At 39.8% G+C, this 72,089-nt stretch overlaps 2 protein-coding genes across 3 annotated transcripts; both read left to right on the forward strand.

The window, feature by feature from the left end:
* The first annotated feature begins 11,345 nt into the window (after positions 1 to 11,345).
* LOC149006445 (glutamate receptor 2.8-like) lies at positions 11,346 to 17,353 on the forward strand. 2 transcript variants are annotated; one of them, XM_089166876.1, is made up of 5 exons: positions 11,346 to 11,819; positions 13,130 to 14,469; positions 14,558 to 14,870; positions 15,350 to 15,756; positions 15,871 to 17,351. In XM_089166876.1, exons 1-5 carry the CDS (start codon positions 11,537 to 11,539, stop codon positions 16,432 to 16,434), a joined length of 2,907 nt encoding a protein of 968 aa, XP_089023002.1. In that variant the 5' UTR covers positions 11,346 to 11,536; the 3' UTR covers positions 16,435 to 17,351. The 2 variants fall into 2 exon arrangements, with proteins under 2 accessions (XP_089023002.1, XP_089023003.1); XM_089166877.1 differs by having other exon boundaries at positions 11,698 to 11,819; positions 13,162 to 14,469; positions 15,871 to 17,353.
* Positions 17,354 to 28,897: 11,544 nt separating this feature from the next.
* Positions 28,898 to 56,751, forward strand: LOC149006446 (glutamate receptor 2.7-like). The gene is made up of 8 exons (XM_089165430.1): positions 28,898 to 29,219; positions 30,210 to 30,349; positions 30,443 to 30,608; positions 52,786 to 53,010; positions 53,502 to 54,799; positions 54,889 to 55,201; positions 55,689 to 56,098; positions 56,215 to 56,751. The coding sequence occupies exons 1-8, from the start codon at positions 28,898 to 28,900 to the stop codon at positions 56,749 to 56,751; spliced, it is 3,411 nt and encodes a 1,136-aa protein (XP_089021556.1).
* The last annotated feature ends 15,338 nt before the right edge of the window (positions 56,752 to 72,089 follow it).

Below are 72,089 nucleotides of genomic sequence, written 5' to 3' on the forward strand. Positions count from 1 at the left end.
GGGTCTGAACAGCTGGAGGAAATTAAAGATGAGTTGAAGTTATTTCTTCAACAGAATAAAGACGTATTTGCATGGCCTGCTGAAGACATGCCAGGAATCGATCGGGCTGTCGCAAAGCATAAACTCTTGATAGATCCTAAGGTGAAACCAGTGATACAGAAAAGGAGAAATTTCTCCATTGAAAAGTATGAAGCCGTTCGTAGCGAAGTTGAAAAACTCAAGATTTCTGGTTTCATAGAACCAATTGAATGCCCAACTTGGTTGGCCAACGTGGTAATGGTAAAAAAGGCGAATGGGAAGTGGAGGATGTGTACAGACTACACAGATCTTAACAAGGCTTGCCCTAAATATTGCTATCCGTTGCCTCGGATTGATCTCTTGATAGATGCAACTGCAGGATATGAAACTCTAAGTTTCATGGATGCCTACTCAAGGTATAATCAGATCCTTATGAATAAGGAGGATGAGAAGTTTACAGCTTTCATGACTGATCGTGAAAGCTATTATTATAAGGTCATGCCTTTTGGCCTGAAGAACGCAGGAGCTACATATCAGAGGGCCGTCAACAAGATTTTCAAAGAGCTGATAGGAAAGAATGTTGAAGCTTATGTTGACGACATGCTAGTGAAGAGCTTTACAAAAGCAAATCACATTGCAGATTTGACTGAGGTATTCTCAGTAATGCGAAAATATCAAATGAAGCTAAACCCAGAAAAGTGCGCCTTTGGAGTCTCCTCGGGCAAATTTTTGGGCTTCATGGTATCACAAAGAGGAATTGAGGCTAATCCTGCCAAAATACAAGCTCTGGTTGATATGGAGGCTCCCAAAACTGTTCGTGATGTGCAGTGTTTATGAGGAGGGTTCTTTGCTTTGAATCGATTCATCTCCAATTCTGGAGAAAAATGTTTGCCTTTCTTCAAGGCACTCAAAGACTTGAAGGGCATCAAGGAAGCAAAATGGACCGAAGAGTGCCAGAAAGCTTTCGAGGAGTTAAAAGAAGCACTCGGACAACCACCGATCTTGTCCAGACCAGAGAAGGGGGAAATATTACAGCTATATCTAGCGACGTCCCTTTCGGCCGTCAGTGCAGTACTTGTTCGTGAAAAAGATAAAAAACAGTAGCCGATTTACTATGTAAGCCACATGTTGCTAGATGTGGAGACAAGATATTCGCAGATTGAGAAGCAGCCTCTGGTTCTCATGATGGCCGCCAGGAAGCTAAGGTCATATTTTCAGGCTCATCCAATTGAGGTATTTACAACTTTTCCTCTTAGTAAAGTTCTTAATAAACTTGATTTGTCTGGAAGGATGGTGTCTGGTCGGTTGAACTCGGCGAGTTCCAAGTGAGCTTTAAGCCCGGAACGCAATCAAGGCTCGGGCATTAGCCGATTTTGTAGTAGAAACTACTGCACCGGTGGAGTCCACCATCGAGGATCCCATTATACCAACCACTTGGGAGGTATATGTAGATGGTTCGAGTAATAAAGATGGAGCAGGAGCTGGAATTCTATTAAAAAGTCCAGCAGGATTTATTATTCGATATGCTTTGAGATTTGCATTTGAAGCAAGTAATAATGAAGCAGAATATGAGGCTCTGATAGCTGGACTTCGGTTGTCAAAAGCATTGTCTATTACAGATGTTACTATTTATAGTGACTCTCAACTTATAGTCAACCAAGTCCAGGGGGAGTATGGTATTAAAGATCCACGCTTGCAGAAATATCGAGAGATTGTGCAGGCATTTCAAAACCAATTTCGGAATTTGAAGATATCTCAGATTTCGAGGAATGAAAATTCAGTGGCAAATGAGCTATCCCAACTAGCCAATGCCAAAGAAAAGAATCTAGACCCTTCGGTCTATATTGAAGAGATAACTTTTCCAAGTTATCATGAGAAAGAAATTTCTTATATTGAAGCAGAGCGTTGCTGGATGGATCCGATAATCGAGTATCTAAGAGATGACAAATTACCTGAGGATCCGAAAGAGGCAAAGTTGATCAAGATACAATCAGCTAGATTTGTCATTCAGAATGGGAGACTATACAAAAGATCTTATTCTGGGCCCCTTATGAGATGTATAGGCCCCGAAGGAGCAAAATCAGCTTTGGCTGAGGTTCATGAAGGAATTTGTGGAGCTCACATGGGTGGACGAGCCCTGGCTCACAAAATTCTGAGACTTGGGTTATATTGGCTTAAGGTCCAAGAGGTGCTATGGAATATGTTCGTCGGTGTGGTAACTGTCATATTCATGCTACAGTATCGAAGCGCCCGACTGAAACCATGACTTCAATTTTGGATCCCATTCTCTTTGCGATGTGGGGAATTGATATCATGGGCAAATTCACCAAGGCGTCAGGCGGACGGGAATATCTGATAGTAGCAATTGATTACTTCATGAAATGGGTTGAAGCCGCACTGGCAGCAATTGCGAGAAAAAGTGGAGAAATTCGTGCTTGAGTCAATCATATATTGCTTTGGGATTCCAAAGATTATCGTCACTGACCATGGTACTCAGTTCAACTGTCCGCAATTTGAGCAATTTTGCGGAACATATATGATCAAGCATTGTATGTCCTCAGTGGCATACCCCTAGAGCAATGGACAGGTAGAGGTTACTAACCGAACGCTCTTGGAAGGAATAAAGAGAAGACTCGAAGTGACAAAGCTTCTTGGGTCGAAGAACTTCATAATGTACTGTGGGCCTATAGAACTACGGTTCGAACACCCACAGGAGAAACTCCATTCAGGTTGGCATATGGATCCGAAGCATTGGCACCAGTGGAGATAATGGCGGGGACATTACGGGATCGTGAGTTCGAGGAAAAAGCAAATGAACAAGGACTGCTTGATAGTCTTGATCTATTGGACGAAGTTCGGGCAAAGGCAATAGCACGAACTCAACATTATCAAAGAAGGATAGCGTCTCATTATAATACTCGAATGAAGAATCGAGTTGCCGGATCTTCTCCCTGGCATCATCCAAGTCCGACTGAAGATGACCGATCATTGAATTCTTTTCTCCTACAACCTCCCAAGCTAGTTTCCAAAGGCGAGCAATCTCAGCATCTTTAGCTTCAGAGATTTCCCGAAGCCTGGAAACTTCATTGCTCAACCTATTGAGCCTAGAGGCTGCTTCCACTTGGTGGTGGAAGTTACCAGTAAGACTCCTGCAAATAACTTCCGAGTTAAAAAGGAGCGGAAGAGTAATTTTCGAATCAAAAGATAATGAAGAAAGACTTACATCACCAGTGACTTCATAAAGACTTCATCTGAGAGTTTGGAAAGCACTGCGCTCTCAGAAGTCATTCGAGCAGCAGTGCACCATTCCAACGCCTGTCACCCGACGATGAGAAGGATGAGCTACACCAAGAGAAGGATGAGCTGCATCACCTGTCACCTGACGGAGCTTCCTAGTGGCAAAATCCTCCAACTCCAAAGGAGAGGAGGAGGATGCCAAACAAGCACTGGAATTGGAAATAGGAGCAGCGCCTGCTGGAACCACACCTTCATCAGACGCCAACATAGTTGCCTCAGATGCCCGAAGAGTCTCCTTCGGGGGTGCACCAACGGTCTCTGCAGCAGGGGCGTCAGCAGCGCCATCAACAACGGAGTGATCAAGATCTTCCTGGGAAAGACGAGCGATCACTTCAGGCAAAAGAGGCGTATGGGCGGCATCAATAGAAACTGTGGGAATCTGACTTGAAGATTCACCAACAACAGTCGCCTTACGCTTGGAGGATTCACTAGCTGAAACCACCTTATTGGCCCCAACCACCGCCGACGGAACGATTTTCTTGCTAGACTTCGCTCTGATAAAGTTCGGGTTGATCTTGGGAGCCACTATGCAAACAGAAAAGCCGTATCAGTACAGATATCCAACGACGACAAAAAAAAGAAGGGGAAAACCCTAGTTCTCTATCACTTCAGAAAAACTCGATTAACTAAACCCCAAGTACTACTACTGTGCAGTTTACTCAAGGGGGAAGCGGGGAAAGAGATGAGTAATCAAAAAAAAAAAAAAACTCACTTGTTCAAAAGTTGATATAGCTATTGTTGGAGTACGAGGAATACAGGAGCAAGCAGAAGGACGGAATGTCGCTTTAGCACTTTAGCAAATCTAACTTGCAGATAGCAGGATAGATGGAGAGTACCCACGAAGGCTTTAAATAGCCTTAGGTATTAAGACGACGGTTGAAAGCTAAGGACAACCAACGACCCAAATCGAAATGACGCTTCGAAATCCGCAGAAAGCAAGATCAACGGTCGGAGGGATGCCACATGGAAACATGTGGAAGCGAGCACCCGATGCAGAGATACCTCCAATTGTCGCACCGCCATTATAATAATGGGTGTATTTCCGATTCATTGGAAATAGTGAATGGTATACAAAAGCAAGAAAACGTTTGGACTTCGCAGAAGGGAAACGTGTGGACTTTGCAATAAATGAAGTAGTGGGGAAGATTAATGCATCTTTCCGAAACGCATCTTCACAATATTTCTACAAGATTATTATTCGTCGAAGAATGTGAAGTTGAGTGATAAGTTTTATCATTTATACTTTGATATTCAAGACAAGATTTCGGCAGGAGACAGGGAAATGGAAAGGCCAAAATGAAAAAGAAAGGTCTATTCATTAACAATGAGGTCAATCTTTACAAAAAAAAAAAAAAAAGATAACTCCCTAAGCCTCTTCTTCATTGTTGCCCGAGGGACCCTGGTCGGGAGGACTTTTCTCAGGATCTTGAGAAGAGCCTTCCTCAAGAATGACATTGACTGAGTCCTCTATAGAAGCAACTTGAGACTCGGCTTGTGATTTCTCCTCTCGAAGTGCCGGCTCGTCAGCCAGGTATGCCTCATATTGAGGGTCAGCTGGAAAAGGATCATTTTCTTCCCCCCGGCCCGGGAGATCCATGCCAACTTTCCCGAAGACCTCTTTATGGCACACCTAAAGGGAGCAGTATTGAAGGAAGGGATTGATGCGAGAATTCGCTCCCAAACGTCATTCTGCCCCAAGCGATAAGCTTGAATATTGTAGGCACCTAGCAACTCAGAGAAAGGTACGCTGTTCAGGTATTTCCGAACACACTCCTTCAGAAGCTCTGGCTTGATATGCTCGGGCTTGCTAGGGACCGCCCACTTCAGATATTCTTCGTTCTTCCTACATTTAAATTCAAGCCTGTCACCGAACAACGTGGCAGCTTCCTTTTGCTTCCTGGCCTCGCGCTCGGCAGCAGCGGCCCGAGCCTTCGAAGCATCAAGGGCCTCCTTGAGGGAGATCACTTCTTCCTCATGCTTTCTCTGCAGCTCCTCAGCAGCTGCAGTCAGCCGATCTATCTCAGAATTGGCCTTGGCCAAATTCTCTTCACGAGTTTGCGGCAAAAGAGCTGTTGCGGCCAACCCGGCTCAATGCTTCCATGTGTTGATAGAACCTCAACATGGCATTCCTGGGAAGGCGGAAAATATCAGAAGAAGTCATAAGAAATGATGAAAAAATAAGTAAGCAAGAAGACCGGTACCTTGGGGATTGACTAACAAGGGCAACGTCATCCAGGTTTTCAAATTCCTGGCGATCAGAAGGAATAAGACTGAGGGAGCTCCACTCAGCAGCTTTCTCAGGGTCCCGAGTCACCCTGTCGGTCAACTTCAGGGTCCACTCGGGGGTGAAGACCTCCTCACAATCCATTGAAGCTTTGGATTTTTTATGGGAGGAAGCATCAATTGTATCATGCCTCCTTTTGGTTCGGGCGGAGGAGGAGACATTGGACCTCTCCACCATTGGCTTCTTCCCTTTACTCGAAGCATCAGCCACGGGCCTAATATTCCTGATACCCCTATAAGAGGGGTCGGGAGAGGGAACAGAAGCCTCTTGATCTACGGTCAAGGCTCTGGGTGATCGTTGCTCGGTTGTCGCAACGACCCTAGCGGCCTTCACTCGCAGGTTCTCGGGGTTCATTCTTGGAGGCACTGCAAAGAAGAACAAGAGTCAGAATTAAAGACGTATCACTTCAGTAAAATTAAAGGATGATGGTTAGGAGCTCACAATGAGCCAAGCCCCAGTACTGAAGAATGGAGTTATACTCCACCTCAAGTCCATGTATCTCTTGATACCATGGAATGGATTTGATCTTTCTGACGGCCGCCTCGTCTTCTTTGGATAAGGGGAGGCCTCGGTTATTCTCGGAAGAAGAAGTATACCGCCTCCAGGCGGTTGGGAAGTTAAGATCCGATGGAGGCACTCGACAGAAAAAGTATCGTTCGCGCCATTTTTTGTGGTTAGAAGGGCAAGTTCCTTTGGAAAGGATGCTGCCCCTCCAATCAAGTTCAGCCTTGTTACGTTTGGACAGAAAAACCCATCCGGGAGGATGGGAGATAGAAAGAACATGAAAATGTACAAAGAGAGAAAGAGATGGCGTAATGCCAAGTTCAAAACACAAACCCAAGAAGCCGACGATGAGACGCCAGCTATTGGGAAGGAGCATTCTGGGACAAATGTCCCAATGATTCAGAACTGCGGAGAACAAAGGATTAAAAAAGGGAAAGCGAACCCCGCTTTCCAGTGCATCTATGTACAGAGAAAATTCACCCCAAAGGGTTGAATCAACCCTCTCATCAGAAAGGGGAGCCCTAACTTGATAAGAGGAAGGAAAATCAAAATCTTGGATGGCTGAAAGAAGGGTTTCCTCATTATAAATGGAGGGAGCAGAGCCGAGTCCACCATCGGACTCGGAAGCTTGAGGCTGCCTAGAAGACTCGACAATCTTGGAAGATCCAGACTCGAGGAGGGCTGAAGGAGTTTCGGTTTTTCTCTCTAAAGCTTTTTGAGAAACTTCAACAAACTCACGCCAGAGGACAGTTAGGGTTTTGTTATCACTATCTGACTGTTCGGAAGCGGGAGAAGCAAAAGCTTCACTACTATTACCAACACTGGGTGCTAGAGAAGTCCTATTATCCGCCATTACTTGTTTCAGTAAACTACAAAAAGAAAAAGACCAGTAAACTTACTGATTCAGTGAGGCAAAAGCTTGAGAGCAAGAAGGCGCGAAGCAAGCAACAAAGGTTCAAATTCCAGACAGGAAGAATGAAACCTACGAAGACAACGAACGGCTTTTAAAACCCCCGCACGAGTGTTCGGGAATCTGAACGATCGAGATTGATTCAAAATCGACGATTGAGATTGAAAGACGTTTTGAAAGTTTGAACTCACGAATCCAAAACAGGCTTTCAGAAATCGTCGCTTGGATTACGTGAGCCACGACAGATCGACTGCAAGGAGACACGTGGCCTTACCCTCACAACGCTCGAGGAAAAGTGATCACTGCATTAAATGTGATATGACATTTAATGGAGCACGCAGAGTCTATCGCCTGACGAAGAACCCAGTTAAAAACCAAGCCCTCGGGATCGACCGAACGCGGTGCCGGGGGCTCGTGATACGGAGAAATTATGATCAAACCGGGTTCATACCTGGTTCGACCCTCGACCCCGGTCAAGGCAGAGGGAACCGACTCGCTCCCGAGCGAACCGGATCCAGAAGATGGCTTGCTGAGGAAGAAAACTTATTCAGCTACAAGCACGCCCTAATCCTACTTATGGATTAGGGTAATTACCCTAATGATGGCAGACTCGAATTGACGGCTGCGGCTAATCATTGTCGAATGGATAATCATCGCATAACCTAAAGGGTTATCTCAGGAGTCCTCTACTAGTCCAAACTAGTAGAAGTCTATTGCTCAACGGATCTAACTGTTAAGATCCAACGACTACCCGATGAAGGCTCAAGTGCATCCAACGAAGGAGATTCGAAGGTACACTCTATATAAACCTCACTACCATACGAGGTGAGGGGATCAAAAACACACAATCTGAGACTCAGGTTCAGATACATACTGATAGACGTAAACTATCAGAGGCTTACGATCTAGATCACCTTTCCCAGTTCTTCATTCCTTAGCTCTGTGCTTCTAGCAGAGCCATTTGTGATTAAGTTCATCAACTGACTTAGCCTTCGGAGGTGGACTCCCGCCCCCTGCGGTCGGGCCACATCTGACACTTTCGTTTTGCAGGTCATCACGAGGAGATCTAAGGGCTGCGCAGATTTTGGACGCATCAGTATCATAGAATACTTTAAACATTGCCAAATGGGGCCATTGGAGACCATCGTGATGCAGAATTTGTAGACAATTAATCACCACTTCAGAATTTGCGGCCTACCACAAATATTACTGAAATTAGATGGCCTACCCTTGATTCCAAGGAACGAAATCTCACCGGGATTCGCCGGTTCGCCAGCCAGAAAATCAGGCAAGCCGGCGAAATTTCGGCTAGATTTCGCAGATATTTACCTGGTTTATATAGTAATATGTTATATAATCACATGATTGATGAGTGATAGCTCACATACGTTTAAAGTTTTGGAATTTAAAAAATTAATAAAATAATATAAATATCTCTGTTATTCTGCAAAAGCGTGAGTAGATTCAACACTTATGTTTATCTTTAATATTTTTTATTTCATATTTTTAATAACTCCATGGTTCTCCATGAACCACGTGTGCGTATGGTACTTATTATTATATTTTTTTTGGTACAAAGGCGCTTTTTATATATAGGGATAGGGATATTACATAATGCCGCTGGTAGGAGTTGAATACATGACCTCTCCACTGAGAGGCAGGTTCCTAACCATCCTACTACTCCTCCATTGGCAGATGGTACTTATAATATCAAGAAAATCAGAATTCAATCTTCATCACTTCGTCTTCCTCACTTTTCCATCCGGCGACTCAGCGGTTGCAATCAGGGTGCAGCAGACTCTTTCTAATCGCTAGCTTTGCTGAAATTTTTTTTTTAACCAAAATCACACAACTATACTAGAAGACGGAGGCGATGCTTGAATTGATCGAGGATGACGCAAACTCCTTTGCACAACAAGCTGAAATATACTACAAGAAGCGACGGAGCTGATATCCATAGTTGAAGATTTCTACGCCCACCGTTCCTTGGTTGAGCAGTTTGATTTTCTAAAATCAGACAATGGAAATCGACTATTGGGTTCTCCTCTTCACTGGTTACACAGATCCGGAGAAATACCAATATCACCGAATTTCGACGATATTTCATTGAATTTCGGTGATATTTCACCCCGCGATATAAAGTTCCTTGGTTGATACTTCTTCTCTTTGGCTTGCAGTTTGTTTCTATCACAACTGAAGGAATATTGCTAGGTTTTTCGTGTTGTGATCAAAGGAAAAAATCCTCCACAATCCCATCAGGCCTTGGCCTTATGACTTTTTAACTAAAATTTTGGCACTTACTAATAGGGGTATGGAAGTATTACCTCACTTAAAAACTACTTCCAAATGTACGTATGATGTTATATTAGGCAAGGTTTAAACTAGTATTAATCGAACAAGTTAGGTGATTTTAAGAGATGTATCGTTTCACATCGAGTATTATTGTATTGTATTGATCAATGTATTTTGGTGCAATTCAATATAGAGATGTATCAATATATATATATATATATATATATATATATATATATATATATATATATATGTATGTATGTATGTATTGACTAGTATCGTATACTTATTGTGAGATACTTTAGCCTTAGTGTTGGTGACTTCCTGTTTTTAGTTAAAAATAAATAAATAAAAAAGCAGTTGCATGGTGTCAGCAAACTTGCTCATTTATGAGTCGAGATCATCTCCCCGTCCTTGACGGCTTCCCAACAACAAAAGTCAGTAGGTCCCACTAGTGAAAAAACACATTTTTGATGAAAAAATTATTTTTTCATTAGTAGGACCCACTAACTTTTGTGGTTGGGAAGCCGTCGGGGACGGGGAGATGATCCCGATTCGTCATTCTCATTACACGTTTTTCGAGTTTACATCAACAGTAACTGTCTAAGTTTCAAACAATCAATGAACCTTTTCAGAGTTCATGCAACACGTCTCTTTTTGGTCATAATTGAAAGACTTAAATCCCATCAAGAAAGAGAAATTCTACACATCGTGTTTTAACGTACTCGACAAGTCAATTTTTCGTTAACAAAAAAAGTTGAATTTTCCCTTCAGGTACAGAGATACTGATTTGTTGACTTATTCATATAGACTACGGAGGCAATGAAGCACGCTAAATGAGGTCCCAACAATCCAGTTATTATTATCCATCATGGTCGCCATTGTTGAAAAGTTGGGTTGTATGAAAACATTGCCATTTCGTTTGTTTCTTTATCAATGCTATTTTGGGCATAGAAACAGCCAAAACGTTGCATGGCAACCGGTTCAATTTGTCTCCAGCCAAAGTTTTATAAAACTCGATTTCTTTGCCATTTCTGGACCACATAGCAGTGCCTCTGATTTAAACCAGTCTAGTGTAATCTCTGATTTAAATCAGTCTAATTTCGATCTCAACTGTTGGCTTCACCATACATGTGCAGCATTGAAGTACGACCCAAACCAGTCTGGATCCCTGTCAGACAAGTAGAGATTTATGCTACATCATTAATTTATATCATATATTAGGAGGCCCACCAGGAGGTGTACCTATGAATTATGATTCTTCTTGTCAAAATTTAGAAAGGTAGATTCCCCTCCTATTGTGTGCTATGAAGAAGTGTGAGAGGAATCCAGAACTCTATTTTGACTGGTAAAATATCCCAACTTGCTATGAAGTTTGTTTTCGCTCTTATAAAAAGGCAGAAACAATATAGAATATGAACTACATTATCTTTGAAAGCCCCTCTCCCTATTCAAAGTTTGTCAAGTTATAAATCAAACTTCCATGAATATCTAGACTTATCATATCCAAATATTTTTATTAATCATCAAACAGTCATAGTGAATAGAGGCCCACAGGCAAGGGAAGGAAGAAAGTATGGAGGGACAAAGGTTCGAACCCAACCTCTTTCATTTTGTCCTTTAAATAAGAGGAACACTGTGCTGGAAACACATACCCAAATTGTTTAGGGAGGGATTGACCTCTATTAAATGATTTGTTGTCATTACTTTCAATTGTGAGGTAGGCTTCCTAGTATTTTTTTATTTTTTATCACTTTAACCGGCCAGTTATAAGATCAACCTATAAGAAAAAATAATAAAATAAAAAATAAAAAGCAGCACCTATCCGTATAGGTCCACAGATTTTTGTGGTGAAAAAACCATCGGGGCTGTGTCAGATCCGGATTGGGGTCGGATCTTATCCTCAAATGTTGTTTGTCGCCGGTAGTATGACACAACCATTCCCTTATTAAATGTTTGAATAGACATATAATATTAGGGTTATTGACTGACAACCGAAAATTTGAAGTTCTCTTCAATAAAGATAGTTTAAAACTGCAAAGTTTAGTTACCTCTTCACGTTATGAGCAAGTCAATATTCGGTCTAGGGACGCAATAGAAAGACGCGGAGAAGAAATTTCTCCTCTTGCTGGGTCTCAAATTCATCACTCTTAAAAGCAGTCCATCTTTGGGGTCTGCATAGACGAATCATGTTATAGTCCAGAACTTGACTGTTCTGTTCTGGGTGATTGATGAAGATGAAGAACCCATTCCCATTCTTCCTTCTTTTTCATTTACTCTCAATACCAAATCTCCTTTTGTTTACTGGTGAATGGGTTTCTGCTCAGAACAACTCAACTCTACCCTTTGATGTTGGAGTGATTCTTGACTTCATTACGGATGAAGCGAAGAAATCTAATACCTCCATGGCAATGGCACTGGAGGACTTCTACGCAATGAACAATTTCTACAAAACAAGAGTAGTTCTTCATACCAGGGATGCACAGCAAGATACTGTTACTGCTTCTTTCATGGGTATTTCTCATCCTCATATTCCTTTCTTCCCTTATCACAAATTGATGTGTTTTTAAGGTTTTCAACGTTCATTCCAATGCAATTTTCTCCACTTTGATTGGAACTGAGGGAACCAGTTCTGCTTTCTTGCTCATCATGTGATGCTAGGAAATTTTGAGCTTGAAATTCAACAACTCTGAAATTTCCTTATTTTCTGACTAGAAATCATAATAAACTTAAGAGCGAACAAAGACTTTCTTTTTTTTTTTTTTAATAATAATTTTCTCATGGGGATGGATAAGCTTGAAAAAAACTTGTGATGCATCTCTCTCTGACTATTGGCTACATTATCAGAATGAGAAATGGAAACATTTTCCAAAGAATTGATATTCATTTCTTTACAAGATACTTGCAATTCATTAATTACAATTTGTAACCTAGTGAAATGTCAGAGAAACTTCATTTCAGAAACTTCATTTCAACTAACACAGTTTTGCTACGTAAGTATAGTTGGGGGATTTTCTAATTGAAATCTCATGTGAACATGACAATATTTTTCTTCATTGGTAGTTAAGTTGGAATTTGGTGCTATGATTTTTCACTTATGGTGGAAAAGGAATCTTGGAAAATGGATGTCCAAAACCAGATCTTTTGACTTGATTTGAAAGTGATTTGCTTTGTTGTCACTGCTAGGGTCTAGATGCTCCTCCATCCCGGTCCTTGATGCTCCAGCAACGGATTGATTGTTGTTATTTGGTCTCGGTTCTCCATTTTTTTCCATTTAACCGGTTGTAACTCCACTCATCCCCCAACTAAAAATAAATAAATAAATAAAATAAAAAACTTTTGCTTGCCCCTTGGTCCCATGTTGTATCCCTGGATCCTTGTTGGTTCTTGCCCCAGCTGCCTGGTTCCCTTTTGTATGTTCTCTGTCCCCTTTAAGGGTTCTTTGGTAAAAAAGTCTTTATTCATCTAAAAAAAAATTGTAATGAGACAATTGCTTTCTTTGTCTACTTCTTTTGCTTGTTCTAATGGCTGAGTGCTTTCGAGATGGAATCGAATCAAGTAGGGCCTACCTCCTTTGTTAGGCTTTGTAAATACTCTATACGATGTCCATCTTTCCAGAAGGGAAGGGACCGCTCCCCTCGCGGGTTAACCACTAACCCCACATGCTGGATATTCTTTTATTTATTAAGGGCATTTCCGGGCATTCTATCAAGAGTTTTGGGCCTCTCATGGGGATATATTTTATTCTCTTTCTGTTAATCCTGAAGTTGTGAAGGAGAATTTTTCATTGAATCCTATACAAATTTGTTTCTATGTACAAACAGCTATGGACCTAATACAAAATGTACAAGTCCAGGCAATTATAGGACCAGACAGCTCAGGGCAGGCCAAGTTCATGGCAAATCTTGGTGACAAAGCTCAAGTGCCTATTGTTTCTTTTGCTGCAACAAGCCCTTCGCTTTCTTCTGCTCTTACCCCTTTCTTCATCCGCACGGCGTACAATGACTCTGCTCAGGTGAAAGTCATTGCTGCAATTGTTCAAACATTTGGTTGGAGGGAAGTTGTACCTATCTACGGAAACAGTGAGTATGGTAATGGAATTATATCATATCTGGCTGATGCTTTTGAAGCAATCAATACTCGAATCCCCTATCGAAGTGTTATATCTTCCAATGCATCAGATGATCAAATTCTTGAAGAGCTATACAAGTTGATGACAATGCAAACTAGGGTATTTATTGTACACATGCTTCCCCCTCTTGGATCTCGGTTATTTTTGAAGGCAAAAGAAGTAGGAATGATGACTCAAGGTTATGTCTGGATCATCACTCATGATATGACGAATTCTTTAAATGCCATGGATCGTTCTATTATTCAATCTATGGAAGGTGTACTGGGAGTAAAGCCCTTTGTTCAGAGATCAAAAAAACTTGAGAGGTTTGAAGTTTCATGGAAAAAGAGATTCTTAAGAGAGAATCCAGATATGGTCAATGCAGAGCTAGATATTTATGAACTGTGGGGATATGACACTGCTTGGGCATTAGCGATGGCAGCAGAAAAAGTTGCAGGGTTGAAGTCCAGCTCACAGCAGTCTAAACTTTCCCTGAACATTAGCACTGTAGAATCTCTTCGTGTCTCTCAAGTAGGTATAGAACTTCGAGAAGCAATTTCAAATACCCATTTTAATGGTTTGAGTGGGGAATTTAAACTTGTGGATGGGCAACTACAATCATCAATCTTCCAAATAGTGAATGTGATGGGCAGTGGGGAAAGGGCTATTGGGTTTTGGACACCAACAAATGGACTTTCTGTTGAGTTGAATGTGACTAACACACCAACAGACACAAGCTTAAAGGGTGACAAGCTTCGCACTATAATATGGCCGGGTGATTCAACTGTTGTACCCAAGGGTTGGCAGATGCCTACAAATGGAAAGAAGTTGAAGATCGGAGTTCCAGTGACACATGGATTTCCAGATTTTGTGAATGTTCAATGGGACAGTAAAACCAATGCATCTATGGTGAGTGGGTACTGTATTGATGTGTTCAATGCTGTAATGGAGTCATTGCCATATGCAGTTCCATATGAGTACATTCCATTTGCAAAAGCTGATCACACAAGTGCTGGGACTTACAATGATCTGGTCTACCAAGTTTATCTTCAGGTAATTAAGTTGTAGTACTCTCTGTGGTGCAATTTTTGTTTCGTGTTCTATAGCGTTATATCCTAATGCTAAAATTAATACTGAACAGAAATATGATGCTGTCGTGGGGGATGTAACTATTATTGCAAATAGATCCTCGTATGTAGATTTTACACTGCCATATACCGAGTCCGGTGTGACAATGGTGGTTCCAATCAAAGAAAACGGTGGGAAGAATGCTTGGGTATTCTTGAAGCCTCTCAGTGTAGATCTATGGGTAACAATTGCAGCTTTCTTTGTGGGGACAGGATTTGTAATCTGGGCCCTTGAACAGAGAATAAATGATGAGTTTAGAGGTCCTCTTCATCAGCAATTGGGAATGATCTTTTGGTTTTCCTTCTCCACAATGGTTTTTTCACATAGTAAGTTCTCTCTTCTGCTTCTTACAGCTTTTTTTTGTCTCTTTAATATGAAGAAGTGTCTTCCAATTGGGAAAATCACATTATTCCATACTGATAAATCAGAACGGAAAGTCAATCCACATCATCTGCTTTGTAACTAGAATCTTCTACTGCTATTTCCATTCAGTATGTATGAGCTTGAGTTGAGCATCAGAGTTTTACCCTTAGATTATCGAAAATCTACCTGTTTACAAATCAATTCATGTCTTAATTTACTGATTTTTCACAATATTATTCTAATCAATCAGGTAACATTGGTTTTACTTTCTAATTTCTACTTTGGTATGCGTAATAAATTCAGAATGTTCCAGACAATTCACATGTAGGGTATAAGAAAGAACAAAATAAATAGAGCGATCAGCTCTGGATTGAGCGTATTCCAATAAAATCTCCAACTTCTGTTTTCTGAAAATTACTAATTAGTGTTTTAATGGGTGCAGAGGAGAAGGTAGTAAGCAACCTTACGAGATTTATACTGATTATATGGTTATTTGTGGTTCTCATCCTCACATCAAGTTATACAGCAAGCTTGACATCAATGCTCACAGTTCAGCAGCTCCAACCAACCGTAACTGATCTACAACAGCTACTAGAAAATGGGGAGGCTGTTGCTTACCATGAGGACTCATTTGTGTACGGGCTCTTGAGACGGATGAAATTCAAAGATTCAAAGCTTAAAGTGTTCACAAATGCAGAAGATTTGGATGATGGTTTATCCAAAGGCACTGCCAATGGTGGATATGCTGCTGCTTTTGATGAGATTCCATATCTTAGAGTCTTTCTCTCAAAATACTGTTCTAAATATAGCATGGTTGGTCCTACATACAAGACTGATGGATTTGGCTTTGTAAGTCTCTTTCCATCATCTGTCCTTTTCCACCACACACGCTGACTTGTAGTGTTATTGGCCTTTAAAGTTGTGTGGATGTCTGTTAATTCCTCAAATTCGTACCTTTCTTAGGTCTTCCCAATAGGTTCTCCTCTGCTAAGTGATGTTTCAAGGGCCGTCCTGAGTGTAACGCAGAGTGACAAGATGACAAAGATTGAGAAAATGTGGTTTGGAGATACTGACTGCCCGGAGTCTAGCACCACTACATCTTCAGGCAGCCTTACAGTAAGGAGCTTTTGGGGCCTATTCCTCATAACTGGAGCCTCTTCATTTGTAGCATTCCTCGCATTGTTGGTTCATTTCTTCTGGAGCCATCGACACGTATGGAGAAACATTGATAAAAAAACCAGTCTCTGGCGGAGAATTTGCATCATGGCAGAACAGTTTGTCAGTATTGATACCGAAAGTTTTACATTCAGGAATCATGAACTCCAAAACCTAAATACTCCAAATATCACAGGTGCTAGTAGGAGTCCCTCAAGCATCTCCCTTGACAGAAATGATACTTTTGATCAAGCAACAATATCTAGTGAAACCACTCACTCAAGTCCGAGTTACCCAACGTCTGAAGAGATATCAACTAGTATTGAAGAAAATCAACCAAGTAACGAGTCCAAGATCCATTGGGGTGGCTAATGGAAAATTTAAGATTTGAGTGACATTCTCTTATGTAATTAAGCAAGGATGGAAACATGCAGTATCGTCCTCTGTAACTTACAACTTTGTCTGAGTAACTAGGTCCTATTTATCAAATTCAATTTCTATGGGCAGGGTGGTAGGGAAGTTTCCTACCCGACCGGGTCAGGGCTCCACATATCATGTAGTCGGGACTGGTACCGACCAGCTTGATCAAGGCGTAACGTACGCTAGACTTGTATGGTAATTCAACCGCTTTCAATTAGGAAGGTCAACTCAGTAACCAATCAAGCGGGACCAACGACAAGGAGGCATAATCCCAGGAGAAACAACAGCCCTCGCCGGGTAAACTTACAAAGTACAGAAAAGGTAACACTTACAGTATAAAAATAAGGACATACCCCTCCGGTAAGCATCCAATACATTCTGAATATAGTCTTGTGTAATTCTTGCAAGGTACCTTAACCTGTTTACTGTTTGACTATGCCATCGGAGGCGGTTGCCCGGTATTCTAGCCGGCCCGTATCTAACCTTTCTTGCAGGACTCATCGTCTTTATAACGAGAGGAGGTTTAATCGGGAGCAGCAACAATATAACTGTGACGCATCACTGGGCATGTTGGCAATACTTCAAACCCATTAAAGCACTGAAGAGGAGGAAGATGCTTCACAGGCGATACATTATCATTACCTAGAACCATGTCTACAAGGCTACAACAAAATAGTTGTTTGAACAAGAGAAATCAACAAACACACGTTCTTTCTTTATACTAAGTTACAACCTGTATCTCTTTCATCTTCGTATGAATGGCAACTTTGAATTCAAATAAAGAGATTAAAGACATTGAATGATGATCAGAAGTTGCAAGTTTTCACCTACGGGGATGTAGGAAAGCAAATAAAATCCTCATCTTGACAGGAATTTCAGCAATGTTCTGTTGGCTTTCCTCAGAAATTTACCAAGCCAATCTTGACTCCATTGGTTTTCTGAAGCGTCAATAAATTCATTTTGAACAAACGTAATTCAACTATGAAGTAAAGAAATAATGGATATGTAATATATGTAACAGGGGGCATTTTGGTCTTTCTACTGGTATTTAGGATAGACTATGTCTTATGTATTAGTTAGAGGGGCAAGTGTGTAATTTCAATCCTTTTGTTTCATGGTATGTAATTGGGGTTTGGGGTTTTTGGTTTCAGTTGGATTGAAACACTCTCTTTCCTCTCTTTCTCTCATTCTCGAGTTCTCTGGTGTTCTTGTTCTTCCTATGTGCAAGAAGCTTCGGTTGGATGCTCTCCCTTTGATCTTTGGTTGTGTGATTGACTTTTATGAAGGTGGTTTAACAGCTCTTGCTGTTGGAGCGTGAAGGTGTCTCTATGATGCTCTCGGTTGTGCACTCAAGGAAGGATTGAAGCTAGGGTTCATCTGTGGTTATAGTTGTGGTTGTTCCTAGTCTTGGTTATTATCTTTCATGTCTTTTGTATAGAGTTCTCTCACTAATCATAGGGCTGTAATCCTTCTCTGTTATTCGATGATTGCATGAGCTTGGTGAGTGCTCAACTCATCCTTGGACGTAGGTCTCAGGACCGAACCAAGTAAAACCCTGTGTCTTGCTCTGATATCTTTCTTCTCTTCCTTTCTTTGTTAATCCGTTGCATATTAGGTTAGATTTTCTTAACAGTTTTGGCATCAGAGCTTCGTTTATGTTCTTGGCTAGACTTGTTAATACCTAATTAACCTAGTTTACTCTGTTCATACAATTTTCTGTTAGTTCTAATCATTCTATATGCTTTGCGCTGATGATACACTTCTCCTATTTCGGTTTCAATTTTTGGTAAACCCTAACCTCTGACCGAAACCCTAATCTAGGGTTTTACTAAAATTAAATTAGGGCTTTTATGTAATTGATTGTGTGGAGTAGTTTGTATATAAATTCCCTATTTATTGACTTGAAATTGCAATTTGATTTGGCTCTGTTAACCTGTACATTGGTTCGGCCATTAGGGATTGCTTGTATAATTTGGGATTTTTGTTTGCGGCAAAGCGGATATCCTCCGCGCAATGCCACGAATTCGACACCTGTCCTTTAAATATCAGACGATTAGAAATGAAAAGCGATATTAATGTATGTTTTACACTTTAAGTTTTAAAGTTTTTTAAATTTACAATTAAAACCCAACGTTCGTCAACTTACGTCTTCATCCTCTAATTCTCCGTCAAGCAAACCTGATCTGCAAACCTGATTTGGATCTTCGAGATGCTGAGAATTTTATACGTTGCTCAGCAGCAACAACGAGACCAAGGGCGATTAGATCAAAGATGAAGATGATGATCAAATGCAGTTTCGAAGCCATGGATACGCAGCAGATTTGTCCGTACCCTGTATCTTCACCAGGGCAACAAAGAGAAGAAACCCAATAGCCAACAACCGAGAAGGATTTCTGGGTACAGGGGAAGAGGAGATAAAAGAGAAGGGATAGCAGCCGACACAACAGAAGACAACAGAGAAGAATTTCATTGCAGCTTTTTAATCTCGTCGTCGTTGTTTTAATTGAATCATGGTCACAGTTACGACAAAGATAAACCAAGCTTTCCAAGTTGCTCAAAATCAGACCTTTTGGTTGCTCAAAATCAGACCTTTTGGTTGCTCAAAATCAGGCCTTTCGGTTGCTCAAAATCAGGGCTTTTGGTTACTTGGCATTTGTGGTAAATCTCTAATGGAAATTTCAGAATATCTTTGAAAAAAATCAAATCGTTGTGGTAAATCTCTAATGGAAATTTCAGAATATCTTTACAAAAATCAAATCGTAATTTCTCCACATCAGGAGCATCAAAGATCCAAATCAGGTTTTACAGAGAATCAGAGGAAGAAGAAGGTAAGCCGAACAGCCCGATGAGGGTGGGCTTTGATTGTAAATTTAAAAACTTAAAACCTAAAGTGTAAAACATAGGTTAATATCCCACTTTTTATTTCTAACCGTCTGATATTTAAAGGACAGTGTCTCGGTTCGCAGCAGTGCGCGGAGGATATCCGCTCTATCGCGAACAAAAATCCTATAATTTGGGGCTTTTATGAATAGCATGTTGCTTATATGAATTATTTCATAATTATAATCTGATATTAATCAAGTCTTAATCCTTAGGTTATTAATTGCATATAGTTTTGAATATCTGATTTGTCTTGTTGCTTACTGTTAACAGCTTTGTTTATTATTATTAAAGAGTAATAATCCGTTATAGTTTTAGAATTTGTTACCTATTCTCTTGTTTCAAATATGATATTATCTTACCATATATTTCAGAAACTGTTTAGTTAAATTCTGAAATTTGTTTAGTATATAATATCAAGTGTATTATTGTTTTTAATAAGTCAGATATAATCTGACTGTATTCTTTTGTCATGGCCCCAACCCGGTATGAGTTGGAGAAATTTGATAGTAAGGGAGACTATATGGTATGGAAGAACATGATGCATGCCATTTTAGTTCAAAATGGATGCCATAAGGCTCTAAAGACTGATAGAGAGGTCTCTTTGTCCATGACTGAAGAAGAAAAAGAAGATATGCAAGATATGTGCTATAGCACTATCATTTTGCACTTGAGTAACACCGTGATGAGAAGGGTAAGAGATTGTAAGACTGCAGCCTAGGTTTGGCTTAAACTTGAACAACTCTATATGGCTGCCTCTATACCAAATGTTACATTATTGAAAGAACAATTATTTAGTTTCAAAATGGATGCGTCTAAGTCTTTAACTGATAATGTAGAGGACTTTTATAAATTGTCATGTGATTTGATTGATTTAGATAAAGAGTTATCTGATAATACCCTTGCTATCCTATTATTGAAATCTTTGCCTGATTCTCATGTTGGTGTTAAGAATGCTATTAAATATGGTAGAAAGTCTATAACCCTTGATGATGTGATGGAAGTATTGAAAATTAGGGATATAGAATCGAAAATTGAGAGGAAGGTAAAGCATGTGAGTGAGGGTTTGTATGTTAATTCTGATAATAGAAGTGTGTATGAAACTGAGAAGAACAATAATAATAATAATAAGAAAAAGAAGAAGTTTGTTGCAAAAAATGATAATGTAAGTACAAATCATAATTTTAATGGAAAGTTTAATAATAATAAAATGATTTGTTATTATTGTAAGAAAGAAGGACATTAGAAAGTATTGTAGAGAGAGGCTTCAAAAGATACAAAATGAGAATAGAAATGAGAGAATGGAAGCTACACATGTAGTTGATGTGACTAGTGATGCACTAGTGGTTTCCCCTTGTAGTGATCATGATGCTTGTATCTTAGATTCAGGTTGTTCCTTTCATATGACTCTTAGAAGGGAGTGGTTTATCACTTTTGAGTCTATTAGAGGTGGTAATGTGTTAATGGGTAATGATCATGCTTGTGGGGATTGGATCAATTAGACTAAAATTGAATGATTGGACTGTTGGAAATCTAGAAAAGGTGAGACATGTGCTTGGAATTAGGAGAAACCTGCTGTCTTTGAGTCAGCTTGATGCTAGGGTTTTCATTACACCTCTAGGGATGGTTCTCTTAGGGTTATGAGGGGTAGTAGTGTAATTCTAGCTGTTGATTTGAAGAATGGTTTATACTTCTTAAATGGAAGTGTGGTTTTAGGGGCTGCATCAGTCTCTAGTGGGGTTCTTAGTGAGGTGGAGCTATGGCATAAGAGATTGGGTCATATAAGTAGTAAGGGGCTTGGACACTTGTACAAAAGTGGCCAGATAAGTCTTAAGAAATTTAGCCCTTTAACTTTTTGTGATGTGTGTGCCATGGGTAAGCTCTATAAGACTAAATTCCCTCATTCTTCATATAAAACCTCTCATGTACTTGAATATATACATTCTGATTTGTGGGGAAATCCAAATGTACCTTTGTCTCTTTCAGGTGCCCAATATTTCTTGTCTATTATTGATGATTATTCTAGAAAGATTTGGCTGTATTTTCTTAGGGATAAATCAGCTGTCTTTAATAAGTTTCTAGAGTGGAAAGTTTTGGTCGAAAATCAAATTGAAAAGAAAATCAAGAAACTTAGAACTGATAATGGTCTTGAATTTGTGAATGAAAAGTTTCTAATTTTTTGTAAGGAACATGGTATTACTAGACATAGAACATGCGCTTGTACTCCTCAGCAGAATGGAGTGGTTGAAAGGATGAATAGGACAATCATGGATAGAGTTAGATGCATATTGATTGAATCTGGCTAAGTAAGAAATTTTGGGCTGAAGCTGCTACTACAACTTGTTATGTCATTAACAAATCTCCTTATTCCTCTATTGACTTTGAAACACTTGATTTTAGGTGGAGTAAAGTACATACTGATTACAATGTGTTAAAACCCTTTGGTTGTGTTTGTTTTGTTCATCAAAACAAGGGTAAGCTAGAGCCTAGGGGTAGGAAGTGTGTCTTCCTAGGGTATTCTTTAGGTGTTAAAGGATATAGGCTTTGGTGTTTACAAGATAAGAAGATTGTAATTAGTAGAGATGTGAAGTTCAATGAATTTGAATTTCTGAAAATTGATTCATCTAGTGTTAGATCTAACTCCCATGATCTAGATAAGACCATATTTGAGGTGGAGTTAGGGGATAAATCTGAGACTGAGATTGATGAATCTGATCCTAAGGTTGAGGATGATGATCTAGAAACTGGTAGTGGTTCTTTAGAGGTTAAAGAAGAGCTTAAATATGAGGATCATTTACATGATTATTTATTGGCTAGAGATAGGTCTAAAAGAGAGATTAAGAGGCCTTCTAGATATGCTAATATGTGTGAATCTAATTCTAGTCCAAATCTGATTTCTTATGCTCTTAATGTGGCTGACCAGCTTGAGGGATGTGAGCCTAGAACCTATAAAGAGTCTCTTGAATGTGGGGAAAGCAAGCATTGGCTTGTTGCCATGGAAGATGAGATGGAATCTTTAATGAAAAATCAGACTTGGACTCTTGTTGATAGACCCAAAGGAAATAAACTAATTGGTTGTAAGTGGGTTTATAAATTTAAGGCTGGTATTCCTAGTGTAGAACAACCAAGGTATAAGGCAAGATTAGTAGCTAAGGGTTATTCTCAAGTTGAGGTAATAGATTATAATGAAGTGTTTTTACATGTTGTGAAACATACTTCTTTTAGAGTTCTTCTTGCCCTTGCTGCTCTCTTTGATCTTGAACTTGAACAATTGGATGTTAAAACTGCATTTTTGAATGGTAAGTTAGATGAGCAAATATATATGATTCAGCCTGAGGGCTTTGTTGTGAAGGGGAGTGAGACCAATGTCTTTGTTGTTAAGGTGATTGTATGGCTTAAAACAGTCACCTAGGCAATGGTATAAAAGATTTGATGAATTCATGCTCAAGAATAGTTACAAAAGAAGCTCTTATGATAATTGTGTTTATTATTGTGAGTTTAGCTCTAATTCTTTCATTTATCTCTTGCTTTATGTTGATGACATGTTTATTGCATCAAAGGATAAATCTCAGATTTGTAAACTTAAGTCTATGTTGAAATCTAAATTTGAAATGAAAGATTTAGGGGCTGCTAAAATGATTCTTAGCATTGATATTCATAGGGATAGGCCTAGTGGTGTTTTGACCTTGTCTCAGGTTGGTTGTATTCATAAACTTGTTAACAAGTTTGGACATGATAATATTAGAACTGTTAATACTCCTCTTGGTGCTCATTTCAAGCTTAGAATGGATTCTAATGCTACTATAATTGATAAACCATATCAAGAATGTGTTGGTAGTCTTATGTATTTTATGGTTTTTTGTAGGCCTAATATTGCTTATTCAGTTGGCCTTGTTTGTAGATACATGAATAGGCCATGTGATTCACATTGGGATGCAGTTATGTGGTTGTTGAGATATCTGAAAAATTCTGCATCTTATAAGATTGTTCATGATAATTCTTGTGTTAATAAGCTAGGCATTATTGGATATTGTGACTCTGATTTTGCCTCTGATAAGGATAAGAGAAGATCCATAACTGGATACTTGTTTACTATTGGTGGGAATCTGGTAAGTTGGAAGTCCACACTCCAACATGGGGTGGCACTTTCAACCACTGAGGCTGAGTACATTGCCTTGTCTGAGGCTGTTAAGGAATGCATGTGGCTTAAGGGGCTTCTAGGGGAGCTTGGTTTTGATGACTTGCATTCTCTTGTTTATTGTGATTCTCAGAGTGCTTTGTGTCTTGCTAGGAACAGTGTGTTTCATGAAAGAACAAAGCATGTTGATGTAAAGTTGCATTTCATTAGAGATATAATTGCTAAGGGTTTAATTGATATATGTAAAATAGATATTTCTATTAATCCTGTAAATATTATGACTAAAGTTGTACCTGTTGATAAGTTTAAGTCTGCCTTAAACTTATTGAAATTATTATCTCTATAGTTTGCTTTACATTGTTTTTATATTTGTTTGATGGATTGTGTTTACTCTCAGGTTTATGCATCGTCAAAATAACATAGTCAAGGTGGAGAGTGTAATATATGTAACAGGGGGCATTTTGGTCTTTCTACTGGTATTTAGGATAGACTATGTCTTATGTATTAGTTAGAGGGGCAAGTGTGTAATTTCAATCCTTTTGTTTCATGGTATGTAATTGGGGTTTGGGGTTTTTGGTCTCAATTAGATCGAAACACTCTCTCTCCTCTCTTTCTCTCATTCTCGGGTTCTCTGGTGTTCTTGTTCTTCCTGTGTGCAAGAAGCTTCAGTTGGATGCTCTCCCTTTGATCTTTGGCTGTGTGATTGACTCTTATGAAGGTGGTTTAACATCTCTTGCTGTTGGAGCATGAAGGTGTCTCTGTGATGCTCTTGGTTGTGCGCTTAAGGAAGGATTGAAGCTAGGGTTCATCTGTGGTTACAAGTGTTGTTGTTCCTAGTCTTGGTTATTATCTTTCATGTCTTTCGTATAGAGTTCTTCACTGATCATAGGGTTGTAATCCTTCTCTGTTATTCGATGATTGCATGAGCTTAGTGAGTGCTCAACTCATCCTTGGACGTAGGTCTCAGGACCGAACCAAGTAAAACCCTATGTCTTGCTCTGATATCTTTCTTCTCTTCCTTTCTTTGTTAATCCGCTGCATATTAGGTTAGATATAGTCAATGGATACTACTATGTACGTCCTTCCTCTCAATGTCTTGGTGAATTTTTCCATTATGTTCATTCCTCACATTGCAAAGGGAATTGGGTCAAGAATGGATGTTAGGGGAACTATTGGTTTTGTCAGCACAACAGAGTGCATTTGACAACTTCTACACTGACGAACATACTCTACGGCATTTTCCTGCATCTTTGGCCAATACAACCCAAGCGGAGGACTTTATGTGCTGACACTCGTCCTCCCATAAGCGCACAACAGATCCTCTCATGTACTTCCACTAATTCATTTTGCGAGCCCTTGGGTCCCGGACACCTTATCAATGGCCCTGCGAATGATCTTTGGTGGAGCCTCCCATTCTGAAGAGTAAACCTTATAGATCTCATTTGGACTGATCAAGCTTCCTTTGGATCCTCAGGTAGTCGATCATCTCGTAGGTAGTCTATAATTGGATTCATCCAGGTTTGTCCTTCTATGTACGTTACTTCGGATGGTTTGGTGCTCGGGAAATTTAGCTCTTCTATACATAATGTCTATCCGAGAGTCTTTGGCTTTGCATTAGCTGGTCTGGATAGTTCATTGACATCTCATTCTCCTTTCTTGGGATTTGAGAGATTTGGAATTTTCTAAATTCTTTCACCAACTGCTTTATTATTTCTAGATATTTGACCAGCCTAGGATCCTTCATTTCGATATCTCCTTGAACCTGATTCACCACCAATTGTGAATCACTGTAGATCACAACTTCTAGTACTGCAAGTGCTTTTGCCAGCTGAAGGTCAGTGAGGAGGGTCTTGTACTCGACTTCATTATTACTTGAGTGCATACCGAATAAGAAAACCTCCAGGGCTTTTCAAAAGAATTTCTGCCCCTCCTCCTTCTATTACTTATCTGTCGATGTAGAAATCCCATTTCTCTGGGCTTGGTGGTTCAACTATTTCTAATGTAGGGGCTGTTTTTTGGACCACAAAGTCCAACAACGCCTATGCCTTGATTTCCATTAGGGGTTTGAAGTCAGCATAGTACTCACTCAACTCTATCGACCATGCCACCATTCGTCCTAAAAGATTAGGTTTGTGAAGTACCTTCTTTAAAGTGAAATTGGTGAGTACTTTGATCAGATGCGCTTGAAAATAAGCTCTTAACTTCCTCACCGCCATCATCAACTCTATGATATGTTTCTTGACCTCGCGAGTATCTGGTTTCAGCGTCAAGAAGAACATGATTGACATAATAAATAGGCAATTACTCCTTACCTTGTTTCCAGACAACAACTACATTCACTGCTGAAGGTGAGGTTGCCAGTATAATTGTAGCTTTTCACCCTTCTTTGGTTTGGACAATAGAGGAGGCCTCCCTAGTAATTTATTTAAGTTTTCAAAACCCTTCGACATTCCTCTTGTCCGTTGTACATTTTTATTACCTTTAAGATTCTTCAATGCCTTGAAGAATGGCTGGCACTTCTCTCCTGACCGCACTATGAACCTATTTAGGGTTGCTACTCGTCTACTTAAGCATTCAACATCCCTTTGGAGGTTCCATATCGATCAAAGCCTGAATTTTTCCCAGGTTTGCTTCAATTCTTCATTGTGAGACCATAAATCCCAAGAATTTTTTCAAGGAAACTCCAAACACACACTTTTTTGGATTAAGGAGCATTTGGAACTTTCTCAATACACCAAATACCTTTGTTAAGTCGGAGATGTGCCTTGATTGAGCATGTCATCCACATAAGCTTTTATCTTTCACCCAATCAAATCTTTGAAAATCTTGCTTACTACACTTTGATAGGTGCACCAATGTTCTTCAGCCCAAATAGCATTACCTTATAATAGTAGCTTTCTCTATCGGTCATGAATGCCGTAAACTTCTTATCATTCTTATGCATTAGGATCTGATTATACCCCGGGTACATGTCCATGAAGCTTAAGGTCTCAATCATGTCGTAGCATTAATAAGAATATTGATTCGAGAAAACGGGTAACAATCCTTTGGACATGCCTTATTCGGATCGGTGTAGTCAATGCACATCGGTTACTTTCTGTTTGCATTCTTAACCATGATAACAGTGGCCAACTAGGTCATGCACTCAGTTGGCTCAATAAACCCCGAACACTTCAACTTGTCGACTTTAGATCTGATGGCTTCATGTTTCTTGAGCAAGAAATTTTTTTTTTTTTTTTTTAATAACTGGTTTGGCTTTTGGGCCGATCCAAAGCTTATGCTCAGCTATGCTTCGATTTATTCTAGCATCTCTTCTGCCGACCACTCAAATGCGTCCATATTTTCTCGAAGGAACTTCTTCAACTCCCTTTTGAAATCTTCTGGCTGCTCTAAATCGATAAAGGTTCCCTTTACCTCCAAATAAGGGTCTAACTATAAACAATATAACTATTCCATGGGTTCGGGTCTCTACATTGTCTCTTCATCTAGATTGTCCCGAACTCCAATGGCCATGGTCACAACCTTCTTTGAGAAATGAGGTGGTAGACTAAAATCTCAAGCACAACCACATTCATTTAGATATGCTATTGATGTTTGTGGTCTTTGTGTTTTGCATTGTGTAGGTCCAACTTCTTGTGGCCAAATAAGCAGAAAGGGAGAGCACTTATTAAAGAGGATATTGACAAGGTGTTCTGTAAAAATGTGTTGTTCCATTGGCCTAAAATGAAGGTGTTGTCATTGTTGGCAACTTAAGTGGGCTTTGATATGGAAATTAGATTTGAGAGAAAGAATCCAATTCAAATAAAGAAAACTCAAGAATCCCGTTTTTGAGGCTCTCTAGAGAAAGAATACAATTCAAATAAAGAAAACTCAAGAATCCCGTTTTTGAGGCTCTCTAGAGAAAGAATACAATTCAAATAAAGAAAACTCAAGAATCCCGTTTTTGAGGGTCTCTGTCCAGCGTTGATCAACCCTTTCATCGGATGGTCATACAGTGTCCGATTGAGCCGATTTTTGGAGGAGAACTTTACGACTTCTTGATCTTGCAATCCAACGGTGGGATTGTTCATTGGAGATCTCTAAGTTAGTCCGATTGGTACGTCAAAACACTCCTTGTTTAAGTCAAATAGGAACTCTGAGTTTGATTCAAACTCTGAGTCCAGTTTTGATCAACCTCTTCATCGGATGGTCATCCAGTGTCCGATTGAGCCGATTTTTGGAGGAGAGCTTCACGACTTATTGATCTTCAAATCCAACGGTGGGATTGTTCATTGGAGATCTTGAAGTTAGTCCGATTTGTACGTTAAAACACTCCTTGTTTAAGTCAGATAGAAACTCTTGAGTTTGATTCAAACTTTGAGTTAAATTAATCTATAAAAGGAGAGCAAACTCCAGCAGAAGAGGTGGACGTTTTGAGGAGCTTGGGAATAGCGTGGAGGTCAAACCAGAAGACGTTGGTTGGCTATGGAGATCTGAAGCTTGGGAATAAGAAGTCTTTTTTTTTGCTGAACAAGAAAGAAAGTGAAAGAGAAGAAAAAAGAAGAAGCAGAAGAAAAGAAGGGAACATGGTTGTATGGCTTTTTTAAAGAGAGAAAACTGAAAAAGATTGAAAAGAAAAAAAAGTAGTTGGAGAAAAAGAGAAACAAGTATTGTTACCATGCATCTTACACAAGTTGAGGTAACCCGTATTCACAAGTGATTGTCTATTATTTTCTAGGTTATGTTTAGTGATGAAGAATCTAGCTCATGAATGTAATTTGGGGAACTTGAATTATTGGTTTACATTGTGACCTAGCAAGTTGGAGCTTATCTAGGGGGTTGGGGTTGGTGCCCTTGTCTGAATTGCATTTTAGACTAAAGCAGGGATTGGTGTTCCTGGACTGTTGTAGCTGTCAAAATATCTAAGAGTGTATTGAGTAATATACAAAACCCTAGGTAGGGTATTATTCCGTGGATGTAGGCAATTTGGCCGAACCACGTAAACTCTGGTGCATTGCGTTTTTGTTTATTTTTCTTTATTGCACATATTGGAGTGCCTTGATTGCAGAGTGGTTGTACACTGTCTAGTAGACCCAGCCACATTGTGGTGAATTTTTTAAGACACTGATTCACCCCCCCTCTCAGTGTCAATCTGGGAATAACAATTGGTATCAGAGCAGGTTCCCGTGAAGAGAAGTGTAACCACTTCGGGATTTGATCAGAGAGTTTGTAAGAATGGCCACAAGTGAAGGCAGCTCCAAAGACTTTGGAAAAATTCCTATTTTTGATGGTACAGGATATGTTTTTTGGAAAAGAAGAATGCAGATATACATTGGATCTCTAGGGTATGATGTATGGCAGTCTGTGATTAATGGCTATGAGGAATAAGTAGCTTTGCTTATAGACAATGAGGCAAAAATGTCTTATGCACACAATCTCAGGGCATTAAATGCTATCATATTTGGGCTGAATGAAGAAATCATGGCTAAAGTAATTGACTATGATACAGCTAAAGAAGTTTGGGACAGGTTGATAAGCATCTATGAAGGGGACATCAAAGTTAAGAAAGCCAAACTGCAAATCTTCAGAGCACAATTTGAAAGTCTTAAGATGACTGAAGAAAAAGACAATGACTCAACTGATGAGGTTTTATTTATGGCTATTGAAGATGATGAATCACCTCAAACTAAAAAAAAGTCTGATGATAATGAAGACACTAAAGGTGAAATTGATTATGTTGGTGAGTTGTACTATGCCTTGCTTGATCTCAAAAAGGAAATGAAGAAAAATAGAGAAATTAAGAATCAACTTGAAAATTCTGAGACAACAATCAAAAAGTTGACTGTCACAATTAGTGAATTGGAGCATGTTATAAATGACTCATCATCTTGCCTCTCTCTCAAGTGTATAGAGTGTGAAGAACTTGAGAAAGAAGTTGGAAGGTTAAGATCAGAACTTGAAGGAGAACAAAAGAGGAGTTATTTAGAAGCTACCACATCATCCACTCCAGTTACATTGAACTTAAAGGACAAGACAGTTGAAAATCAAGTGACAGGGACTACTCATTTTACTTCTACTTGGGGAAGAGATAAGGTACTAGATCAGATCTTGAGTGTTCAGAGGTCACCTCATATTAAAACTGGTCTTGGATACTCAAAGGGGGAATGTTCAAATGTAAATAAGACCAATGGAAATAGAAATACAACAAATCCAATGAGTCTTGATGAGGAGCACCAAAAGAATCCATATATTGGGAAGACAAAGCCAAATATGAGTAAAGAAGGCAATACTGGAGCTTATCATAAAACATTTAATGGTCAAGGCTTTAATGGGTATTGTTATGGATGCAACAACTTTGGACATAAAGTGGCAAACTGTAGAAGACAAAACAAGGTTGTGGCATTCAACAACATAAACAGATTTGCTCCATTGGATAAGGTTAAAATAGAATGCTTCAGGTGTTTCAAGTTGGGACATATTGCAAGGTATTGTTGGACTGCTCTTCCTTCACAGAAGGAGATAAACCTTCCCCAAAAGCTAGCTCAAAGACATGCACAAACAATTCAAAGAAAATCGAGGGAACCTATTGATGTATCAGATAAAGCGGTTTGGGTTGAGAAAGGACAAAAAGGAAAAATGATAAATTCCTTGGTAGTTCAAACAGCTTTCAAGGCTCATAGTAGCGAGACACCTTGGATTCTTGATAGTGGGTGTTCCACACATATGACAGGTGACAAGAATAGGTTCTTAAGCCTTGATGTAGTGAAAGGTGGTTCAGTGAGATTTGACAACAATGATGAGGCCAAAATTGAAGGTAGAGGCTCAGTTAAGCTGGATAAAGGAAAGTTAAAGTCCAATAATGTTCTATATGTGAGTGGGCTCAAACACAATCTTCTTAGTGTGAGCCAAATCTGTGATGGTGGATATGAAGTTCTTTTCACTAAAAAAGGTTGTGAAATCAAGAAGCCAAAAAATGGCAAAGCAGTGGCTTTAGGAACCAGAACAACCGGAAACTTATATGTCTTATTAAACACTAGTGAAGACAGGGGCATGGTGAGTCAAGAGGATGAAAGCTTGTTATGGCATAAGAGATTAAGAGTAAAGCTTGGGGTTGTGGCTCCAAGGGGGAGTAAGTGAGAAAATACATAGAACGTCATCTCTCCATAAGATAGGAAGATGCGGTGGGCACTCCTATGGAAGAGTCTATGTAGGGGGAGCTCTATGGTAGGGGGAGCACAAAGCACCCTTTGTACTTATTGTCAAAGGGGGAGAGAAAAGAGAAAAGGAAGTTGAGTTGCCAACAATCCCAAAGGGGGAGATTGTTGTTCCATTGGCCTAAAATGAAGGTGTTGTCATTGTTGGCAACTTAAGTGGGCTTTGATATGGAAATTAGATTTGAGAGAAAGAATCCAATTCAAATAAAGAAAACTCAAGAATCCCGTTTTTGAGGATCTCTAGAGAAAGAATCCAATTCAAATAAAAAAAACTCAAGAATCCCGTTTTTGAGGGTCTCTGTCCAGCATTGATCAACCCTTTCATTGGATGGTCATACAGTGTCCGATTGAGCCGATTTTTGGAGGAGAGCTTCACGACTTCTTGATATTCAAATCCAACGGTGGGATTGTTCATTGAAGATCTCTAAGTTAGTCCGATTGGTACATCAAAACACTCCTTGTTTAAGTCAAAGAGAAAAGGAAGTTGAGTTGCCAACAATCCCAAAGGGGGAGATTGTTGTTCCATTGGCCTAAAATGAAGGTGTTGTCATTGTTGGCAACTTAAGTGGGCTTTGATATGGAAATTAAATTTGAGAGAAAGAATCCAATTCAAATAAAGAAAACTCAAGAATCCCGTTTTTGAGGGTCTCTAGAGAAAGAATCCAATTCAAATAAAGAAAACTCAAGAATCCCGTTTTTGAGGGTCTCTGTCCAGCGTTGATCAACCCTTTCATCGGATGGTCATACAGTGTCCGATTGAGCCGAATTTTGGAGGAGAACTTCACGACTTCTTGATCTTCTGATGCGTCCAAAATCTGCTCAGCTCTTGGATCTCCACGTGATGTCCTGCAAAACGAAAGCGTCAGATGTGGCCCGACTGCTGGGGTCGGGAGTCCACCTCCGAAGGCTAAGTCAGTTGATGAACTTAATCACAAACGGCTCTGCTAGAAACACAGAGCTAATGAATGAAGAAACGGGAAAGGTGATCTAGATAGCAGGACGCTGATAGTTTAGGTCTATCAGTATGTATCTGAACCTGAGTCTCAGATAGTATTCTCCTTGATCGATTGATCCGTCCCTCACCTTGTATGGTAATGAGGTTTATATAGAGTGTACCTTCGAATCTCCTTCGTTGGATGCACTCGAGCCTTCTTCGGGTAGTCGTTGGATCTCATTAGTAAGATCCGTTGAGCGATAGACTTCTACTAGTTTGGGCTAGTAGAGGACTCCGAGATAACCGTTAGGTTATGCGATAGTTATCCCTTTGATGATGATTATCCGCAGCCGTCGCTTTGAGTCTCGTTGTCATCGTGGTGATTACCCTAATCCATAAGTAAGATTAGGGCACGCTTGCAGCCGAATAATCTTACTTCTTCAGCAAGCCATCTTCTGGATCCGGTTCGCTCGGGAGCGATTCGGTTTTCTCCGTCTCGACCGGGGTCGGGGTCGGACCAGGTATGAACCCGGTCTGATCATAAACTCTCCATATCACGAGCCCCCTGCACTGCGTTCGGTCGATCCCGAGGGCTTGGTTTTTAATCGGGTTCGTCGTCGGGTGATGATCTCTGCGTGCTTCATTAAATGTCATATCACATTTAATGCGGTGGTCACTTTTCCTCGAGCGTTGTGAGTGTAAGGCCACATGTCTTTGTTGCAGTTGATCTATCGTGGCTCACGTCATCCAAGCGACGGTTTCCGAACGCCTATTTCGGATTCATGAGTTCAAACTTTCAAAACGTCTCTGAATCTTGATCGTCAATTTTGAATCAATCTCGATTGTTCAGATTCCCGAACACTCGTGCGGGAGTTTTAAAAGCGGTTCGTTGTCTTCGTAGGTTTCATTCTTCCCGTCTCGGAATTTGAACCTTTGTCGTCGCTTCGCGCCTTCCCGCTCTCAAGCTTCCGTCTCACCGAATCAGTAAGTTTACTGGTCTTTTCTTTTTGTAGTTTACTGAAACAAGTAATGGCGGACGATAGGGCTTCTTTAGTACCCCATGTTGGTGATAGCAGTGATGCTTTTGCTTCTCCTACCCCCGAACAGTCGGATAGTGATAACAAAACCCTAACCGTCCTCTGGCAGGAGTTCGCTGAAGTTTCTCAAAAAGGTTTTGAAAGAAAAACCGAAACTTCTCCCCGTCCTTGTCGAGTCCGGATCTTCCAAGATCGTTGATTCCTCTGGGCAACCTCAAACCTCCGGGTCCAATGGTGGGCCTGGCTCTGTTCCCTCCATTTATAATGGAGAAACTCTTCTTTCCGCTGTCCAAGATTTTGACCTTCCTTCCTCATATCAGGTTAGAGCTCCCCACCCTGATGAGAGGGTTGATTCATCCCTTTCGGGTGAATTTTCTCTGTACATAGATACACTGGAAAGCGGGGTTCGCTTTCCCTTTTTTAATCCTTTATTTTCCGCAGTTTTGAATCATCGGAACATTTGTCCCGGAATGCTCCTCCCCAATAGCCGGCGTCTCATCGTCGGCTTCTTGGGCTTGTGTTTCGAGCTTGGCATCACGCCATCTCTTTCTCTTTTTGTACATTTTCATGTTCTTTCTATCTCCCATCCTCCCGGATGGGTCTTTCTTTCCAAACGCAATAGGGCTGAACTTGATTGGAGGGGCAGCATCTTTGCCAAAGGAACTTGCCCTTCTAACCAATGGCGCGAACGATATTTTTTCTGTCGAGCGCCTCCATCAGATCTTAACTTCCCGACCACCTGGAGGAGGTTTACTTCTTCGTCCGAAAGTAACCGAGGCCTTCCCTTATCCAAAGAAGACAAGGCGGCCATCAGGAAGATCAAATCCATTCCGTGGTATCAAGAGATACATGGATATGAAATGGAGTATAACTCCATCCTTCAGTACTGGGGCTTGGCTCATTGTGAGCTTCTAACCATCATCCTTTGATTTGATCAAGTGATATGTCTTGAATTTCGATTCTTGTCCTTCTTCTTTGCAGTGCCTCCCAGAACGAACCCTGAAAGCCTGCGGGTGAAGGCCGCTAGAGCCGTTGTGACAGCCGAGGAACGATCGCCCAGGGTCTTGACTGTAGATCAAGAGGCTTCTCTTTCCTCTCCCGACCCCTCTTACAGGGGTATCAGGAATATCAGGCCTACAGCTGATGCTTCGGGTAAAGGGAAGAAACCAATGGTGGAGAGGGCCACCGTCTCCTCCTCCGTCCGAACCAAGAGGAGGCATGACACAATTGATGCTCCCTCCAACAAAAAATCCAAAGCTTCGACGGATGGTGAGGAAGTCTTCCTCCCCAGTGGACCCCGAAGATGACCGACAGTGGTCACTCGGGATCCCGAGAAAGCCGCAGAGTGGAGCTCTCTCGCCTTGCTCCTTCGATCGCCAGGAGTTTGAAGCCCCGGATGACACCTCCCTTGTGAGTCAATCTACAAGGTAACGGTCTTCTTGCTTATTTATGTTTTCATAATTTCTTATGACTTCTTCTGATGTCTTCCATCTTCCCAGGAATGCTGTGTTGAGTTTTTATCAACACATGGAAGCATTGAGCCGTGTTGGTCGCACCAGCCTCCTTGCCGCAAACTTGTGAAGAGAAATTGGCCAAGGCCAATTCTGAAATAGACCACTGACCGCAGCCTACCGTGGAGCTGCAGAAAAAGCATGAGGAAGAAGTGACCTCCCTCAAGGAAGCCCTTGAAGCTTCAAGAATTCGTGTCTCGCTGCCGAGCGCGAGGCCCAGAAGCAAAAGGCAGCTGCCACGTTGTTTGGTGACAGCCTTGAAATTAAGAGTAGGGATCTCGAAGAACATCTGAAGTTGGCAATCCCTAGCAAGCCTGAGCATATAAAGCCAAACCTTCGGAAGGAGTGCATTCGGAAATACCCGAACACAGCGTACCTTTCTCCGAATTGCTAGGTTTCTACAACATTCAAAGCTTATCGCATGGGGCGGAACGACGTTTGGGAGCAGATCCTTGGAACGATCCCCGACTTCGACACCGCTCCTTTTCGTGAGGTATGCCACCCGGAGGTCTTCGGGAAAGTTGGTATGGATCTCCCCGACCGGGCCCGGGGAGTAGATGATCCTTTTCCAGCCTGACCCTCAATATGAGGCATATCTAGATGACGAGCCGGCACTTCCAGAGGAGAAATCACAAGCCGAGTCTCAAGTTGTTGCTGTAGAGGATTCAGCCGATGACATTCTTGAGGAAGGCTCTTCTCGAGATCCCGAGAAAAGTCATCCCGACCAGTGGTCCCTCGGGCAACAATGAAGAAAAGGCTTAGGGTGTTGTTCCTTTGTAAAGATGTACCCTCATTTTAATGAATAGACATTTCTTTATTCATGTTGACCTCAAAATTTCCCCATCTCTTGTCGAAGTATTGCCTTGAATATCAAAGTATTAATGATAAAACTTATCACTTAACTCTTCATTCCTCGCCGAATAATGATCTTGTAGAAATATTGTGAAGATGCGTTTCGGGAAGATGCGTTAATCTTCCCCACTTCTTCATTTATTGCAAAGTCCGCACGTTTCCCTTCTCGCGAAGTTCAAACGTTTTCCGCTTTTTTGTGTACCATTCATCGTTTCCAATGAATCGGAAATACCTCCATTATTTTAATGGCAGTGCGACGATTGGAGGTTTCTCTGCATCAAGTGCTCGCTTCCACATGTTTCCATGTGGCATCCCTTCGACCGTTGATCTTGCTTTTTGCGGATTTCGAAGCGTCGTTTCGATCTGGGTCGTCGGTTGTCCTTAGCCTTCAACCGTCGTCTTATACCTGAGGCTATTTAAAGCCTTCGTGGGTACTCTCCATCTATCCCGACTTCGCAAGATAGATTTGCTAAAGTGCCAAAGCAACCTTTCGTCCTTCGGCCCGCCTCCGTATTCCTCGTACTCCAACGATGCCTCTATCCATTTCTCGAACAAGTGAGTTTTTTGATTTCTCATCTCTTTCCCCTCTTCTCCCCAAAGTAAATTGCACAGTAGTTATACTTGGGGTTTAGTTTGTTGGTCTCTGTCGATGCTTTAGAAAACTAGGGTTTCCCCATTGTTGCTGTCGTTTATTTCTGTACTGATACTTGTTTTTTTTTTTTTTTTTTTATAGTGGCTCCCAAGATCAACCCAGACTTTATCAGAGCAAAATCTCGCAAGAATAGCGTTCCGTCGGTGGTGATTGGGGCCAGTGCGGTGGTTTCAGCTGGTGAATCCTCCAAGCGTAAGGCGATTGCTGGCGGTGAATCTTCAAGTCAGATTCCTGCAGCTTCTGTTGATGCCGTCCCTGCGCCTTCTTTGCCCGAAGTGACCGCTTGTCTTTCCCAGGAAGATCTTGATCACTCCGTTGCCGATGGTGCTGGCGGCAATCCTGCTGGTGAGCCTGTTGGTGAGCCTGTCGGTGCACCCCCGAAGGAGACTCTTCGGGCATCTGAGGCAACTATGTTGGCGTCTGATGAAGGTGTGGCCCCAGCAGGTGCTGCTCCTATTTCTAACTCTAGTGCTTGTTTGGCATCCTCCTCCTCTCCTTCTGAGTTGGAGGATTTTGCCACCAGGAAGCGCCGTCGGGTGACAAGTGATGCAGCTCATCCTTCTCTTGATGTAGCTCATCCTTCTCATCCTTCGCCTGAATTAGTGTCAAACGAGTTTGACAAAGCGTTGGAATGGTGTACCGCCGCTCGAATGACTTCGAGAGCGCAGCTTCTTTCCAAACTTCCAGATGAAGTCTTTACGAAGTCACCGGTGATGTAAGTCTTTCTTCATTATCCTCTCGATTTTGAAAAATTACTTTTCTGCTCCTCGCTAACTCGAAAGTTGTTTGCAGGAGTCTTGTCGGTAACTTCCACAACCAAGTGGAAGCAAGCATTAGACTCGTAGAGGTTGAGCAATGAAGTTTCTAGGCTTCAGGGAATCTCTGAAGCTAAAGATGTTGAGATTGCTCGCCTTCGGAATCTAGCTTGGGAGGTGGCAGGAGAAAAGAATTCGATGATTGGTCGTCTTCGGTCGGATTTGGATGATGCCAGGGAGAAGATCCGGCGACTGGAACGGACAGTTGGAAAGTCGGAGCTAAAGGATCTCGAAACATTACCCGAAAGGCAAGCTATCGTTCCTTTGCCCGAATCCCTTCCAACCGATGTTCGCAGAGCTCGCGTCTTCAAGTATTTACACAAGAAGCCTTTTGTTGATATGCTGAATGCTTATAACTTGCAAAGGCGTACCGGGATGGTGAGAACGAAGTATGGGAATCAATATTAAGGAAAGATCCTCATTTTGATACGACTCCCTACAATGCTGTTTGCCATCCCGAAGTATTTACCAACCCGGGTATTCCTCCTCCCGACCTGGACCAAGGATAAGATTGATCCTCCACCTTCCGATCCGGATATTATGCAATATCCGGAAGATTCTCCCTGTTTATTCTCCGCCGGAAGAAGTCAATTATGACGAGCTCGTGCCGAATGCGAGTTTGGTCGAGGACCATTCTTCTCCCGGACAAGTCGGGCAAAGAGTATGAAATTGCAGAGGATTTTATGAATATTGAAATATTTTTGTAATCCTCATTTCTTCTTTTCCTCACCAATGGTTGACTCATATGTTTGTTCTAGCAAAGTCGCGTCGATCTTGTATAACTTGTTAACAATACCTGTAATGACTTTCTTCTTTGATCGAGATTATATCCAGCTCTTGTAATTGTTTTGATACCGGCCTCTTTGGATCTTCTCAAGAAATAAGAAATTACTTGTATCTTGAACTTTGCTAGCCACTTGAATCGCCGTTGCATTAGGTCTTAGTTGTCTGAAACAATGCCTACACTTAAGGATTTCCGGAGAAATACAATAAGTCTGAGAAGGAACTCACTCGGGTTTTAAACCGATGCCTTATACTTAAGGATTTCCGGAGAAATACAATAACTCTGAGAAGGAACTCACTCGGGTTTTAAACCGATGCCTTATACTTAAGGATAATTCAAAAATTCAATAAGTCTCGAAGGAACTCACTCGGGTATTAAACCGACGCCTTGCAAAAGGAACTCACTCGGATTTTCATCCGATGCCCCGACTTAAGAAAGTTCGAAAGATTTTCCATAAGTGTTGAAGTGTTGAAGGACCCACACGAATTTTCATCCGATGCCTTATAGTTGGATCTTGTTCTTGAATGTGTTGTATGATGCCCCCCAATCAAAAGATAGTTTGTTGAAAACCAAAAATAGCATTGATTGAGTTGAAAATGATTACATCACGAACAAAATTGAAATCATCTTCAAGGATAATACTTTTTGAGATGCCTAGCATTCCACGAACGATCCAATTCTTTCTGGGAATCAATGTTCTTTAGCTTGTAAGCTCCTGAACCGACCGGTTTCACAACCATATAAGGTCCTTCCCAGAAGGGTCCAACTTTCTTTGGTGACGCGGGTCGGAAGCTAGGGTGTTTCTCAACACCAAATCTCCGGCTAAGTACCGACGACTCTTCACTCGAGTATTATAATGAGACGCTATCCTTCTTTGATAATGTTGAGTTCGTGCTATTGCCTTTGCTCGAACTTCGTCCAACAAATCAAGACTATCAAGCAGTCCTTGTTCATTTGCTTTTTCCTCGAACTCACGATCCCGTAACGTCCCCGCCATTATCTCCACCGGTGCCAATGCTTCGGATCCATATGCCAACCTGAATGGAGTTTCTCCTGTAGGTGTTCGAACCGTAGTTCTATAAGCCCACAAGACATTATATAGTTCTTCGACCCAAGAAGCTTTGTCACCTTCGAGTCTTCTCTTTATTCCTTCCAAGAGCGTTCGGTTAGTAACCTCTACCTGGCCATTGCTTTGGGGGTATGCCACCGAGGACATACGATGCTCGATCATATATGTTCCACAGAATTGCTCAAATTGTGGACAATCGAACCGAGTACCATGGTCGATGACAATTATTTTTGGAATCCCAAAGCGATATATGATTGATTCAAGCACAAATTTCTCCACTTTTTTCTCGATTGTCGCAGTAATCGGCTTCTACCCATTTTGTGAAGTAATCAATTGCTACTATCGGATATTCCCGTCCGCCCGATGCCTTGGTGAATTTGCCCATGATATCAATTCCCCACATTGCAAAGGGAATAGGATTTAGAATTGAAGTCATAATTTCCACGGCGCTTCGACATCGTAGCATGAATTTGACAAGCTTACTACATCGACGAACGTAGTCCATAGCAGCTTCTTGGATCTTAGGCCAATATAACCCCAGTCTTAAAATTTTGTGGGCCAGTGGCTCGCCACCCATGTGAGCGCCACAAATTCCTTCATGAACCTCACCCAAAGCTGAGTTTGCTCCTTCGGGGCCTATACATCTCATAAGGGGTCCAAAGATAAGATATTTTATATAGTCTCCCATTCTCGAATGACAAATCTAGCTGATCGAATCTTGATCAACCTTGCTTCTACCGGATCCTCGTGTAACTTGTCATCTCTTAGATATTCAATTATTGGATCCATCCAAAGAACGTTCGCTTCAATATAAGAAATTTCTTTCTCATGATAACTTGGAAAAGTTACCTCTTCAATGTAGACCGAAGGGTCTAGATTCTTTTCCTTGGCATTGGCTAGTCGGGATAGCTCATCTCGCCATCGAATTTTCATTCCTCGAAATCTGAGATATCTTCAAATTTCGGAATTGGTTCTGAAATGCCCGCACTATCTCCCGATATTTTTGCAAGCGTGGTTCTTTAATGCCATACTCCCCCGGACTTGGTTGACTATAAGCCGAGAGTCACTATAAATAGTAACATCTGCAATAGCTAATGCCTTTGACAACCGAAGTCCCGCTATTAGGGCCTCATACTCCGCTTCGTTATTACTTGCATCAAATGCGAATCTCAAAGCATATCGAATAATAAATCCCGCTGGACTTTTTAATAGAATTCCAATACTGCTCCATCTTTATTACTCGAACCATCGACATATACCTCCCAAGTGGTTGGTATAATGGGATCCTCAATAGTGGGTTCCACCGGTGCAGTAGTTTCTACTACAAAGTCGGCTAATGCCCGAGCCTTGATTGCAGTCCCTGGGCTTAAAGCTCACTTGGAACTCACTTAGCTCAACCGACCAGATACCATCCTTCCGCACAAATCAGGTTTGTTAAGAACTTTACTAAGAGGAAAAGTTGTAAATACCTCAATTGGATGAGCCTGAAAATATGGCCTTAGCTTCCCGGCGGCCATCATGAGAGCCGAGCCCGCTTCTCAATCTGCGAATATCTCGTCTCCGCATCCAAGCAACACGTGGCTTACATAATAAATCAGCCACACTGTTTCTTATCTTTCTCTCCAAACAAGTACCGCACCGACCGCGGAAAGGGATGTCGCTAGATATAGCTGTAATATTTCCCCCTTCTCCGGGCCCGGACAGGATCGGTGGTTGTCCAAGTGCTTCTTTTAATTCCTCAAAAGCTTTCTAGCACTCTTCAGTCCATTTTGCTTCCTTATCGCCCTTCAGGTCTTTAAGTGCCTTGAAGAAAGGCAAACATTTCTCTCCGACTTGGAGATAAATCGATTTAAGGCAAGCAACTCTCCTCGTCAAACATTGTACATCCCGAACGGTTTTGGGAGCCTCCATATCAATCAGAGCTTGTATTTTGGCAGGATTGGCCTCAATTCCCCTCTGTGATACCATGAAACCCAAGAATTTGCCCGAGGAGACTCCAAAGGCACATTTTTCGAGGTTCAACTTCATTTGATGTTTCCTCAGCATCGAGAAAACCTCAATCAAATCTGCAATGTGATTTGCTTTTGTAAAGCTTTTCACCAAAGATGTCGTCAACATATGCTTCAACGTTCTTTCCTATCAGCTCTTTGAAAATCTTGTTGACGGCCCTCTGATATGTTGTTCCTGCATTCTTCAGGCCAAAAGGCATGACCTTGTAATAATAGCTTTCACGATCAGTCATAAAAGCCGTATACTTCTCATCTTCCTTATTCATAAGGATCTGATTATACCCCGAGTAGGCATCCATGAAACTTAAAGTTTCATACCCTGCAGTAGCATCTATCAAGAGGTCAATCCGAGGAACGGGTAGCAATCTTTTGGGCAAGCTTTGTTTAGATCCGTGTAGTCTGTACACATCCTCCACTTCCCATTCGCCTTTTTCACCATTACCACGTTAGCCAACCAAGTTGGGCACTCGATTGGTTCTATGAAACCAGAATTTTTAAGTTTTTCAACTTCTTTCCGAACGGCTTCATACTTTTCAATAGAGAAATTTCTTCTTTCTCGTATCACTTGGTTTCGCCTTAGGGTCTATCCGAGTTTGTGCTCTGCAATGGCCCGATCGATCCCCGGCATGTCCTCAGCAGACCATGCGAATACATCCTTATTCTCGTTGAAGAAATAACTTCAATTCATCTTTAAACTCTTCCACTGTTCGACCCGACATAAGTAATCTTTTTCACATCCTCGGTACACAGCTGGATTTGCTCCAGCTTTCTCCACCGGTTCGGGCCTTTGCATCTCCGTCTCTTCCCGATCATCTCGAACTTCTATGGGGAGGGCAAGAACCTTCTTCGGACCCTCCTTGTCTTTTAAATAGGCAACATAACACCGCCGAGAGATCTTCCGGGTCAGAGGAGACTTGACCGATTCCCATATCAGTCGGGAATTTTATCTTCAGGTGCTTTGTCGAAACAATAGCACCTATCTTGGATAAAGATGGTCGCCCGAGAATCATATTATAGGCTGGTAGTTCCCGAACCACCAGAAAATTGACTCGGACAGTTGTTTCTTTGGGAAAACTTCCAATGGAAAGATCCAACTGAACCGATCCTTCCGCTATCGTAGATGACCCCGCAAAGCCATATAGGTGTGTTGATGAAGGTTTCATCAAATCTTGATCCACCTTCAATTTTTGATACACTTCGTAAGAAATTAGGTCACTGCAGCACTCGTATCAATCAATACTCTATGTATTTCCCGCCGTGCAATCTCTACCTTGATGACTATAGCATCATCATGAGGTAAACAAACATCTCTCTCATCTTCTTCGCTAAAGGTGATAGAATCTTCACCATTCAGCTTCTTCCGCTTCTGCGCCTCTCCGGCTCCAACAAACTTGGATTTGGTTTTTAAACTCCGGAATGATTCGGGCTCTGGACCCCCGAAGATGGTAAGGATCGGTGACCGAGTAGCAGCTTCAATCACCTCCTTGCATTTTTTGGACTTCGGGGCCTCCCTTGATCGTTCTGAACTAACCGAACGATTCCTTTTAGGAGCAGCCGCACGTGGCCCGCGTGGCTCCTCCCTTCTCCTCGCTAACAAAACGGACAGATGTCCCCGAGATATCAATCTCTCAATATCTCGCCTTCGATGACGACAGTCATTAGTGTAATGACCATAGTCCTTGTGGAATCGGCAATACTTTTCCCGATCCTGCTGCTCTCCGGGTTTCAAAAGAATTTTAGGCGGCCACATCAAAATATTTTTCTTTTGAGGATATTCAAAATATCGGCCCGAGGAGCATTCAATGGAGTGTACTCACTTCTGCCGGGGGATCTTTGGCGCCAAGGTTGGGATCTTCCAACCCGATCACGAACATTCTTCTTTGGCTTCTGCTTCTGCTCAGGAGCCTTTTGTTCCTTATTGGAGACTTTATTATCTCCTTGGCGCGCATCTAGAATCTCCATGACTTCAGCCTCGCTTCGGCATCTTTGTACCAACTCAAGCATAAGTCGTGGGTATATCCCGTAGTAATAACTCCAGGAGCTTCCGATTTGTGAGTCCCGTGAATAGAGCGGTTCGGCTACTGTTCATCCAAGTTTTCTATCTCCATCGTCACTTTGTTGAATCTTTTCGGAAATTCTCTCGATCGATTCGCCTCTTTCCCCGTTTGACAAGAACAAGGTTTCTTCCGTTTTCTTGACCTCGCATCCCACTCCGGGAATCGCCCTATGAATTGGCGTGCCAATTCATCAAAGTTCTACGATCCTTCCCGAGGGGAGGTTAGAAAACCACTTTTGTGCCGCTCCAGTTAGAGATGATCCGAAAACCCCGCATAAAATTTCATCGAATTACGTGAAACCGCCATGGTCTCGTTGGTAATAACCAATGTGAGCTGTTGGATCTCCGGAGCCATCGAATGTTGAGAAGGTAGGCAAACGGAAGTTATGGGGAAACCGATATCCCGCAATTGGCTCAAGCAAAAGGAGTCTTCCGAATGACCGAGTAAATATCCTCGCTATTCTTCCCTTAGCCAATTGCCCTAACTTCTCATTGATGTTGGCCAATTCTTGACCAATCTGGGTCGGGTGATCTTCAAGAATACGATCACGACCTCGATTAACACAATCATCACGTGCTACTCGATCATCACGAACAGCCCGTCCTTCACGAACGTTTCTCTCGTCACGAATCGCTTCGATCATCACGAACGGTTCTTCCGACAAAGGTGAATGAGTTCTTACCCCAGAATCCAACCTTGTATTTGAATCGGTTGTACTCTCTTGCGGTCTATCGAACCGATCGCCTCGCCTTGGTTGATCATCAGTCCTCCGAAGTCCTCGGTCTCCTTCATGGAAATTCTGATCGACATTCCGATCTTCAGCCATTCTTTGGTCATGTGGCAATGCACGTCTCCCTGAGTCTTGTTGACCAGGTTCTTGTGGTAAAACCACTCGTCTGGTGAGCAAGCGGAGTGCTTGGCTCACCTCCAAGAGTTGAATCTCTACCTGATCCAATTGATCTTGGATTGTATCAGGAGGAAGATTACGTCATCCCTGGCCTTTATCCACTTCGATAGGATTTTGGCTTTCCGGGGAATATCCTGGATTATTCACCCGTGTATCCGAACACCGGAATTGCGTGTTGTGCAGCGGCTGCTGATCTAGTCACCATGGCTTTTTCAAGTCTTTCCCACAGACGGCGCCAAATGATGCGTCCAAAATCTGCTCAGCCCTTGGATCTCCACGTGATGTCCTGCAAAACGAAAGCGTCAGATGTGGCCCGACCGCTGGGGTCGGGAGTCCACCTCCGAAGGCTAAGTCAGTTGATGAACTTAATCACAAACGGCTCTGCTAGAAACACAGAGCTAATGAATGAAGAAACGGGAAAGGTGATCTAGATAGCAGGACGCTGATAGTTTAGGTCTATCAGTATGTATCTGAACCTGAGTCTCAGATAGTATTCTCCTTGATCGATTGATCCGTCCCTCACCTTGTATGGTAATGAGGTTTATATAGAGTGTACCTTCGAATCTCCTTCGTTGGATGCACTCGAGCCTTCTTCGGGTAGTCGTTGGATCTCATTAGTAAGATCCGTTGAGCGATAGACTTCTACTAGTTTGGGCTAGTAGAGGACTCCTGAGATAACCGTTAGGTTATGCGATAGTTATCCCTTTGATGATGATTATCCGCAGCCGTCAGTTTGAGTCTGCTGTCATCAGGGTGATTACCCTAATCCATAAGTAAGATTAGGGCACGCTTGCAACCAAAAAAACTCCCTCCCCCACAAACCCCCCTCCCGGGGCGCGGCGCGCGGGGGGGGCGCCGTTTTCTCCCCCCCGGCCGGGGGGGGGGGGGGGGGGGGGTGGGGCCCCGCCCCTCATAAACTCCCCCCCTCCTCTTTAAATCTGCGGGGGGGGTGTTGGGGGGGGGTTTTGTTGGGTACGTCAAAACACTCCTTGTTTAAGTCAAATAGGAACTCTGAGTTTGATTCAAACTCTGAGTCCAGTTTTGATCAACCTCTTCATCGGATGGTCATCCAATGTCCGATTGAGCCGATTTTTGGAGGAGAGCTTCACGACGACTTATTGATCTTCTAATCCAACGGTGGGATTGTTCATTGGAGATCTCGAAGTTAGTCCGATTTGTACGTTAAAACACTCCTTGTTTAAGTCAGATAGAAACTCTGAGTTTGATTCAAACTCTGAGTTAAATTAATCTATAAAAGGAGAGCAAACTCCAGCAGAAGAGGTGGACGTTTTGAGGAGCTTGGGAATAGCGTGGAGGTCGAACCAGAAGACGTTGGTTGGCTATGGAGATCTAAAGCTTGGGAATAAGAAGTCTTTTGTTTTGCTGAACAAGAAAGAAAGTGAAAGAGAAGAAAAAAGAAGAAGCAAAAGAAAAGAAGGGAACATGGTTGTATGGCTTTTTTGAAGAGAGAAAACTGAAAAAGATTGAAAAGAAAAAAAAGGAGTTGGAGAAAAAGAGAAACAAGTATTGTTACCATGCATCTTACACAAGTTGAGGTAACACGTATTCACAAGTGATTGTCTACTATTTTCTAGGTTATGTTTAGTGATGAAGAATCTAGCTCATGAATGTAATTTGGGGACCTTGAATTATTGGTTTACATTGTGACCTAGCAAGTTGGAGCTTGTCTAGGGGGTTGGGGTTGGTGCCCTTGTCTGAATTGCATTTTAGACTAAAGCAGGGATTGGTGTTCCTGGACTGTTGTAGCAGTCAAAATATCTAAGAGTGTATTGAGTAATATACGAAACCCTAGGTAGGGTATTATTCCGTGGATGTAGGCAATTTGGCCGAACCACGTAAACTCTGGTGCATTGCGTTTTTGTTTATTTTTCTTTGTTGCACATATTGGAGTGCCTTGATTGCAGAGTGGTGGTACACTGTCTAGTAGACCCAGCCACATTGTGGTGAATTTTTGAAGACACTGATTCACCCCCCCCCTCTCAGTGTCAATCTGGGAATAACAAAATGCAGTGCTTAAGACCTTCAATAGACTTCATCCACATAAGTTGACAATGCTCAGATTAGACCTATTCTCTCTAGAGGTTACCCTACAAGCTAGGAAGAGGAGGACAATGAGGTCTCCATATGAGATTAAGTTCTTTGGGTGGCACCAAGGCAAGGATCTAATACCGCTTGCTTCACCTGAAGGCTAAAATGTTGCACAAGAGCTTTGAAGCAAGAACACTTTTTTAGTGGCTCCAAGAGAGATCAAAGATACAAAGAAAACCCCAGAGAATCTTCAGCAACAAGCATGATCACCTAGTGGGGAGTCACAAGAGGAAGAGTTGACCACTAAGCTGGAACAACTTGAGGGAGGAGGAATGTTATTGGCATAAGAGATCTAGAGTGAAATGGCTACAATTAGGAGACAAGAGCACAACGTACTTTCACCTTGTGAGAGCATAGAGGAGATAGAGCATTGCAATTCATAAGTTAAGGAATAGCACTGAACATTGGTTGATAGAAGAGGGAGCCATAACAGAAAATTATTCGGTCATATTTTCTAACTCTATTTATTTCCTCCCTACCCTAATCACCAACTGAGTTATTACCTAGTTCTGGCCCTTCTATGCCCTCTTTTGATAATGACCAACTTTGTAGACCTTTCTTAGGAGAGGAAATCAATAGGGCATTGTGCCAAATGAAAGAAAATAAAGCCCCATGAATTGATTGTCTCCCAACTAGGTTCTTTCATAAAAACTAGGACATAATTGTGCATTACTTTGGTAGTTGAACATTTTATCAATCAAGGATATCTCTTAATCAGATTCTCAACAAAACAATCATCACCTTGATCCCAAAGAGGAACCCCCCCCGGCCCCCCAACCAGGTGAGTTGTTTGAGATCTATTGGCTTATGCATAGTGCCTTATGAGGGTATAGCTAGCAAAATGCATAGCTAATAGGTTGAAACCAATTTTGTAGTCCTCAATTAGCAACCAAACTGCATTCGTCCCAGGGAGGTCAATTTTTGACAATGTCTATTTTGCTTATGAATGCTTACACTTCATGAAAAGACCTAAACAAAAAAAACTGGGTACATGGCTCTCAAATTAGAGTTGTCCAAAGGCTATGACAAGCTTGAGTAACCTTTTATTGAGGAGACCTTTAAATATCTAGGTTTTGCAGAAAAATGGATTTATTGGGTGATGGAGTGTGTTAGAGCTATTGAGCATCATATCAAAGTTAATGGACAACTTACCTAGAGTGTAAATCCCTTATAACCCTAACCTGAAAATCCATATCGTAGGACCGAAAATCCGGAGTGCGGGAAGAAGGCAATTGTGGGTCATTTGCATTGAAACCATTGGATTTGACTTTGAACCAATGGAAGTAGATGGAGATGATGCTAAGGTGGGAACTTTGTCTGTTTTGGAAGAAGAATTATCTTGAACGTTGATGGATTTGGTAGATGGATCAAGAGGACAGTAATGACACAAGTGGAAGGTCCCGAAAAACTAGGTAAGACCCTTTTATAACTTGGAAAAGGACCCAAGAAGAAGATAGGGCTTATGGGATACTAAAATTCACTTTTTGACCAAAAGCCAGGGTTTGGCAGACTGCCTTGGTCGCCTAGCTTGTTTCGGGCAAAATTGGTATTTTGTGGGAATTAGGTTTTTGAAGCCCTATTTAATGTTTTTCATTCTAAAATGTTTCATTATGTTCTAAAGCCGTCAGAGAATGTCAGAGACACTCTAGAGAATCCTCTATAAGGTGAATGAAGATTTGGAAGCATCCATCAAGTTTTTCGTCCGACGATTCTTCTTCTTTAAGGTTAACATTCACTCTATTCTTTCTAGTATTTATTTTCTATTGTTTCTACCTACTGTGTAGACTTTCTTCAAGGTCTATACTTGTTGTAAGTACCTAATCTTCTATTCTCTTAGTTCTAGAGTGAATGTCTCCATTCACTCTAGCTCTTTCGTGAACTTCACAGTATGATTTCAGTAAGGACCTAGTATTGATCTATGTGATTTATATTCTCTTTGATTAGTTTGATTTTCAATCCATGTTAGATCATATTCTATGATGTTTTTATACCTTAATCTACTATTCTCTTTACCCTCTAGTCTATTTGTGAATCCGCGGTTTGATTTGGGATGAAACCTAATATAGAACTCATTAGGTTTTCATTCCTTTCGCTATGATTAATGTTTAAACCATACTAGATAATGTCCTACCATGATTTCAGAATTTTCTAATTAATTTCAGGTGATTTGGAACTCAAACGATGAGTTTTCTATTGATAGTAGGATTTGTTGTTCGTACACAATAGCCTTGGTCAATTCACTCGGCAGCCCTAGACAACCAAGCATGTTGTTGACAGCAAAATGCCTACTTTTGCCCTCTTTTCATTTTCAAACATTTGGGGTTTGTTCCTAACATTGAATCATCATATTCGTAGGACTCTTTGGCAAGTTTGAACTCATCTTTTCATCTACTCTTCAGAGGTTTCAAATCAACAACAAGGTGAGGACATTCACTTACATATAACCCTAGTTACATTCTTATTTGTAAAGGACTTAAATGCATATTCTATATTGTTGTTTTTAGGAATTAAACATGATTGCTATGCCTTCGCAATTTTAGAATATAGTTAGTGATGATGCTATGCATATTTGTTAGATATGTGAATGTTTGGAATGAGAATGAATTATGATATGAAGATGTTTTGAAATCATATTGTAATGTGAAAGGTTGTGATTATGAATTGGGGAATACCATTTGGGTATTTATGTCTTGGGACATCAGTGTAGGTGCTATAGGACACAATCCTATGATGCCCCTTGGTGCTTTTCATGATTACCGGATGTCATACCTAGGATGTTTAGAAGTGTTTGGTTAGAAATCCCGTCATATCACACTCTATCGACGTGAACATTGAGGCCAAGTGACCCATGGCAACAATATAGAACATGCATTTAAGTCCTATTACAAATAAGAATGTAACTAGGGTTATATGTAAGTGAATGCCCTCACAATGTAGATTTTGCTACAAGTATAGATGACATCGAGACCCAAGAATATGAGACCCCAACGAGTGACCCTATAGTGTATAAAGTGTTGGTGATCACAAATATCATGGTGAAGAATGTTCGTGTGTCGACCGCACGTACCCAAGATTTGCTCGACTCTGGAGCTGGTCTACCCCATACTGGATACAGAGATTTTTGAATTTAGACATTACCTTTTTGATAAGGAAATACATTATTTGTGGCACTTTAGAACAATTTCGGTCTTTCTTTATTCTTTCAGTTGTAATACTTTAGTTTTGACTATTCTTCCGCACGTACTTTGAATATTTGAGTTTACTTTCTATACACTTTGTTACTCTGATTATTTGACATCACTTCTGTACTTTGATATTGTTTTGAGATCCATACTTTGATTATTCTTTTAATTACATTAATACAATGATTTATTATTCATCATGATTGTACTATTGTGTTATGTTGGAGGATGATTGTTGAGACTTGATTTTTGGGATTGTGGATCACACATCCAGTATTTCAATTAGGGTACTGGCTAAGGGGATGTGACATAGAGGGTCACGACAAACGGGCTTGAGATAGAAATGTGCCCTAAGTCCCTACATATTTATTCTCTATCAAGAAGCCCTCTCTAGGAGATTCACCTCTCAATCAGGGATTCTTAGTCTAGGATATGTATATCTAGAAGTGGGCAAGAAAATAATCACTTGTTCTTTGTTGATGATTATATGTTATTTTCTCCAGCAGTTTATGAGAATGCATTACTAACTAGTTATGTTCTTTAGGAGTATTCCCAGGTCACTAGGCAACATATTAACACTTCCAAGTCATCCATTGTCTTCAGGAGAGGCAACCCAAATGACACTAGGAGGGACGTTAAATCTTTCTTGTTATCCCCAAGGTAACATCTCATGGCATTTATTTAGGTCTCCCATCCACCTTTGATAAATCTAATTTAGAAACTTCTGCATACACATATGATAGACTGAGTACAAATTCAGCATGTTGGAAAGGGAAATTACTCAATCATGTAGGGAAAGAGGTTTGATTAAAGTTGTTGCTACAGCCTTACCCCCCCCCCCCTTATGCTATGTCCCTTTTCCTTCTTCCGAAAGAGATCAGTAATAAACTAACCTTTTTGATTTTGAGATTTTTGGTGGGCAAATGATAAGACATCAAGAATTCATAGGGACAAATGGGAAAGGCTGTATCAACATAAAGCAACCGGGAGGTTTTAGGGACTTTACTGTAATAAGCCCTCCTTGCATAATGGAGTTCGAGATTACTCTCCCCCCCCCCCCAATTCTCTTTGGGCTCAATCTATGAAAGCTAAGCATTTCCAACATGAGTCATTCTTCACATTCAACTAGCTAAAGGGAACTCTCGGGGTCAGAGGAGTATTCTTGTTGGTAGAGATAGTCTCAGAAGAGTCCGGATCAGCTCCCCTAACGTGGAGCACAAAGTGCTCCCCCTAGGCTTCCTGACCACAAATATTAGTGGGGCCCACGGTGAAAAACACATTTTGGAAAGAAAAAAAAAATTCCACCAGTGGGACCCACCTCTGTGCTCCCCTAACAGGGAGAAGATCCGAATTCGTCTCAGAATGGGTCTAGTTAGAAGGATTGATAATGGCATGATGATCCTTAGATTCCCGCCGTTCATTCTGCATATTACCAGTCCTGCTTTGACAGGGTTAATAGGGTCTAGCTATGACTTGATGGATTGAAATAAAAACCAATGGAATTTCAACCTTTTGGGATCGCTCTTTTTGGCCAATGAGGTACTTGCAGTTACATCATTACCCATTTTATCATTCTCAACCCCAAAATACTCTTTGTTTGTAATCACTTTTAAAAGATGTTAGACAAAGCATAATTATTTAGCCCCCTGCGGTCCCTACCAACACACACAAAATAAAGCCTTTTCCCTTAATCTCTACTTGAAATTGTTGATCTCCATACTATTAAGCTCTTTTAGTTAATTGGTAACATGGAACTGGCACATTTGCATTTTTTTTATTAAAAAATTCCAAAATAATGCTAAGGGCAAAAAATTGGTTTCTTATATGGTTTTTCTAAATTAGCATAATTTCTTCTTTGGCTTTTTAATTCTAATGAAGGGCAAATTGGACATTACACATCCAGCCTTAATAGTCTCTCAACACCATTAGAATTTAGAAGTGAAGAAGCAATAGTAATTTCATAAAAAGTCGAGTTATGTTAATAATTAAAACTATAGTAAAGGGGGCAACAATAATTACCTTTTTGTATTTTAAATATTAAAATATGATGAATGTACCAGACTTTAAATTATGTTTTTAGGGGTTTATTTTATATATGTATTGAGGCATCTTTTTCATAAAAATTATTCTAATGAACATAAATTATGAAATGTCAATTTGTTACACTAGTAATTTTTAAATGTTCAGAGCACATATTTTACCGAACAGTCAAAACTATGCTCGGGCCATTGTTTTTTTTATGAGAACGCCAAAAAATGATTTTGGGAAAGAATGATATTTTTAGGAAATACTGTTACCCAATGCATGCTTAATTTTTTAGGTAAAAGATCAAATGTATTAAAACAAGAAAAAAGAAAAATTTTACAATGAGAGAATCACAATAAACACCCTCTAATGCAAGGCTACCATTTTCAGAATAAATAAATACAATTAAATTAAAGACCCCCTTACATCAAATATTGGTCAAATAACCTACTGATCACCAAAAAAGTATAACCTGCTTAATAAATCATTCTAAGTCCACACATAGCATCATGTTGGCCGAGGCAACTATGAATTCTAGACTTTGAACGCAATGCAGAAACAACAAGAAAAAGAAGAAAAACAAGGTTTTGATCACCTGATTCTGCCAAATTAGGCCTATGTCTCTAGAGCTCAGTTTTGAGCTCAATGCATGCACTATACCAAAATGTAAAATCTTACAAGAAAATCCAATAATCTGTGAACAAATCAGATGCAAGATTTTAACTACAAATCAAGATTTACTACTCAGAAAAGAGGAGGAAGAAGAAGAACACAAAACTCTAACCCAGACAGCAAAAAACCCTAGAAGCATCGCCCAACTTCCAACCCAATACAACCACAATCAAGATGGTGCTGGTTCAATGTGTTGACGCCACTTATTGTGTTGGTCTAGGATAAACAATTAAGAATTTAATAAACTCCATTGGTAAGATCTGCTTAAGAATTCACTATATTTTTTCTTTTCAGAAGCAAGTTTTATCAAATGCTTAAAAAAGTAGTACTGTTTGTGCTACCTTCTACAATCAAAATTGTTTCTAGTGGTTTTTTTAAGTGAAAACACTGGTGGGATCTCAAATGGGTCCTTAGTCTCCCCCCAAAGCTTCATAAAACTCAATTCCCTTGCCACTTCTAAGCCATATTCCAATGCCCTTCCCTCTACTTAATTTTCTTTTCACTCTTATAATAAGGAGGGAACCATACAAAATTGAGTCTGGAACCTCTACCGACATGGAGAAGAAATTTTCCAACCTGTATGGTTGGATTTTTGACATGTATAATATATCTGATCTCAAATTAGACATGGATGCATCATCTCTAAAAAACCATCCCCATCCAACGATTTTTAGGTTTCCGATCTAACTTCCATCAATATTTAACTTTACCATTCTCAATTGTAGAGCATTCGGATTGACCAATTAAGTGACTCATCATCCCTTTTTTGGTATTCAATTACTTGTTATCATTAGTTCCAATTGTGAGGCAGGCTTCCCTTGCGGATGACAACAGTCCACATACTTTTTTTTATTTTGTTTCTTCAACTACCGGCTCATGGTCTCCTCTGAGTTTGGATTATCTTCCCATTGGCGGAGGACATACTGCTCCCTTGATGTTTCTTAACCATAAAATTGGTGTGAGACCTGCATCTAAATCATAATAAATAAGTTTAGAGGTAGATCCTACATGGGCCCCACCAAATTTTGTGGCAAAAATGCATAATGCTTTGCGGACGAGAAGGTGATCCGGACTCTTTTTCTCCTCAGATTGCCATATGTGGTATGATACGTGGAAATCCCTTATTAAATGTTTGAATAGTCAAAAAATAGAAGCGGTTATTGACTGAAAAACTGAAAATTTGAAATTTTCTTCAATAAAGTATGTTCAATGTCTTCACGTTATTATTATTATTATTTTTAAAACATAAATATATATTAAATAAGCCGTGTTATACACCTTAGTTGAGGAAGATATGGATGGACTATGGAGTCAATAGAACACGAATGATGTAACCGGAAGAAGCGGTGTAGAAATTCTTCCTGTCTTATAAATAGTCATTAATGGGGGTCTTTACAGACAAATCGTAGTCCAGAGCTTAACTTTTCTGGGTGATCGATGAGGAATAACAATTCAATTCCGTTCTTCTTTCTTTTAGTCTGCTGGATATTACATCTTCCGTTGTTTCTTGCTGAATGGGTTTCTGTTCAAAACAACTCAACTGTGCCATTTGATGTTGGAGTGATTTTTGGTTCGAAGAAATGTAATACCTCCATGACAATGGCACTGGAGGACTTCTATGCAGTGAACAGTTTCTACAAAACAAGAGTGGTTCTTCATAACAGGAACCCAGATCAAGATACTGTTACTGCTTTTTTCATGGGTATTTTTCATCCTCGTATTCCTTTTTTCCCTTATCGCAAATTAATGTGTTTCAGGTTTCAACTTTCATTTCTAATGCAAATTCCTTCCCCTTTGCTTGGAACCAATTCTGCTTCTAGTGCTTCTTGCTCATCATGCAATGCTAGGAAATTTCCTTATTTTCTGACTAGAACTCATAATAAATTCAAGTGAAAACGAAGACTTTTTTATTTATTTATATATAAATTTCTGGTGGGGAAGGATAAGACTTCTCAGACTTGTGATGCATCCCTCTCTGACTTTTGGCTACATTTTGATATTTATTTGTTAACATAATACTTGCAATTAATTAATTACAATCTGTAAACTAGAGAAAAAAACGTAATGAGACAATTGCTTTCTCGTGTACTTCTATCTCTTGTTCTAATAGCTGTACTTCTAAGGAAATCCTAAAATTAGTACAGAGAATTCATCATTGAATCCTATTCAGATTTTGTTTCTATGTACAAGCAGCTATGGACCTGATAGAAAATGTACAAGTTCAGGCAATTATAGGACCAGGCAGCTCAGGACAGGCCAAGTTCATTGCAGCTCTTGGTGACAAAGCTCAAGTGCCTATTGTTTCTTTTGCTGCAACAAGCCCTTCACTTTCTCCAGTTCTCACTCCTTTCTTCATACGCACGGCATACAATGACTCTGCTCAGGTGAAAGCCATTGCTGCAATTGTTCATTCATTTGGTTGGAGGGTAGCTGTACCTGTCTGTGTTAACAGTGAGTATGGTAATGGACTTATACCGTATCTGGTTGATGCTTTCGAAGCAATCAATACTCGAATCCCCTATAGAAGTGTTATATCTTCCAACGCATCAGATGATCAAATTCTTGAAGAGCTATACAAATTAAAGACAATGCATACTAGGGTATTTATTGTACACATGCTTCCCACTCTTGGGTCTCGCTTATTTTTGAAGGCAAAAGAAGTAGGAATGATGACTCAAGGTTATGTCTGGATCATCACTCATGATATGACGAATTATTTAAATGCCATGGATCCTTCTGTTATTCAATCTATGGAAGGTGTACTGGGAGTAAAGCCCTATGTTCAGAGATCAAAAAAACTTGAGAGGTTTGAAGTCTCATGGAAAAAGAGATTCTTGAGAGAGAACCAAGATATGGTCAATGCAATACTAGGTATTTATGAAATTTGGGGATATGAGACTGCTTGGGCATTAGCGATGGCAGCAGAAAAAGTTGCAGGGTTGAAGTCTAGCTCACAGCAGTCTAAACTTTCCCTGAACATTAGCACTGTAGAATCTCTTCGTGTCTCTCAAGTAGGTAGAGAACTTCGAGAAGCGATTTTGAATACCCAGTTTAATGGTTTGAGTGGGGAATTCAAACTTGTGGATGGGCAACTACAATCATCAATTTTCCAAATAGTGAATGTAATAGGCAGTGGGGAAAGGGATATTGGGTTTTGGACACCAAAGAATTCAAGCTTAAACGGTAACCAGCTTCGCACTATAATATGGCCCGGTGATTCAACTGTTGTACCCAAGGGCTTTGAGTTGCCTATAAATGAAAAGAAGTTGAAGATCGGAGTTCCGGCGACAGATGGAAGTCCAGATTTCCTGAAGGTTCAATGGGATGGTAGAACCAATGCTTCTATCGTCAGTGGATACTGCATTGATGTGTTCGATGCTGTCATGGAGGCCTTACCGTTTGCGGTCCCTTATGAGTACATTCCATTTGTAAAAGATGATCGCACAAGTGCTGGGACTTATGATGATCTTGTTTACCAGGTTTATCTAAAGGTAATTAAGTAGTAGTACTCTCTGGTGGTTCAATTTGTGTTTCATGGTAGTTAGTGTTCTAACCTAATTCTAAAATTAATGCTGAACAGAAATATGATGCTGCCGTGGGTGATATAACTATTACAGCAAATAGATCCTTGGTTGTAGATTTTACACAGCCGTATACAGAGTCTGGTGTGACAATGGTGGTTCCAATGAAATACAACAATTGGAAGAATGCATGGGTATTCTTGAAGCCTCTCAGTGTAGATCTTTGGGTAATAACTGCAGCTTTCTTTGTTGGCACAGGATTTGTGATCTTGGCCCTTGAACACAGACTAAATGATGAGATTAGAGGTCCTCTTCATCACCAACTGGGAATGGTCTATTGGTTTTCCTACTCCTTAATGGTTTTTTCACGTAGTAAGTTCTCTCTTCTTCTTCTTACAGCTGTTTTTCAACTCTGATACAAACAAGTGTCTTTCAGTTAGGAAAATCACATAATTCCATACTGATAATTCAGAAGGGAAAGTCAATCCACATTGTCTGCTGCATAAATGTAATCTTATATTGCTATTTCCATTCATTGTCTATGGGCTTGAGTTGAGCATCAGAGCTTTACACAGATTATTGAAAATCTACTTGCTTAGAAATCATTTCATGTCTTAATTAATTGAATTTTCACATCATAATTAACTGAATATTCACAGTATTGTTCTGATCAGTCATGTAACGTAGGCTGTGCTTTCTAATTTCTGGTTCAGTATGCGTAATCAATTCTGAAAGACAACATGTAGGGATGTGAAAGAACAAACAATACAGAGTTGTCAGCTCTGAATTAGGTATATTCCAATAAAAGCTTCAATTTTTGTTTTCCAAAGTTCGGTAATGAATGTTTTAATGAATGCAGGGGTCAAGGTGGTTAGCAATCTTGCGAGATTTATCCTGATTATATGGCTATTTGTAGTCTTTATCCTCACATCAAGTTATACAGCAAGCTTGACATCAATGCTCACTGTTCAGCAGCTCCAACCGACCATAACTGATGTACAACAGCTACTAGAAAATGGGGAGGCTATTGCTTACCATAAGGGCTCATTTGTGTATGGGCTCTTGAAACAGATGAAATTCAAAGATTCAAATATTAAAGTGTTTACGAATTATGGAGAAGATTTGAATGATGGTTTATCCAAAGGCACTGCCAATGGTGGATATGCTGCTGCTTTTGATGAGATTCCATATCTTAAAGGCTTTCTTGCAAAATACTGTTCTAAATACAGCTTGGTTGGCCCTACATACAAGACTGATGGATTTGGCTTTGTAAGTCTCTGTCCATCATCTTTCCTTCCCCCACCACACACGCTGACATGTAGTGTTACTGGCCTTTTTAAGTTGTATGAATGTCTGTTAAATCCTTGAATTCATGACTTTTTTAGGTCTTCCCAAGAGGTTCTCCTCTGGTAAGTGATGTTTCAAGGGCCATCCTGAATGTAACGGAGGGAAACAAAATGAGACAGATTGAGAAAATGTGGTTTGGAGGTACCAGCTGTTTAGAATCTAGCTCCACTACATCTTCAGGCAGCCTTACAGTAAATAGCTTTTGGGGCCTATTCCTCATCACTGGAGCCTCTTCATTTATAGCATTCATTGCATTTTTGGCTCATTTCTTCTGCAGCCATCATCATATATGGAGGAGTATCGATAAAAATACTAGCCTTCACCAGAGAATTTGCATCATGGCAGAACACTTTTTCAGTAAGGATACCCAAAGTTCAACGTTGGGGTGTCAAAACCCCAAAAACCAATATACTCCAAAGATCAAGGGTGCTAGTAGGGGTTTCTCAAGCATTTCTGAAGACCCAAATGCTAATTTTAATGAAGCAACAACATTCTCTGGAACCACTCACCCAAGTCTGAGTTATCCAACATCTGAAAAGATACCATATAGTCTTGAGGTTAATCAAGTTAAGTAACGCGGCTGAGATCCCTGGGGGTGGCTAATGGATAGTTCAAGACTTGTTTGCGACTTTCTTATGTAACAAAATAAGGTTAGAAACGTGTAATATAATCCTAGATCTTATTATCAGACTCAAGTTCTATGTACAGGGCATACGGGCTATGCTTCTAACTGATTAAAGAACAGAAGAGGAAGTAAATGCTTTACAAGCAATTTGATATCAATACCTGCAACCATGTCTCCAATAGTTGTTTTAACAGGAGAAATCAGTAGCTCAGCTATACTCCAATGCAATCTGAATCTCTTTCGTGTTCATGTGAATGACGACTTTGCATTCAAATAAACAGATAATAGGCAATGAATGGTGATATAAGAAAAGCAGGTTTTCAGCTACAGGGATATAGAAAATCAAATGAAATCCTCATCATACAACATATTCATTTGCGATCAACACGTCGTTTGTGTTTTTTTTGGGCAAGAGGAAGAATGCTTACGAGCGGCATTCTCCTTTGCTCGCTGCCATTACCTAGTCTAAGAAGTAATATTATGTCTAACCCTTATGACCCCTATGCCCCCATTGTTCAATCTGTTGTGTCTGCTAAGTCTGGGGTGGTGGATTTCATCCATCTTCTACAATAGGCTAGCTTGGGATGGTCTGGTCATTTCTATTTTCGTTGTAACCTTGAAGATCATCTTAGCACTACGGGTACTTTGGACCAAGGTTTAAAGTACGGACGAGACGAACGGCAGTGATTTAAGAGACGATATCCCGTATGAGTAGACGCCAGCTAATGTATTTTAGTATAATTCAATGGAGAGACGTATCGAGATGTATCGTATCGGTTGGGTCAAATATGGATACGTAACGGCAGTATCGCATGGTATCGTGGGATACTTTAAACCTTGCTTTGGACTATTGGTCGGTCTCTTCTGATGGAGATGATGTCACACCCCATCTACTAGTGCTAGGTGGGGCTGGGAGACATTGCATTTACTGTTTCTTTTCTTATATTGGAAATGGTGGAGAACATTATCACTATGCAATAGTAGAAACATTTATATTTGTTGTTCCATTGGCCTAAAATGAAGGTGTTGTCATTGTTGGCAACTTAAGTGGGTTTTGATATGGTACAGCAACATACAAAAAGGTTCCGAGAGAAAGAACCCAATTCAAATAAAGAAAACCAAGAATCCCGTTTTTAGGGCTCTGTCCAGTTTTGATCAACCTCTTCATCGGATGGTCATCCAGTGCCGATTGAGCCGATTTTGGAGGAGAGCTCACGACTTCTGATCTTCAAATCCAACGGTGGGATTGTTCATTGGAGATCTCTAAGTTAGTCCGATTGGTACGCAAAACACTCCTTGTTTAAGTCGGATAGGAACTCGAGTTTGACTCAAACTCGAGTCGTTTGATCAACCTCTTCATCGGATGGTTATCCAGTGTCCGATTGAGCTGATTTTTGGAAGAGAGCTTCACGACTTCTTCCTTCAAATCCAACGGTGGGATTGTTCATTGGAGATCTCGAAGTTAGTCCGATTTGTACGTTAAAACACTCGTTGTTTAAGTCAGATAAGAACTCTGAGTTTGATTCAAACTCTGAGTTAAATTAATCTATAAAAGGAGAGCAAAAGAGGTGGACGTTTAGAGGAGCTTGGGAATAGCGTGGAGGTCGAATCAGAAGACGTTGGTTGGCTATGGAGATCTGAAGCTTGGGAATAAGAAGTCTTTTGTTTTGCTGAACAAGAAAGAAAGTGAAAGAGAAGAAAAAAGAAGGCAGCAAAAGAAAAGAAGGGAACATGGTTGTATGGCTTTTTTAAAGAGAGAAAACTGAAAAAGATTGAAAAGAAAAAAAAAGGGAGTTGGAGAAAAAGAGAAACAAGTATTGTTACCATGCATCTTACACAAGTTGAGGTAACTCGTATTCACAAGTGATTGTCTATTATTTTCTAGGTTATGTTTAGTGATGAAGAATCTAGCTCATGAATGTAATATGGGGAACTTGAATTATTGGTTACATTGTGACCTAGCAAGTTGGAGCTTGTCTAGAGGGTTGGGGTTGGTGCCCTTGTCTGAATTGCATTTTAGACTATAGCAGGGATTGGTGTTCCTGGACTGTTGTAGCAGTCAAAATAATGTGACCTTGCAAGTTGGAGCTTGTCTAGGGGGTTGGGGTTGGTGCCCTGTCTGAATTGCATTTTAGACTATAGTAGGGATTGGTGTTCCTGGACTATTGTAGCAGTCAAAATATCTAAGAGTGTATTGAATAATATACGAAACCCTAGGTAGGGTATTATTCCGTGGATGTAGGCAATTTGGCCGAACCACGTAAACTCTAGTGCATTGCGTTTTTGTTTATTTTTCATTGTTGCACATATTGGAGTGCCTTGATTGCAGAGTGGTGGTACACTGTCTGGTAGACCCAGCCACATTTTGGTGAATTTTTGAAAACACTGATTCACCCCCCCTCTCAGTGTCAATCTGGGAATAACAATTGGTATCAGAGCCAAGTTCCGTGAAGAGAAGTGTAACCACTTCGGATTTGATCGGAGAGTTTGTAAAAATGGCCACAAGTGAAGGCAGCTTCAAAGACTTTGGGAACCATTTCAAAAGGAGAAGTCTTTTGACTAAGAACAAATGCTACTCCTCTGAAGAAGAATCAGATGAAGACAATGACTTAACTAAGAACGAATGCTACTCCTCTGATGATGATAATGAAGACACTGAAGGTGAAATTGATTATGTTGGTGAATTGTACTCTGCCTTGCTTGATCTCAAAAAGGAAAGAAAGAAAAATAGAGAAATGAAGAATCAACTTGAAAATTCTGAGACAACAATCAAGGAGTTGACTGTCACAATTAGTGAATTGGAGCATGTTATAAATGACTCATCATCTTGCCTCTCTCTCAAGTGTATAAAGTGTGAAGAACTTGAGAAAGAAGTTGGAAGGTTAAGATCAGAACTTGAAGGAGAACAAAAGAGGAGTTATTTAGAAGCTACCACATCATCCACTCAAGTTACATTGAACTTTAAGGACAAGACAGTTGAAAATCAAGTGACAAGGACTACTCACTTTACTTCTACTTGGGGAAAAGATAAGGTACTAGATGAGATCTTGAGTGTTCAGAGGTCACCTCATATTAAAACTGGTCTTGGATACTCAAAGGGGGAATGTTCAAATGTAAATAAGACCAATGGAAATAGAAATACAACAAATCCAATGAGTCTTGATGAGGAGCACCAAAAGAATCCATATATTGGGAAGACCAAGCCAAAGATGAGTAAAGAAGGCTATACTAGAGCTTATCATAAAACATTTAATGGTCAAGGCTTTAATGGGTATTGTTATGGATGCAATAACTTTGGACATAAAGTGACAAACTGTAGAAGACAAAACAAGGTTGTGGCATTCAAAAACATAAACAGATTTGCTCCATTGGATAAGGTTAAAATAGAATGCTTCAGGTGTTTCAAGTTGGGACATATTGCAAGGTATTGTTAGACTGCTCTTCCTTCACAGAAGGAGATAAACCTTCCCCAAAAGCTAGCTCAAAGACATACACAAACAATTCAAAGAAAATCGAGGGAACCTATTGATGTATCAGATAAAGCAGTTTGGGTTGAGAAAGGACAAAAAGGGAAAATGATAAATTCCTTGGTAGTTCAAACAGCTTTCAAGGCTTATAGTAGCGAGACACCTTGGATTCTTGATAGTGGGTGTTCCACACATATGACAGGTGACAAGAATAGGTTCTCAAGCCTTGATGTAGTGAAAGGTGGTTCAGTGAGATTTGGCAACAATGATGGGGCCAAGATTGAAGGTAGAGGCTCAGTTAAGCTGGATGAAGGAAAGTTAAAATCCAATAATATTCTATATGTGAGTGGGCTCAAACACAATCTTCTTAGTGTGAGCCAAATCTGTGATGTGGATATGAAGTTCTTTTCACTAAAGAAGGTTGTGAAATCAAGAAGCCAAAAAATGGCAAAGCAGTGGCTTTAGGAACCAGAACAACCGGAAACTTATATGTCTTATCAAACACTAGTGAAGACAGGTGCATGGTGAGTCAAGAGGATGAAAGCTTGTTATGGCATAGGAGATTGGGGCATATAAATCTCAAGAATCTTGCCAAGCTCAGTAAAAGGGAAGTTGTGAGAGATCTTCCAAAGATTAAAATGCCTTCAAATCATGTATGTGGTCCATGTCAAAAAGGTGAAGTGAGTTTGGAGTTTGTTCTCACAAAAAATCAAGTGGCTGATATCTTCACAAAACCACTGTCCAAACATAGTTTTGAGATTAAGAGTAAAGCTTGGGGTTGTGGCTCCAAGGGGAGTAAGTGAGAAAATACATAGAACATCATTTCTCCAAGGATAGGAAGGTGTGGTGGGCACTCCTATGGAACAGTCATGTAGGGGAGCTCTATGGTAGGGGGAGCACAAAGCATCCTTTGTACTTGTTGTCAAAGGGGAGAGAAAAGAGAAAAGGAGGTTGAGTTCCAACAATTCCAAAGGGGGAGATTGTTGTTCCATTGGCCTAAAATGAAGGTGTTGTCATTGTTGGCAACTTAAGTGGGTTTTGATATGGTACAGCAACATACAAAAAGGTTCCGAGAGAAAGAATCCAATTCAAATAAAGAAAACTCAAGAATCCCGTTTTTGAGGGTCTCTGTCCAGTTTTGATCAACCTCTTCATCGGATGGTCATCCAATGTCCGATTGAGCCGATTTTTGGAGGAGAGCTTCACGACTTCTTGATCTTCAAATCCAACGGTGAGATTGTTTATTGGAGATCTCTATGTTAGTCCGATTGGTACGTCAAAACACTCCTTGTTTAAGTCAGATAGGAACTCTGAGTTTGATTCAAACTCTGAGTCCAGTTTTGATCAACCTCTTCATCGGATGGTCATCCAGTGTCTGATTGAGCTGATTTTTGGAGGCGAGCTTCACGACTTCTTGATCTTCAAATCCAACGGTGAGATTGTTCATTGGAGATCCCGAAGTTAGTCCGATTTGTACGTTAAAACACTCATTGTTTAAGTCAGATAGGAACTCTGAGTTTGATTCAAACTCTGAGTTAAATTAATCTATAAAAGGAGAGCAAAAGAGGTGGACGTTTAGAGGAGCTTGGGAATAGCGTGGAGGTCGAATCAGAAGACGTTGGTTGGCTATGGAGATCTGAAGCTTGGGAATAAGAAGTCTTTTGTTTTGCTGAACAAGAAAGAAAGTGAAAGAGAAGAAAAAAAGAAGCAGCAAAAGAAAAGAAGGGAACATGGTTGTATGGCTTTTTTAAAGAGAGAAAACTGAAAAAGATTGAAAAGAAAAAAAAAGGGAGTTGGAGAAAAAGAGAAACAAGTATTGTTACCATGCATCTTACACAAGTTGAGGTAACTCGTATTCACAAGTGATTGTCTATTATTTTCTAGGTTATGTTTAGTGATGAAGAATCTAGCTCATGAATGTAATATGGGGAACTTGAATTATTGGTTACATTGTGACCTAGCAAGTTGGAGCTCAGAGGGTTGGGGTTGGTGCCCTTGTCCGAATTGCATTTTAGACTATAGCGAGGATTGGTGTTCCTGGATGTGTAGTAGTCAAAATAATGTGACCTGCAAGTTGGAGCTTGTCTAGGGGTTGGGGTTGGTGCCTGTCGAATTGCATTTAGACTATAGTATGGATTGGTGTTCCCGGACTATTGTAGCAGTCAAAATATCTAAGAGTGTATTGAATAATATACAAAACCCTAGGTAGGGTATTATTCCGTGGATGTAGGCAATTTGGCCGAACCACGTAAACTCTGGTGCATTGCGTTTTTGTTTATTTTTCTTTGTTGCACATATTGGAGTGCCTTGATTGCCGAGTGGTGGTACACTGTCTGGTAGACCCAGCCACATTGTGGTGAATTTTTGAAAACACTGATTCACCCCCCCTCTCAGTGTCAATCTGGGAATAACAATATTAAAAAAGAGGACAAGTACAAACTTCAGATTATCTAATGACAACTGTTACAGTATAATTTTACAAAGTCGTAGTCTTTAATGTTATAGTGTCATCTAAAAAGGATATCTCTACTATCTTATACAAAGTCTCAAAAGTGTTCACATAACCCTCAAACTGAAATAAGCTAAATTATCGGACTCTAACAAGAACTTAAGACTTCAATCTTTTCCTTGGATGGCAATATCCTTACCCTTGTCTTGAGTCTGTCTATTCATAGTAAGCAAGAAATGAGCTAAACTGCTAGCTCAACAAATATTATAAAACACCATGACGTTACATGCCAAATACACGACATGCATATTTTCCAAAATAAATAGTGAGTCTCTTTTCAAATAGTAAACATTAATGCTAAGTTTCATGATAAAAATATTTAGTCTCAAAGCATGTGTATTGAAAAGCATTTTCCAAATTAAAAAGTAAAAATTTCTTCAAATATCCTCTTTTCTCTTTCTCTTTCATTTACAGTTATAAGATTAAGCAGATCAATGGAGGATGTACATCTTTTAAATCATCAAAGTGGCTATTCTATATCACCAAATTGGTTTCATTCTCTAGGCACAAGGCCATATACACCTCATAGATTGCCAACATTAACTTAGACTTATTCTTCTCTTTATTTTGGCCACAAGGGTTCTGGTTAGCACTATGCCTTTTATTTCATTTTCAACCTTTCATATATTAAACTTCACATTTATTCATTTAAAATGCAAAGCAACGCAAGGATAGTAATAATTGCATAAATAAAACCACTCGATTGACAAATCATGACCAAATCCTAAGACATGTACAAGTATGAGAATCAATTATGTGCACATGATGTGAATCAATCAATCGCATCGTATGAGAATCAGATCAGGCGCATACTATGCAAATCAGATCAGGCGCATTGTATGCAAATCAATTAGGTGTATAGTATGCGAATCAATCAAGTGCATAGTAGGTGAATCAGATTAGACGCATAGTATGAAAACCAATCAGGTGAATTGTATGAATCAGAGCAGGTTAATAGTATGCAAATCAATCAAGCACATAGTATGCAAATGTGCATAGTTGCAAATCAATCAGTCATATAGTAAGCAAATCAATTAGGTGCATAGCATGCAAATCAGATCTAGTGTATAGTGTGTGAATCAGATCAAGTGCATGGTATGCAAATTTAATCAAGCGCATAGTATGTGAATTAATCAGGTGTAGAGCATGCAAATTAGATCAGGTGCATACTATGCGAATCAACTAGATGCATAGTTTGCAAACCAATTAGGTGCATAGTATGCAAATCAATTAGGTGTGTAATAATTAGCTGCATGATTTAAAATATTATGAAACAAACCATATGCAGATGATTTTGAAATTGACTCATGATAGTCACAAAATAAATGATTTTCATTCGTAGCATGAAGAGTCATAATACTCACTTCTTTTCCATTATTGAAAATCGAACGATTTTCGGTTACTCCAAGTAAGGTTTAAAGTATCAGCCCGTATCATATCATTTCAGCTTGCACATATCGACATCGCAAGCTTGCGATATGATACAAGCCAATACGTCTCTAGATTTCTATTTTTCCATATCGTCTCTCTCGTCTCTCGCTGTATCGGTCGATACGTGACTATACGATATGACACAAGGAGACGTTTCAGGTGTAAAAAAGTAATTTTAAAAAATAGGTGATACATATCAATACATATTGGACAATACGGAGCAAAACGATATGACACAGGATACGTAGTGTTCATATATTTTTTAAATCACATTACATTAACAATCCGTATCAATGGTATCGATATGTATCGTACATATCGATGCACTCGATACCTATCAAACCTACCTCATAAAATAGGGAAGAAAGGGCCAAAGGGTTTCGTGAGTCCATGATGAGTTGCAGGGTTTTGGAAAAAGGTTTTTTGCTTTCACATTCATTTCCACTGTTTCGAATTTCTTGAGGTCCACTAATTAATAAGAGAAGAATGTGAAATGCTATGTTTCTGGGTTTTTTCGATTCTTATAGTTTGTATTCAATTATTCATATATGATCTCTGGTTTCAAAGAGACAAAGACTGCCTTAATCCAACACCGGGAGCTAACCAGGTAGTTCTAACTTTTAATGTCTTTCTTATGAAACCGCCTAGTTTGGTTCAGTAATCTTCACTTTTCCTTCTTCTGTTTTTGAAATTTGGCTTCTGGGTTTTAAAACTGCAGACTTGCGGTTAAGTGTTTTCATTTTCCATTACTCCATGAGAGTGATCATGACCACAACTTTGTAGACATAATTATTCGTACATATTTCTTTTTAAAGCTGAATGTGTGAGATTTTTGAAGAAATCAGATTTTCTCTCAACATTTTTACCCCCTTACCCCTTTTTCTGATTTTGTCTTTTTTCTTTGTCGTTTCTAGGGTTTACTATTGCTTTGTCTTGTAATGTTAATGAACAATTTTGAGCTAATTTATTATTGATGCTTTAAGTCCACATGTTAAGCTGTATAGTTTTGAATAGAAAGTTTCCCACAAACCACACTAAAAATTCCATGTTCTTTTTTGGTGTTTGGCTTCATTTTTTTTATCTAACTTAAAAACATGAGATTGTGTGGCTCATCCAAAACTAGATTATTTTTCCTTTTTCTTTGGCATGTTAAACTTATTAGTCTTGAATACACACTTATGAGAACAAACCATCGCTTGCTTTGTTGTTAGGAAGATGCCATGTTCCACATATATTGGATGGGAATATTGCACCAAGATAATTAAACAACAATAGATTGCATACGATGTGTAATTTCTGTGAAGCACAACATTTGGGAGGTGAATTGACCAGACAAAAACAACATGTAGGGCAATGCAAAAACACCTCATTGAAAGTAAAAGAAAGGCTACTCAAATACAAGAAGATGATGATGCTCTGGTAACCAATTTGATGGAGGATCTTGATTAGTACAAAGGATTTGATATGGAAGCCAAAAATGAGCCAGAATTGGCATGGGCAATAAGGGAGTCTAGGAATGAAGCTAGAGAAAGAGAGTGGAGACATATGCAATTGAGAAGAACTCAACCAGTTAGGCCATAACAGCAAGGTCCATAAGAAGTTGGTGGCTTGTCTTGTCATCCACGTAAGGGGAAGGAACATGCTAATCTTAGCAAATCAACTAGTGTTAAATCTGTGCTTGATTGCTTTGATAAGAGTGGCAAAGGAAAGAGCAAGGTCCCAGATATCAAGGACATGGATCCAAATTTTTATCAGAGGAGAGATGAAAGTCAACAAAGGATTGAAGAGAGTTTTCAACCAAAAACTTTGAGCGAGAGGATTGGTAGAGAAATATCTAGGTGGCTCCATAGTTCAAGCATCCCACCTCACAAGGCTAAGGATCCCCACTTCAAAGCAATGGTAAAGGAGATTCAACAATGTGAGACAAATGTAAAGCCACCGACTCCATATGAGACTGTTGGGCCATACTTGGATGAAATTGTAAAAGAAGTGGATGATTATGTTGATAGGTTTAAGGAGAAGTAGCCTTTGTATGGGGCGACCATCATGTGTGATGGTTGAAGTGGACCAACTAGATTGTCTATTATAAAATTCTCATACTCTGTGATGGTTGGATAGTGTTCCATAAGTTTGTGAATGCGTCTAGTAATATCAAAGATGTAGGTTACTTGTTCCAGCTTATGGATGGTATTGTGGATGACGTAGGGGACACTACAAGAAAACGGGCCTATGGCGGCACTTTGGGTAAGGATACGGCGTCATTTTATGAAAACGCCTCTGTATGTTAACTTATAACGGCATTTCCCAAAAAAATGCTGTTGTATATAGCTTTTTAACGGCATTTTTAAAAAACGCCATTGTATGTGGTTTTATAATGGCATTTATAAAAAACGCCATCGTATGTGGCTTCACAACTGTATGTCTCTTATGCCTACAACTTTGTTTGTTGTATGTCTATTTTTAACTCTAACAGTACGATTCACGGTGTTTCTAAGGAATGCCGTGGTAAAACCTTTAACGGCGTTTCTAAGAAACGCCGTTGTATGTCTATTTGTAGCTCTACCAGTAAAACCTTTAATGGCGTTTCTAAGAAATGCCGTTGTATGTCCCTTTCACTTCTTTCCATTGCAGCTTTTATTACAAACGCCGTTTCCCTAATTCCTCCCGTCCAAGCCCGCGGCCAACATTTTACTTTGTCTTCAATTCAATATTTTTGTTTATTCGCACAGATCCAACCTGTATCAGCTCTAATAACTGGCGGATGAACAGATCCAAGGCAGATCGAAATAAATTAGGCATTTCTGGAGTTCTTCTTCAAGCATCTTCTTTGGCACATCATTTTTGCAAATTTCATCTTAAAGTTCAGATCTCCAATCTTGCAATCCCTTTGGCTCTCTCGCTCTTTCTCTCTCTCAATCCCTCGCAATCCCTCTGTCTACGCTCTCTCTCTCTCCAAATCCCTCGCAATCCCTCTATTTCGCGCTCTCTCTCGCAAATTTGATCGGTTTTCTCTGTGTGTGCACCGGCTCCTTTACTTGACAGTCATTATGACTCAGAGATTTGCGAAGCTTTGAAAAGATGGCTGGCTCTAATTGCTCAAGGCTTCGATTGCTGGCTCTAATTGCTCAAAGCTGATTCCAGGTGGTTTTCACTCTTGAGCAGCAGATATACGCCCGAGATTGTTCGATCCAAAATCTGCGTTTGAGACTCCCTCCTCGTGCGTCTGGTAATTCCATTTATAATTTCTTTCTTTTAGTGTTCTTCACTGCTCTCCATCTCTCGTGTTAATGAGAAACATTTGCTAGTTGTTCAACAGAGAAACCCTTGCATTAGTTATTGTTTGTTTTCTCTTCTGTTGTTCATTATGTGTTGAATTTCTTCATTCTATTTGATAGCCAGAGATTACTAATTAAGCCATCCAAATCTACTTTTATTGGCTGATTTAGTTGTTTACCATGTGATATTTAAGTAATGTCTTGGTTGATGATTTAACTTTTTTTCCTCATTAGGCCGCAGGTCAATGTGACTTTTTGATTTTTGTTTTTTGCTTCCAATGCTGCATTCTGACTACTTTTCTAATAGTTATCATATTTGGAATATTAAACTTAATTTATTCTCACTTCTATTCTTGCAATGTGCTCTGCCAATCACCAACTTAAGGATCAGTTGCTTACTAATTTTAGGCTAATAATGTCGCTGGTTGTTAGGGGTTCGTATGTGCAAGTCCATCAGTAGAAAGAATGGATTCATGATAGATGTAGAGGAAAAATAAATATCTGGAGAAGATTTTAAGGAGGGTATTGAAATATTTTATATATATCTGAGCAGTGACTTGTTTATGATAAGTGGAACTTCCCAATTTAAATGGCTTTTGGTTTGAGATGCTAGTTGAGGCTAATGCAAAGTCTAATCTGATTTTAGAATCTTAACCATCCACCTTCTACAGTTCAAGTTTGCGAACTTGAACGCCGCTGCTGATGGATCGAAATGGATGGTCGAGATTTAATCTTAGTTAAGATTTGATCTCGACCGTCGGCAGCACAGTAAGTACTGGAGTTCAACCTGACAGTTCTACTACTAAAAACAATTTAAACGTTTAATTTCAGTCATTTTTAATCTCTGGTACCCAATTATGGAAGCTGCCTTGAAAGAACCCGTGAATTGAATTCTGAGACCCACCTGGCCACCTCACTCGCTTTCTCTGTTTCACTTCAGAGTCAAGAGTCGGGAGAAAAACCCGGGTGAAAAGAGAGACTAATAAAATGATTAAACAAACCCTGGAAACTTCGGGTCACAGTGGTACCGTGACCCACATGGGTGTCGGTTCTACCAAGAGGTCAACCCGCCATGATGGGATTGGGCCGCGTAGCGTGTAACACATCATGCAGCTTAGCATGCGTTTGCCGTTTGACAAAGAGGGGATTGGGTGAAGGAGGAGGGGGAAGGGTTTTGAATCTGGAAAATTATGAGAGGGAATCTCATTTTCACATGGGAGGAGGCCCAGTGATGGTGATATGTCACTGAGAAAAAGAGAATGTTGAAGTTAAGATACAACAACGGTGAATGACATTTTGTCTCCTCTTAAATATCATATTTTGAAGCTGCTTTCCATGATTTCATCTTACATATTTTCATCCCTCTTCTTCTTTTCTTTTTTTTCTTTCTTTTTTGTTACATTAAAAGAGGGAGAAGCTTCGAGGAATACTACAACTTAGTAAGGAATCTATCAATAGAGACCAATACATCACAAAAGGGAAGAAATGTAAGACATTTGCCAATAATGGGTTAATCAAGCGGTTAAAGATTCGCCTCCCACGGGGAGGTTCTGAGTTTGCACCCACTCGGCGGCGTATATTAGTAATTTAATTCTCATTCCATAGTTTCAAGCTACCTTTCTAAAAAAAATAAAAAAAGTATCCGCTACAAAGTTTAATTCTCTAAGGACATGCTAAAATTGAATAGATGTTGCCAGGTTTTTTATATTTTTCATTCATTTACTAGTATAAGTTTTTATCTATAAATTCATTTTTTTTTTCATTTTTTTTTAAAAACCAAAATTCATTTCAAAGAATAGGAAAATGACAAGTTGTCGGAGACAAAGATCCAACAACCAAGTAGTGGAATTTGGCCAGTTAGTCCTCCTTGTCGAGGTAACTGCCTTCCCAGCTAGAGAATGAGCAACACTGTTGCATCCCCTAGGAACAAAGTGAAAACTACAATCTATAAAATAAGAAGAAAGGTGGATGATATTCATCTCAGTTACTAATATAATTTTTTAGCTACAAATTCAGTTTTACCCCTGTCTCTTCCCTCGCTTTTGTCCATCTTAATCTAGAATGATGTTAATGGAAATAAATATTATAAACTGCAATTTAGCACAATTTGGCTTCGTCCTATAAGATTAGTTCAAGGTCATAGTTGTGTTCGATGTATTTAAGATTAGTGTCAAGATTTTGAAAAACTCAACCAAACTCAATCCTATTGCAAGCCTAACCTATATGCTTTATTATTTTTTCTTAAGGTGCGAAGTAGTACGTTGATGGATCACTAGGGGTGGCAGGTGTGCTCTGGATTCGTGCATGGGATTAGTATTGGCTTATGTGGATTATACTAGGCTTCTGGTGAGGCTATCTAGTATCTTGACAGGGCCAGTGCTTGTACTAATAGTTTACAGGACTGATGCTTGTATAGGTCGAAATCGAAAGTCCAAACATTGCATAGTGAGGGGCGCAAGGTCACCGCTACTGCATCCCAACTTTGTTTACTGGAGGGAAAAAAAAGAAGCAATACATTGATGACACCTAAAAAGATTTATGAGACTACATGCAAAGGTATCTTTTTTAAGGCATTCAATTTTTCATTTTTACCTAAGGTTGAAGACTATTTTGCATGCTTATCTCCGATGCACATGTGAGTACCTGGAAAGCATTATTTTTCTATGATATAGTGATAAAATGGAGACTTAAATAGATATAAAGGTATTCTGAAACTATAGTTGAGATCATAGTTAGTAACTATGTGTATTAATCATCGTATTCATACATGTATTCGAATGTATATTTAAAAAAATGACATTTTTCCATACATTAAACATGCATTTAATGTTGTACCAAACTTCTAAATTTAGTTGTGTTTATTTCTTTATTAATTGCCATTTTAATTGACGTAGTAATTGGCATACTGATTTTTTTTAAAATTTTAGAAAATAAATAAAAATAAAAAATAGAAACCCAAGATGATTATAAAGATCCCTAATTCCCATTCCCTATATATACAAATATTCATGGAACCTTTATTCAATCATTCGACTTATGTCCATTGTGTTCCTCTATCTCTTTTGTTTTTTTCTTCGCTAATAATTCATAACATTCAAGAGTCATGACCCACAACTTGCTCATCATAAATCGTCGCCTTTGTCGATAAGTAACTTACTTTCCTTTTCAGATATTTTTAGATAATTTCTTGGATTTTTATCATCTATCATAAACATTTTCTTCATAACATTTTTTTAGTATTTACTTCATAATAATCAATCCAACAAAAAGAATTCAACACTTCAAGATAAAATAGAATGGATTTAGACGTGGAGATCAAATTTAACTCCTAAATAGCATAAAACAGCCACACAATATATGTCTTAGATGTAGAAATCGGATATATTTATTCTCATGATATTGATACTCTAGTTTAAATTAATGGTACTTGAATTAGCTATTCATTATCTCCAATACTCCTTTCACTGTTTTACATATGATTCTGAGACACAAACTCCATTTGACATCGATAGCTGGATTTTTTTCTTCCTTTTTTATTGGAAAAGACAATATTAATTAAAAAAGTTATCATCATTTGACAAATGATTTTTGTGTTTTATTGCTTTAAACAATGTTTTTGGCTTTTGATGAATTATGTGACAAATTTATATATTTTCCTTGTTTATTTTAGATGTAGATATCCAAAAGAATGAAAAATGGTTTCAAATTAAGTTTATGTCTATTGGTTTTTTGTATGGAAGGTTGTTTTTGTTTATCGAGACATAAAATGTTGAATTTTGTAAATGCTCCCTGTAATTTCTTTTTGTTATATATAAAAAAAAAACGTTGAATTAATTGTAGAAAATCAAATTTTTATTTATTTTTACAAAGACAAAACCCCCTCCTCCCCATATTTTTATTATTCAATTAAGTCGTATTAACACATATTATACACGTAAAGTATGATTGTTGTACACGACTTATTGAACTAGATTATTGGACACATAGTATCTACCGTATATATTGATTAGTTGTCGTCCATATTTGTATCCAAACTATTACTATATATGTTCAAGATACACTTAAGTTGCTGGTTTAGATGAACATCAGTTTCATATTGGTTGATTATGTTTTCCTATATTTAAACACAACATTAAGTAACTTTCTTCTTCCGTGATATGATGATAATGGCACTATCATCTCCGTAATTATCGATATTTAATCAACTAAATAATGTCAATGGATCACTTCATAATTCTACATATTCAACCCTAAGGGATTGGTTTAGTTCACAAAAGTCAATACTTCATAACATGAGGTTAGGACTTCGTTTTGGGCTGAGGGCAAGACTTTACCATACTTGTAAATAGATATAAAGATGTCCCCTATGTGCTTAAATTGCTCCGGAAAAACCTTAGTAAAAAAAAAAAAAAATCTACATATTTTACAAATACAATGTGACAATAGATTAGTCTCTCTCCCCTTCCTTAATAAATGCCTTTAATTTCTCTAACTCTCTTCATGAATGTCTTTGATTTCTCTGTTTGCCCACCAATTATATGGGTCCCCTATAATATAAGATTTTGCTTGGATGCTGCGCAATAATCGTGCAGCATACAGTCTAGAT

This window comes from Hakea prostrata, chromosome 8 (assembly GCF_041222555.1).
Source record: "Hakea prostrata isolate BN-2017 chromosome 8, UWA_Hpros_2, whole genome shotgun sequence".
NCBI classification, from domain to species: domain Eukaryota; kingdom Viridiplantae; phylum Streptophyta; class Magnoliopsida; order Proteales; family Proteaceae; genus Hakea; species Hakea prostrata.

Coding starts and splice junctions, on each gene's coding strand:
- LOC149006446 (XM_089165430.1), top strand. CDS start 28,898: ATGTCTTATGCACACAATCTCAGGGCATTAAATGCTATCATATTTGGG. Junction 30,350..30,442: donor AGTCCAATAATGTTCTATAT/GTGAGTGGGCTC, acceptor TGTGAAATCAAG/AAGCCAAAAAATGGCAAAGC. Junction 54,800..54,888: donor TTTACCAGGTTTATCTAAAG/GTAATTAAGTAG, acceptor AATGCTGAACAG/AAATATGATGCTGCCGTGGG.
- LOC149006445 (XM_089166876.1), top strand. CDS start 11,537: ATGAAGATGAAGAACCCATTCCCATTCTTCCTTCTTTTTCATTTACTC. Junction 14,470..14,557: donor TCTACCAAGTTTATCTTCAG/GTAATTAAGTTG, acceptor AATACTGAACAG/AAATATGATGCTGTCGTGGG. Junction 14,871..15,349: donor CACAATGGTTTTTTCACATA/GTAAGTTCTCTC, acceptor TAATGGGTGCAG/AGGAGAAGGTAGTAAGCAAC.